At 43.8% G+C, this 72089-nt stretch overlaps 2 protein-coding genes across 2 annotated transcripts; one reads left to right on the plus strand and one right to left on the minus strand.

Annotated features, from left to right (window-relative positions):
• Positions 1-25250: 25250 nt before the first annotated feature.
• LOC141028762 (protein FAR1-RELATED SEQUENCE 5-like) lies at positions 25251-26545 on the minus strand. The gene is made up of 2 exons (XM_073506114.1): positions 26276-26545; positions 25251-26075 (listed from the first exon to the last, which is right to left on the minus strand). The coding sequence occupies exons 1-2, from the start codon at positions 26543-26545 to the stop codon at positions 25251-25253; spliced, it is 1095 nt and encodes a 364-aa protein (XP_073362215.1).
• Positions 26546-37231: 10686 nt separating this feature from the next.
• LOC109761928 (F-box protein PP2-A13) lies at positions 37232-39817 on the plus strand. Its single transcript, XM_020320737.4, has 3 exons — positions 37232-37907; positions 38374-38492; positions 39096-39817. Exons 1-3 carry the CDS (start codon positions 37572-37574, stop codon positions 39541-39543), a joined length of 903 nt encoding a protein of 300 aa, XP_020176326.1. The 5' UTR covers positions 37232-37571; the 3' UTR covers positions 39544-39817.
• The last annotated feature ends 32272 nt before the right edge of the window (positions 39818-72089 follow it).

Genomic DNA, 72089 nt, shown 5'->3' on the forward strand with positions numbered 1-72089 from the left:
TTTGTTCCATGTTTTTTCGCCACATATCTTTGGAAGGAAAAACAAAAGAATGTGTTTTTCCCATAAAAAACCGTGATGGCGAGATGGTTGCAACCAACCAAGATAGATAGTGCGTGGAAGTTGTCCCCCGTGGGGAGATCGGATCGACCACTCCTAGATTATAGGGCGAGGCCACCGTGAAGGTGATCGTGAGAGGGTGAAGAAGGATTCGTTTTTTCGAGGGAAAGGAAGTAATTTTGTGGGTTTACAAAAAGGAATGCACCCCTTTTTTAGGGACAAAAAATGCACGTTACAATGTGTAATTAATGAAATTATAATTTAACAGAAACCTTACTATTTTCAAGCAATTTAAAAACAACTTACTTGTTTTGGCAAAAAAAAATGTTGATAATGCGATAGTCCATTTTTTGGACACTTACGTGTAGTGGTGCATGTTGTGGAAATCGGGGTGGAAGTCTTGCGCTAAGCTATTTTGCAGGGTGCGGCATATGAGTCTACACGGGGAATGGTTGGCTTGGGGGCCGGTGTAAGTGATGTGGGTCTAGTGTCTAAGTGGTGCACCACGTGGGTCTAGATGGCGGGGGTGCATGGTTTGGATCTAGCTACCTTGAGGTAACGTGTCCGGTTTGCGCAATGAATGCGGGCCTGTTCCTCCATTTTTGTTGATGCTCTCTCTCGGGTCAACGGAGAACAATCCAAAAGCGCATGCAAGGTCCCGGCCTTTCTCGGAGCCCGCGCTTGCCATATTCGGGACATTTGCCGCATTTCTAGGGCAGTATCCTCGGAAATTCAGGATCTATACCGCGGCCACATGAAATCACAGCAGGGATTGGGGGTGATAGTTCCATGCTAAGCTCTGGTCCATATATGTGCCATGTGTGACCAATGGGCACGGCCGCCTCAGAGCCATTGTTAAGGGCAAAAAATGCCGGGTCTCGTCTGCCGCCGCTATAATCCGTGCAAATTCATGAGGGATCCAAATTTCTTGGGACCTTTCGCGGTGTGGGTGTGGTCGAACATCGAGACCGGCACGTATAAGCCTTCACATAGGTTGTGTGTAAACGAGACCAAAACGCATCCCGGAGCTTGCCATCGAGAGGGAACAAGTCCTGCTTGTGGACGAAGACCGGGGCCCGCCCCTTCATCTGCTTGAGAACTCTGTGCCGCAAGTTGTGGGCCCTACCCACCAAGGCACATCCAGTGTGCCGAACGCAAACTGGACCCACACCATGCATGCACGCATGGCCACGTAGACAACCACCATTCAACCTTGACAATGTACAGATGACGCATGCGCACTCATTAGCCATCTAGCCCCCCAGCCATGCAAACCTAGCCACCTAAACTCAAACCATGCACCGTTAGCCAGGTTGACCCACACCATACATCCAGCATTGACCCCACCGCGGTTCGTTGAACCTTCGACGAGTCCCTTCGGTATGCCAGGCATGCCAAAGAGACACGCGGCTACACATATTGCACACCGAGATCCGACGTCATTCACTAGTGCTAGCAAACCTGTCCACATGAGCATCTCTGCGCATGGTGGACACTAGCTCGTTGTTTGGATCGAGAAGGCTAGCGGCGCATGTTTTGGCCCGGTTGGCTCGGGGTGCATGATATGGGTCCAGACGAAACACATGGCATCGCGTGGATCAACATTCCCCTCCTCGGTACCAGACATCGGATATATGGCAGACGAATCCGCGTGGTTGGTGACGAAGTTTTGTCACATCCATTTGCCATTCCATTGTTTGTAAAGTTTTACTACATATTTTAGGACAAATATAAAACATGACACGTGCAGGATAAACAAGCCTACAAATTCAGTTGTCCCACTGTATGACTTTGTTCTGTGTAATGAGGGAACAGTTGCATTACACAATTTTTTGAAGGGAAGTTGCATTACTCCTAAATCATGGATGTGCACGATCGGGCTATTCATTTTAGTGAGAAGTGAGAAGTTACGTTTTGAAGTGGCAAGACGTGGTGGTGTGAACAACGCACGGGGAGGTGTGAACGTGGCAACAACTCCTTTTGACTGCCCAGGACTAAATCGGCGGCTCCGCTTCCCCATTAGCATTTATCTCATCGCCGCCCCCCTCTTCCCATCCTCTTCCCCATCCACAAATACGAGGGTTTTCTCCTCCCACGCCTCACCACTCGCCTGCCCACCCCGCCGCTGCTCCCTTCCCGCCGCTGCACCTCCGCCGTCGAGATGCCCAAGCGCACCATGGGAGGGAGGGCCGACGCCGGGGCCGATGCCATGGCGCACGAAGCTGCACATGGAGAAACCCCTCCCCGCCGGCGAGGGGTCCAGCCGGCAGCAGGGCGGCCGTGACGTCGTCGACCACGTCCAGGCTCCGGTGCAGGTGTCACCTACGCCGGAGCAGGTGGCTCCTCCGCCGGAGCAGGTGACTCCTCTGCCACGCCATCTGCCTCCTCTGCCGCAGCCCGTGGTCAACGTCGACGGCGACGACGATGACGAAGAGATCAGTCCTATTTTAGGAAATATCCTAGGTTTCCTTGTTCAGTCCCTTATCTATTTTTGGGCATGGCTAGGGTTTCTGCTTTTCTTCCATCTATGAAATCCGTACCTAGATTCGTTAGATCCGGTAGGTTTCAAGGGCGGATCCACATGGGTGCATGGGTGTGGGGGTCGGCTCCTCATTGTATAGGTTATCTTGTTTTTAAGATCTACCAACCACTCCGATCCATGGCTCTCGTGCATCCAAAATGTGTTGATGCCAAATTTTAAGATAGATCTACCAACCACCCGAAATATTTTGCCCGAAATTTCTTATATGTGGTTCTTTTATTGCTAAATGGACTAAAAGTGGTGTAGTTTATGCACTAAACTTCATGTCAACTTGTATAAAACTAGCCTCTCACGCTTAATCCAGCAGACACATTTTTTGTCGTTCAATTTGCTCAACACCAATTGCTTGATTCCTGGAGTCCAATTACCATAGGCTGTAATATTATTGACTTGTTATTATCCCTACTTGAAATATATTATTCGGTTGCTTATTTTCAGCATAATATTTTCTGCAAGTAAAGGATAACAACACCATGCCTTGTTTACAAAAATGTCATACTAAATAATCTTCATTTTCTGTCATTCATGTCTGTACTGTCAGCATGATGGAAAAATAATATTTTCACATGAACATTTTAGCTATTACTCCTAACTCTTTAATTTCTTGAGTAACAGAAGCAGAGGCAGAAGAATGCCTTCTGGACTCAAAAGCCAACTTGATCTCGGCCGTTTGAAAAATATTGTTGTGGTTTTGGTTTGCAATATTAATTTTTGAACACCCAACTTTGAAATCCTGGATCCGAAGCTGTGTTGCTAGGTTGCATTAGTTTAGGCATGTATATGACATTTTTTGATCTATATAAAATATTCTGCTATTTATGTGGGACCAGGTAGCTGCTATGCCTCCTCAGACGGAGCAGGTGACGCCTCCTGTGCCCGAGCCTGTGGTCGTCGGCGATGTCAACAAAGAAGACGTTAGTCATCTATCTCCTTTAATTTTTTGTAAAATCCTAGGTGTGCTCTAGTCAATCCTAGGTGTCAACCTAGATTCGTTAGATCCGTTAGGTTTCAGGGCGGATCCACATGGGTGCATGGGTGTGGGGGTCGGCTCCTCATTGTATAGGTTATCTTTATTTAAGATCTACCAACCACTCGGATCTCATGGTTCTCGTGCATCCAAAATGTGTTGATGACAAATTTTGATAGCAGCAGCACCGGTACAGACGTACAGTACTGCACCCGAATTTTGTTTGGCCAAAATTTCTTATATATGGTACTTGACCGGCATGAAACTATCCTTGCGCAGCCATTTATGTGGGCCCCGGTAGCTGCTCTGGCTCCTCAGACGGAGCAGGTGTCTCCTCTGCCGCGGGTGACGCCTCCGGTGCCCGAGCCTGTGGTCACCGGCGACGTCAACAAAGACGATGTTAGTCATCTATCTCCTTTAGTTTTTTGTAAAATCCTAGGTGTGCTATGGCCAGTCCTTTTCTCTATTTTTGGGGAAGGCCAGGGTTTCTTTTTATCTTTGATCGATGGACTCCATATCAATATTCTGTAGATGTGTTAGGTAACTAGCTAGGTTACATGTGTTGAGCCCTGTATAGGCAATATTTTGATCTAGATAAATTATTCTGCTAATAAATCCACCTAGGTTTGGTGACTGTGCTAATACAAATACGTAGCTTGAACTTGGAATTGAATTGCCTACGTAGGTGATTGTGAAAATATTTTCTGCAACTTAAGGATAACAACACCATGCCTTGTTTATGAAAATGTCATATTGTATGGTCATGAAGTAAATAATCTTCATTTTATGTCATTCATGTCAGTACTGTCATTACGATGGACTAAGAATCTTTTCACATGAAAATTTTAGATATTACTCCCTCCATTTGAAAAATATTGTTGTGGTTTTAGTTTGCAATATAAATTTTTGAACACCCAAGTATGAAATCCTAGATCCGCAGTTGTGTAGCTAGATTACATTTATTGAGGCATGTATATCTCAGTTTTTGACCTATATAAATTATTCTGCTAATAATCCGGAACAGGTAGCTCCTCTGGCTTCTCTGCCGGAGCAGGTGGTGGCTCCTCAGCCTCAGCCGGGTGTTCGTCTGCCGCGGTTGTTGCCTCCCCTGCCCCCCCCACCTGTGGTCGTCGCCGACGAGAACGAAGAAGAGTTTAGTCATCTATCCCCTTTATTTATTTATTTATTTTTGTAATATCCTAGGTTTTCTCTGGTCAGTACAAGGCAAATAAGGTATTAAAATGTTGAGTACATGTTTGGTTGCACTTGATCGATCTTTGGTTTAAATGTTCCATAAGTGGCTGTGGCAATGATTTTAAACATTGATTATCTCTAAGCAATGGCTATTTTAGAAAGAAATTGGATATCATCAATGTTTTACTTGAGTTGGTTTAATTAGTTCTTTTGTAGGGTTTTTATCATTTATGCCACCAGTTGTATCCCACTACTCAGTTTTTCCCTTAGAAGTTACAGCCGCTCAAAAATGCCATCGATTCGTGAGATGCTTACTCAAAAATGCCATTAGATGTATCAAAAATGCCATCGTTCCGTTAGATGTTTGCTCAATAATGCCATTAGACATTGTTATTTTCATGTAAAACTTGTTGACCATCCAATATGACAAAAAAAGCCCAGGCCCACATTTCAGTTCTCTCTATCTCACAATGATAAGTGTGGCCCCACTTGTGAGGAGTAAGTAAGCGAATAATTTTACAGGAAAATAAGAACGTTGTTGGGGTCAAGTGGGCCCACACTTTATTATAGTGAGATAGAGGGAGAGCTGGCATGTTGGTCCATAGGTATTGATGCCATTATAGCATGTCAAGATAGATTTGATATCACAATAATGATGTGCAGTGGCATTTTTGAGCATGTGTCTAACGAAGCGATGGCTTTTTGTAGCAGTAGAAATTCTTAGTGGTGATACTTAGTTGTGGGACACAACTGGTGGCATAAATGATAAAAACCCTTTTTTGTAAGTACAATATTTGGGATCACTTATTGTTAGAATTCATAATAATTAACTACTTTACCTAGAACGTTGAATGGTTCAGGAACATTGATGGGTGGGGTTCGATCAACAGGGGAAACTTCCACGACGATAACATGTGGACTTTCAATATCCATCATCATAAGCACGCAAAATTCTAACCCTAAATAGATACAGCTCACGAGCTATTTTATCTAGTCATGCATGTAAGTTATAAGTCTTTTTTTGCATTAGTACATATGTATGCTGCTCTGCCATGGTACATCATCAGTTCATGCATTTTTACGTAACAAGTGAATTTTGTTGCACTAAAGGGTTGTTTGGTTTGTGACTAACTTTGCCAAAGATTGCCATACCTTAGGTTAGGCAAGTTTGACCAACTTAAGTGAATGTTTGGTTCCAGCCACACCTTAGGCAAGCCACACTTGGGTCCCACATGGCATACACACAAAAAGTGTGGCAAGGTTCCCTTAGGCTTGCCAACTTGTGGCTCTCATTTTGATGAACTAACCTTAGGCAAACTTGGGAAAAATGTGTGGCAAAATGTGGCAATGCTAGTGCTCTCTTCGACATGTATGGTTGATCCTTCATTTTTTTACTATATATGGTACTATCCCATTTAGTTGCTTATGTAGCAACTAATAAGTTATGCATTTATTTTTTCAACGTCATTTGAAGATATTTTACGCTGTCATCAATTACATTATGTTTCATAGACTATGTGCCTGCTGAATTATCATATTAAATATACTTACGCAACATTTTGTACTACATGTAGGTCCTAAGTGACGATATCGACAGCGACCCAGAAACCCAGGGGATCTACAGGAGGCAGAAGGTGAGGGAGCTGGACAGTGGTGTGCTCGAGAAACGTGTCAGGCCAAGAATCGGAAGGGGGGCTACGGATGCCCTTACTACAACAAGCTGATGAAAGGCGACCTGTCGAGTACCATCAACCATGCAGTCGGAACATCCCAAAGCAGCATCAAGAATGGATACGCTTTCAGGGTGAAGCACGCCGCGTATGCCGACTACTTGATGAGGCTTCTTTGAGGCTTTAGGGAAGTGCGCACCCTCGCAGCTAGAACTGATGCTCTTTTGGTTTTAACTATGCTAAGTACTACCCTATGCTATACTTTGTTGGTGAACGTTTATGGTCGAACTATGTGCACCAGTACTACTAAGTGGTGCTTGCTTTCGTATATATGGAAGCGTTGAACTAAGGTAGAACTATGTTAATTGGTGTGTGGTTTGGCATCTCTGCTTGTTAAACTCGTGCTCATTAATCATCGGCTCATTTAGATTAAGTAGCATACAACCCTGATTGGCTAGGTTCGTTTGAAGCTAGTTAAGCTTGTGAGCGCTCGTTAACAGATTCTGATGTGTTATGGTATACATGATGAGTGTGTACATGTGGTTTTCAAGAAGGAAGATGGTGACTCAAAAAGGAAATGCACTAGTTTGTTGCCTAAGGTGTTGATCCAAGTAATACTAGAACCATCGTGTTTGTGGCGTGGCTACATGATGATCACAAAGTCTCGATCCAAGTAATACTAGATCACTTGATGACAATTTGATCTGATGTTTTCACAAGTCTTGAGCATTAGGGTTTATGTACACAATTTTCAACCCCCAACCCATCCACCCCGTACACGATCTTTGGATTGCATCATGTAGATGCACAAAATCCAGTTCCTAGCTCCTGCCCCAAGCGCCTACGCTTGTGATTTTTTTCCAGGATCCTAATTAAGCGCCTAAATAAGCGTTGCTGCATTGAAGGTGCCCAACGCCGACCAATCAATTTTTCTCATAAGTATTTCCACTATAGGAGGTAACTACCAATTACTCCCCGCATCTCTCCCCCTAGGGTACGCTCTAAAACCATCGCCGCCGCTCGCACGCCCGCCTCCCTGCCGCCGGATATGAAATCCACTCGTGGAGGTCGATTGGCCGTCGTGACAGATCGTGGCCATGGACGTGAGGGGCCTGTCATGGACGCCGTCGTGACAGATCGTGGACTTGCGGGGCTAACCACCGACGTCGTCGTCCATCGCATGGATCAGGATCCCCACGAGAAAGCTTTGGACTACTCGGTGTCCGACCCAGAGAAGCATCGTTTCAACGAGGTGCAGTACTCCGTCGTCGATCACAAGCAGCAGGACATGCACGGCATGGACTGGAATTCCGTTACGGTAATTTTAATTTTTTAACCCTAGATCTGTCTTCAAGTTTAAGGTTAGAGGTTAATCATTAAACCATCAATACATTGTTGAATTCGCATAATGGAATCTAGCTCTAAATATAGTGTTGATCATCAGTACATAATGATCATTATTTATTCAATCAATCTTTGAGAAATTAATGGTCCATCCACTCCACAATTTAGTGCGTTTTGGTTTTATGCTAAAAGTCAGACATCATAAAGGTTGTGCATGTTTATTGACAATTTTTTTAGAAGTACATCATATGATTTATGCTTTCATATGGATTTGATATGGCTTTTTTCTCCTTAAATTTTCAAAGTTAATAAATATTTACTTTAAAAATAATTTATAGGCACTACAGTATGAAACTTAGGGAATATTAGGTACTGTAAACAATGGTGCAGCTTATATCATACATAATTTAAACTTGCAGCCTTATTCTCATGATTATGCGGACATTTCTGAAGGAGAGATGGATGCACACACTTAGAAAACCCTTGAAGAATTGCAGAATGGACAGTGCAACGTGCTTAAGCGTATGGCATATCGTTGCGCGCTCTATGGCAAATATCTGGACCCAGCTTTCGTTAGTATTCTTGAGCACGCCGAAGGAGTTGCCAAAGGATACCAAATGAAGCATGGCGTGAGGGCGAAACACAAGGCGCTAGCCCAATATCTCAGGAATTTGTTGGACAAAGAGAAGGTCCGAAGAAGGCGTTATGAGAACCAGCATGCCAAAGAATAGATGAATAAACGAAACCCTGAAGAAGTTCTGGTTGGCACAAAAAGTCATTTGCGGTTGTTTTTTTAAATACCAATGAATATTTTAATTATCATAGTTTTTGCAAAAATGTAACATTTATTAAATTTAATCATAAAAATGCATACAATTCAATTATTGAGTTTTTCAAATTTTTGTAACCTTGCATCTAATAGTTTACCATTTTATTGGTTAACCATTATTTTCATATATATATACTGTGGAGTGCTTAAAATTATTCAAGATCAATTGGTGTACTGAAAGACTCATCCACATGCAATATGAACAACAGTGTATTTTTAGGGTTTCTTCAAAAGAACACCTGTGGTCATGCTGATCTTTTCTGTTTGGCCAGAATTGGTAAAGCTGCCAAATCTGCATCTGATCCGGCCCAACACTTTGTTCCTTTTGTGGGCCTGCACAAGTGGGAGGCAGAGAGAAAAGCGAGCGATGGCCCCAACCCCAACCCCACCCCCATTCCCAATCCCACCACACTTCGTTCTTTGCAGAGACAGAGAGGCGACGCGGAGGGCGACGGCTAGGGTTTGCCAAGCCGTCACCTTGGCCGCCCCCCGTCGTCGTCAAATCGGCCGGTTCCGCGAGGCCACCCACTCCCCCTGCTCCTGCCATGATTCTCCACTGCTTCGTCGACAGCAAGGTCCGACAACGGCACCTCTTCTCCCCAATCCTGGTCGCGCCGCCCGAAGCTCCGGTGGTGCCAGCTTCGAACAAGTCTACTCCAGCCCCATCTGGTACCACTTCGCAGGTAAGATTGATCTTCCCTGCCCTTCGAATGTCGATCTTACATTAATTTTGTGATCTAGCAGCACCGCCCAAGTTAAAATCTGACACTTGCTTGTGTGCATGTTTCGGGTATTCGCAGATTTACTGTCAACTAGTAGGTCATATTGCAACAAGTAATTTTACAGCAAGATGATCTGACAATGTACTGCGTAATCATGGTTTTACTTGTTTGTATGGGTAGTAATGGGTAAACACTTTCGTGCAAGTAAGAGAAAAAGGTGGGTGTTGGCCAGCATACCTTGGTCGTCGACATAGCCTTCACTATGCTATCATCTTGCTTGACAGATGCTATCAAGTACTTTTCCCCCCTGGAAAATGGCCCCCCACTGCTAGATATAGAAAAAGTATATTCATAGGAGCATACACATGTTTTGGTTTGTTGGGATAGTTTGAAGACTGTGTATATGTATTTGCTGATGCTTAGTTATTAAAAACTAAAAAGGCGAGCACATAAGCAGTCCATGAGGAAATTTGTAATGATGGAATGAGGATCAGTTATAGTTTCATGTATTACTCGATGGTAGTATGATGATTAGTGCATATTTTGAAGGATTTGTCAAGTATAGACTGCTCTTGATTGGTGCATGTTTTTGATGATATGTGCACACATGTAATATTTTTGGTTGGTGCATATTTTTGCTGATTGTTGTTACTGCTTACTTGAATTATGTCAGCCTATCTCCAAGATATGGTATGGGCTTGTTGGGGTCAATGAAAATTTCCTGTGAGCTAGTAGTACACATTGCAACAAATTCCTCACTGTTGGATTTTCTGCCATTATACTTCATAATCATGATTTTACTTGTTGGTATGGGTAGTAATGAGTAAATAAATAGCAAGTATACAAAAGGGTGACTATTGGTCAGCATACCTTGCTCGTTCTCATAGCCTTCACTATGCTGTCATCTTGCTTGAGAGATTCTATCATGTCCTTATTCTCACTGGAAATTAGAAAATTAACCTCCACAGCTACCTCTAAAGATGTTATGTATAGCAGAAAATGCATTATTTGTTTTGTTGGGACAATTTAAAGACTTTATATTTATTACCTGATGGTACCACACAACAGCCCATCAGGAAATTTGCAGTGATCAAAGGCAGATCAGTTATAGTTTCACGTATTGCTCGATGAGAGCAGTCAATCATGGTTCATTTTTACATGGCTACTAATTGGTTGCTTACCAAGTTTTCTTGTCCAGCTCACAAAATTGTAACCTTGAAATATCCTAATTGGTTATGTCTGCCCAATGATTATGAGTCTAACCACTAGTCTTGACTAGTCGTGCGAATAGTTGTCGACTAGCTTTTTCGTGTAGATGTTTATACATGAACTACGTACTTAGCAAGAAGTATGCGAAAAGATTATTCACATTGTATATGGTGCTAACAAGTCCTAATGGAAGACCGATTTCATATATCAATAACTAACATTTGTTCATTGCAATGCATGCAACAGGTTTGAATGGCAAGGGAAACCATCCTCATCAGCAGTGAAGAGAGTGATCACCGGACCACCTCAGATGATGCTTCAGATGGCACTTCACGTGGGAGTGACGGCTATAGCGGTGATGACAACACCTCTAGCGACTATGACACTGATGATAGTTCTGATGGAGATGGAGATGTGGACCATGATCCTATCTTGGCACTACAGGGTAAAGTTCTATTTGGCTGGTCAGATATTAAATGAACCGTGAAATATCGAAAGTTGATGTTTGAGTGACACTTGATTACCACACATTACTCTGTTTGGGTTCTAGATGACCTTTCAAATCAACATTGACTGAACTAGAGGTTACATAGAGCAGTGTTTAGTTGTTAGTTTAAATAAATCAAATATTCAATTTTCCCATGTTTCTATGAGATATTGCTGGGTGGATGTGATTGGGTTATCTATGTCCTTCATTTCTTGATCATTGGAGTAGGCATTGATCATTAACCCAGTGCTGATGTTCTAGATCTTACGTAAGAAATTATTTACTACTCTGTCATCTTAATTTTTTTATACAGGTCCGGAATACCTTGTGAGAAAAGGAACTTTCGAGGATCGCATCTTCTACGGCAACCATGTATCGCTAAACGAGGATCGGTGGGACTGTCTCAAATCCATAGTAAAGCAGTGCCAACCTCCCATACCATACTATGTCAGCACCGTCACTCGCTCGACAGTCATCAAGGGAAGAGCAAGATGGTAAACAGTTGGACTTTTCTTTTTGAAAATCATACTTCACTAGTGAAAATGCCATCATGTAGAGACAGAGAGGAGGACGGGCGTGGTTGTGCAAATCATACTTACTTTTTTTATGCAAATCATACTTCATTTTTTATGTAACATTATTTATTTCCCTATGCAATCAGTGCTTCTCAAAGGATTACAGTCAGGCCTACCTCAAAGATTATCTGCGAAAGCCCATGGTTGTGCGTGTCACCAACGAACATTTTGAAGGTAATAAAAAGGTCTTGTTCAAGATGGGCAAGAAGGACGGGCGTGCAATCATGACGAAGAACTGGAGAGAAGTCGTTGAGGGTGCCAGAATGAAAGAAGATCAAATGGCTATCTTCAGGTTCATGGAAAGGAGTGGAGGTGGGCTTTGGGTGAACATGGTTAGTGGCATGAGGATTCGTTGACCCATGGCAGTAGTTTGACGCTAGTTTTATAATCTTTATGTACTAGCCAGTAACTGCAAGTTGGTAGTATCAGCTTTTGGGTCCAGTAAGTGCAACTTAGTAGTAATTGGTACTTGGTAGTAACTGGTACTTTGGTGGTATAACTTTTGGGTCCGACTGGATATGAAGATCGTCCAGTAAGTGGAACTTGGCAGTAACTTGGTGGTAGTATGAACCCTATGTGGCATAATGTACTTGCTATGCAAGTCTATATATATAACGCACCCTGGTACCCTCCTTGATATAATTACCTTTATGGACTGCAATTATATTTCCTTTTTTTTGCCACAGTGATGCTAGTTTTTAGAAACAAATCTAACCGGGTTTCAAATGGATTAGACACTACTTTCATTTTTGAACGAGGTTTTTGTGTTGGCTAGTACGAGTTATTTTGAAAATGCGGTTTGTATGTGTGTCGCACAAAAAAATGCAATGCAAAACAAAAACTTGCGGGTCGAAATGCAATACAAAAAATGACGTTTCTGTTACTTTCGAGATGGCATGCTATTTTCAAAATGATGTTTTTTTATTTGAAAAACAGTATATACTAAAAAAACACGCTATCTTTTAAAAAGCGTAATTAAAAAAATGTTGTTTTCAAAATCAGCATGCTGCTTTCAAAACAGCATATTTAAAAAAGCATGTAATTTTTGAAATCAGTATAAAAACAGCGTTATATTTTGAAAAACAACGTTATATTTTTAAAAACAGCGTTATATTTTTGGAATGAGGCTGTTATTTTGAAAGCAGCATGCTATTTTTTAAAACAACATATTCAAGAGAACATGATTTTTTTTAAATCAGCATGCTATTTTAAAAGTAGCATATTGAAAAGAGCATTATATTTTTAAAATAAGCATGCTATTTTTAAAACTAGCATGATATTTTTGAAAACAGCATGCTATTTTAAAAGTAGCATATTGAAAAGAGCATTATATTTTTAAAAGTAACATGCTATTTTTAAAATTAGCATGATATTTTTGAAATCAGCATGTTATTTTAAAAGTAGCATATTGAAAAGAGCATTATAATTTTAAAAGTAGCATGCTATTTTTAAAATCAGCATGCTATTTTTAAATCAACATATTCATTCTATTTTATTTTCAATTGAACATGCTTTTTTCAAATGAGCATGCTATTTTTAAAATATCAGTATGCTTATTTTCTATTTGAAAATAAACGATTTTCAATGTTATTTGAAAACGAGGCTTCTATTAACGTTCTATTTTCTTATATATATAAATTTTCGGTTTCTATTTTATATTTCAAGTATGAAATTTGACTACACTTTGAACAAATTTCAGCAATATATTATGTAAAAAAAAGAAAAAATACAGAAAACCAACTTCACTAAAAATGCATTGTTTCATCGATGTTGATAAATCATAACTAGCCTACCATGTCGACCCGTCCATAATAAAATGAGGATGTACCAATCAAACGAGGAATTCAAAAAAATAGTGGCAGTCCATCAAATAGGTCTAATACATGAGAAACAAGGTGGATCACGGCATGGAAAACTGTCTACTTTAGTTTGTTCCCAATTTTTCGACCCCAAAAATCCTTTTGTTTTCTCTGCTTGACCCTGTGCATCTAAACATCCTGTCTCGACTTCACTTTAGCTTTCCTACATGAAACAACGTTTGTTAATAGGATAGCAAAGAAGATTTGAGCATGTACAGTACACTATAACAGAAAAAACACTAACTTCACTGATTTTCTCTTCATAGCTACAGAAGCTAACTTGACAGCTCTTATTCGCTCAGCCCGTGATACATTCTTAGCAGGCCTTTTTGTCTTAATCACCCCTTTGGCCTGTTCTTTACCACCCTTACTAGAGCCTTTCCTGGAAAAGTTAAGAAATGTCAACACAGTGCTAGCAAATACCCGACTTCTAGAGCGGACATGTAAGTACAGACACTAACTTCACTGGTTTTCCTCACGCACCCTTGTCATCGTTCTTTTTCGTCCTCCCAGCATTGACATTTGGAGCGCCCTTGCGTTTCCTGCAAAAAATGAAATAGATGAATCTGCAGCCAGCATTCGAAAACATGTTTAAGTACGCACAATTGTGCTAATGCCCACTTGTTTGGTTTTGCGTAATCCTCTTCTGCAACCTCCAATGGTCTCTTTCTAGCCCTCCTCAGCCCACCATCTTCTGCATCTGATTCCTCCTCTTCTTCCTCATCTGAATCTCCCTCTTCTTCTGCATTTGAATCTCCCTCTTCTTCTGCATCTGAATCTTCCACTTCTTCTGTACCTGAATCTTCCTCTTCTTCTCTATCTGCCTCTGTCTCTTCTTCCGTATCTGCCTCTGTCTCTTCTTCTGTATCTGCCTCTGTCTCTTCTTCTGTATCTGACTCTGTCTCTTCTTTTTGCTTCTTCCTCCTTGTGCTATTTGATTTCCCCGATTTTTTCCTGCGTAAATTGAAGAAAAACATGTGAACACTCTCCGGGAGAACATATTAACACTGTAAGCATGTATCGAAATGAACAATGAGATTGACATGTGCACTAACTTCGTTGCTTTTTTCAATCTTCCTCTTCTTCTATATCTGAATCTGTGTCTTCTTCTGTCTCTGAGTCTTTCTCTTTTCGCTTCTTCCTCCTTGTGACCTTTGATTTCCCCGATTTGTTCCTGAGTAAATTGAAGAAAAAGAGAGAACATATTAACATTGTAAGCATATATGGAAATGAACAATGAGATAAACATGTGCACTAACTTCGTTGCTTTTTTTCCCTCTCATCCGCTCGCGCCTGGATTTAATCCTCTTGTTCGATTCTTCGGTAGTTGGTCTCCCTTTTGGAACTATTTTGATTGGATTTTCCACGTCATCAGTGCAGCATTCGCAAGCAGTAGAGAAGTATGCCGACAAAGGAACAAACGATTTATGGCCTTCATCCAAATCAGTTTTTTCTCCATCAACCAATATACTCCAGAGGAGCTCCATCACCTATTCTGACTGTGAATTGCTCGCTGCGGCTGTGAATAAAGCGTCACTAGCCATGTTGCGTAGTTTATGATACTTATTCATGTGATCAGACCATACATGAGTATTCGCAGTCCTCGAAGAAGGGAACGCAGGCTTGGCATGCATTGTCCATCTTTTCTTGACATTTTTTTTGGAAATGTGCGTACACCAAGATGATCCAGAACGCAGAATATATGTGCGCATGGGTAATCCTGACTTTCCAACTTTTTACATTTACATGCTGCATCATCCAGTCTTGCTCCTGTAAACAGACAAGTCATGTGATATATAAAATCCACAGGCTTAGCATCCACGCCTTGTGCATCCAACTTTTTTGCATCCAACTCCTCACTGTCCTTACCTTCCAAGTGATTGGGATCCTTAGCATCCAGGTTTTTGGCATGCAAGTCCACACCATCCTTGCCTTCCAAGTCATTGGGATCCTCAGCATCCAAGTTTTTTGCATGCAAGTCCTCAGCATCCTTACCTTCCAAGTCATTGGGATCCTCAGCATCCAAGTTTTTTGCATGCAAGTCCTCAGCATCCTTACCTTCCAAGTCATTGGGATCCTCAGCATCCAATTTTTTTGCATGCAAGTCCTCAGCATACTTACCTTCCTTACCTTGGAATTCTCTAGCATCCCTGCCATATGGGACTTTATCATATGGGGCTTTGCGCAAAACTCCAAACACGACCAAACCATCACACGCTACCCGGTCTGTGACATGCCAATTTGTTCCTTCGACAATCTGACGCTTTACCCGTGGAAACATTACAGTTGTATAAATATAAGAGGCAGCAATCTCCAGAGGGTGTGCATTCAGCTTAGTGAAGGGTATCGTATGTGTCGCTACTGCGTCTAATGCTGCTTCATTATTACGCATTATGGATACACAGTGCTCAACATGCTGCAACAAATCAACAAGCTGCATCTTCCTGTTCAGGTGCACATGAAGCCTTGAGTTGAGAGACTCACTCCTCTGATTACTCATCATGCCTAGGAAATACCTACCCTTTGTGTACGCAGCAGCCCATTTGTGTCGCAGCTCATACATCCTGTTAACCCATGACGACCTCTTGCCTGTTGGTTTTATTTTGAACCGAACCTTATAAGCCTCCCATCTTGTGACGCCCCCGTTTCAATCATACACTAATCATGCACACAAACGTGTACGATCAAGATCAGGGACTCACGGGAAGATATCACAACACAACTCCAAAACATAAATAAGTCATACAAGCATCATAATACAAGCCAGGGGCCTCGAGGGCTCGAACACAAGTGCTCGATCATAGACGAGTCAGCGGAAGCAACAATATCTGAGTACAGACATAAGTTAAACAAGTTTGCCTTAAGAAGGCTAGCACAAACTGGGATACAGATCGAAAGAGGCGCAGGCCTCCTACCTGGGATCCTCCTAAACTACTCCTGGTCGTCATCAGCGGGCTGCACGTAGTAGTAGGCACCTCCGGTGTAGTAGGAGTCGTCGTCGACGGTGGCGTCTAGCTCCTGGGCTCCGGCATCTGGTTGCGACAACCAGGTAGAAAGGAAAAGGGGAAAAGAGGGAGAAAAGCAACCGTGAGTACTCATCCAAAGTACTCGCAAGCAAGGAGCTACACTACATATGCATGGGTATATGTGTAAAGGGCCATATCGGTGGACTGAACTGCAGAATGCCAGAATAAGAGGGGGGTAGCTAATCCTGTCGAAGACTACGCTTCAGGCCACCTCCATCTTGCAGCATGTAGAAGAGAATAGATGGTAAGTTCACCAAGTAGCATCGCATAGCATAATCCTACCCGGCGATCCCCTCCTCGTCGCCCTGTTAGAGAGCGATCACCGGGTTATATCTGGCACTTGGAAGGGTGTGTTTTATTAAGTATCCGGTTCTAGTTGTCATAAGGTCAAGGTACAACTCTGGGTCGTCCTTTTACCAAGGGACACGGCTATTCGAATAGATAAACTTCCCTACAGGGGTGCACCACATAACCCAACACGCTCGATCCCATTTGGCCGGACACACCGGGGTCATGCCCGGCCTCGGAAGATCAACACGTCGCAGCCCTACCTAGGCACAACAGAGAGGTCAGCACGCCGGTCTAAATCCTATGGCGCAGGGGTCTGGGCCCATCGCCCATTACACACCTGCACGTTGTGAGGGCGGCCGGAAGCAGACCTAGCCTAGCAGGCGTTCCAGTCCAATCTGGCGCGCGCCGCTCAGTCGCTGACGTCACGAAGGCTTCGGCTGATACCACGACGTCGAGTGACCATAACTGTTCCCGCGTAGTTGGTTAGTGCGTATAGACCAAATGGCCAGACTCAGATCAAATACCAAGATCTCGTTAAGCGTGTTAAGTATCCGCGAACGCCGACTAGGGCCAGGCCCACCTCTCTCCTAGGTGGTCTCAAACTGCCCCGTCGCTCCGCCACAAAGTAACAGTCGGGGGCCGTCAGGAACCCAGGCCCACCTCTACCGGGTGGAGCCACCTGTCCTTTCAGCCCCCTCATAAGAATCACTTGCGGGTACTCAACGAGCTGACCCGACTTTAGTCACCACATGTGTCATGTATATAAAGTATATAGTATATACCCGTGATCACCTCCCGAAGTGATCACGGCCCAGTAGTATAGCATGGCAGACGGACAAGAGTGTAGGGCCATTGATGGAACACTAGCATCCTATACTAAGCAGTAGGATAGCAGGTAAGGGTAACAGCTGTAGCAACAATGACAGGCTATGCAGAAAATAGGATTAACCGAAAGCAGTAACATGCTACACTACTCTAATGCAAGCAGTATAGAGAAGAATAGGTGATATCTGGTGATCAGGGGGGCTTGCCTGGTTGCTCTGGCAAGAAAAGGGTTCGTCGTCGATGTAGTCGATCACAAGGGTACCAGCAGCGGTCTCGGAGTCTACCGGAAAGAAGTAACGGAGGAGGAACACAATAAATAACAGAGCAATCAAAGCATCACAAAGCATAACATGGCAATACGCGGTGCTAGGGGTTACCTAACGCGGTACTAGGCGATATTGGCGAAGAGGGGAAACATCCGGGAAAGTATCCCCGGTGTTTCGCGTTTTCAGACAAACGGTCCGGAGGGGGAAAGTTGCAGGTTCGCTATGCTAGGGACGCGTGGCGGACGAACGGTCTGCGTATTCGGATTCGTCTTGTCGTTCTGAGCAATATTCATGTACAAAGTATTTTCATCCGAGTTACAGATTATTTTATATTAATTTATAAAGATTTAATCATTTTCTAGATTTCCTGGATTTAATTTAATTCGAAATTCATTTAAATAATAAATGCTATGGGTACACAGAAGTGTACCCAAAGAGGTGCTAGTTAGGCTGACAGGTGGGGCTAGTTGACTGAGTCAACTGCCCAGTCAGCAGAGGCTGATAGTGGGGTCCAGGGGCTGAGTCAGCAGTCCAGTTAGCGGTCAACATATTGACTGTTGACTGGTCAAACTAGCTGGTGGGACCCAGCTGTCATAGAGACAGTGTAAATTAATTGTTTAATTAATTTTAACAGATTAGGTGGGGGGCCACATGTCATTGACTTAGATAATTTTAAACAGGCTTTTAAAAGAAAAGGGTCCACATGTCATTTCCAGTTATTCAACTAACAGTTTTATTAGGTTCTATCTAATTACGTGGTTAGGGGATTGGTTAAACAGGGCGGGCCCACTCGTCAGTGGGTCAACCCACTATTAGAACGTGCGTGTGTGCCCGTGGGTGAGTTCAGAGGACGGCGGCGCGCGCGGAGCCGGCTGCTCCGGCGACCAAAAGGGGCAGCCCGGGTGCCAATCGGATAAGCGTGAGGCGCCGCGTCGAGCTGCCTTCATCTGTAGCTAGGAGCGGCTGAAACAGCGCCGGGGGCGACGACTACGGCGGAGCTAGCGGCAAACGGCGCTGGAGGGCACGGGGAGGAGGGGAAAAGGGTCGTGGATGGCCGGAGGCTCACAGCGGAAGCAGCAGGGTGTTCGATGGAGCTGGTGGAGGTCGGGGTCGAGCGGATCGACGACGAGGTTAGCGGCGGCGGCCGACGGTGTCGGAGCAGGGGGCGCGGGTCGATGAGGGGACTTCGGCGAGGGGAGCATGGCGAGGGAGGCCGGATCCGCGACGAGGCCTCCAGGGTCCGTCCCTCTCCGGCGAGGAGGCGGCTTGGCACGGCACAGATGCGGAGGACCAGGCGGGTGCGGGCAGGAGCTTCTGCATAACGGTGGCACGAGGACGACGATAGGCGGCGGATCCCCGGGTGCGGGCGCGGGGACGGCGGCGGCGGTGGGGCTCCAGCGCGGCAGGGGATGGGGCGCAGGGGCCTAGTGCTGGAGAATGAGAGGGACTGGGGTATCGGTCGGGGCAGTTGGGGTCAACCCCGATCTAGATTGGATCGGGGGAAGAGCGTAGTGGGGGGGTGCGACGGGCTAGGGTTTCTCGTGGGGGTAGGGAGGCCAAGTAGGCTAGGAGCGTGCGGGGGTGGGCCGGCGAGCCGCTCGGCCGCTCGGCCAACTAGGCCAAGGCCCAATCGGGGGGGGGGGGTTCTTTTGGTGTGTGTGTGTGTGTGTTTTTCAATTTTGTCCTTTTTAACTTAGTTTCTATTTATTTTAGTTTTAGTAAAATACAAAAATTGTACCTAATTTAGTAGAGGTAATTATGCCACTGCCACTAACATTTTGACACATTTAATACAGTAGTTTGTATTTGTTTATCATTATTTTTAAGAGCATTTAAATAATAGTTTTGCCGCTGATTTACTTATTATAGTGCAATTGAATATTCTACAGAAGTGTGATTTCTCCACCAATAATTAGTATGGATTATTTGCCACATGCCAAACATTTTAGTTTTAATGTTTGAAAACATTTACAGTTAGACTTAATCCAAATCTGAATTTGGATCGGTTCTGAACTAACGCGAGATTAGCAACAGTAATCAAGGTGACATGGCATCATTAGCAGAGATTGCTGTAGCTTAATTATCCGGGCGTCACAATTCTCCTCCACTACAAGAAATCTCGTCCCGAGATTTAAGAGGTGGGTAAGGGGGAGGTTCTGGCTACGAAATTCTAGCGAGTGTTCCCGGTCTTGGTTGCTCTTCTCGAAGAGGTCGATCCATAGCGTTGATGTCTCCTTTCCTATGCATCAATGCATCATGATGAATTTGTCGTCCTTCCTTCGGGATCTTCACCGTACTTACGAAAGGATAAGAGGGGAAAAACTCTATAAGGACGGATCCTAACAAAATTGAGCATCGGACGGTTAACTCAGGGGAAGAAGCATAAGTATCTCTCGAATTGAAACTTAAGAAGATATCGAGAGCAAAGTAAGAAGGTACCATGAGAAGTTTCAAACGGATAGGCAATCGTTCGATGTCTGAAACAAAGTGTGATAGGGGTCCAGAGCAACGAGATTAAGTATTGCGTCTGTTACCAGAATAGATCACTAGGAAGGTGGCCCGTGAATTACATACGAGGCCAAGTGCGAGGAACAATCTTGGGAACAGGGGTTTTTATAGGAGAGTCAGGTTTTGATCTTGTGGAGTTGTGGGTTATGGGCCCACCATGTGGGTTAAAGTAGGAAGGGCGCTAACATGTTGCACGATGATGATAGCAAGGCATGTCAGAGGATAGCCTGCCAGTTATATCGGCGTCAACATCGGTACCAAGGGCGAGGGACGAAGAGAACCATTTTCCTGCTCGTTGAACGAGGCAGACCATTAGGCAAAGTTCTCGTCCATCGGTGGCTACCAGAATTTCATCAACAATAGTAACAGGGTTACACCAGACAGGAGGGTACACCGAGGTGTTTACATAAGCAGCGAATCACTACTGCTTAGATCATATAACCCACGACAATGGTTAAACAAGACAATGGAAAGGAAAATGTGCTCATCACATTAAACAGAAAAATGGAAAGGAAAATGTGTTTAAACACATATTTTAGGGGTATATCCTTCCCAAGGACAAGCAAATGATATCCATGACAGGATAGAAGGAAGAAAACCATTTAGGTAAGGGGAGAGAAATTTCCTGACATTACCCATACAACGGTGTTTGGATAATTGATAAGGAAAATTTAGCATTGTGCTTTAAATGTTTTTATTGAAAATCAAAGTACCATATACATGTTTCGAGATAGCATTGACATGGTCTTCAAGCAAAAGTTGGACTTTGGATACACAAAGGATTCATCAGGAACAACTTATAGAATAAGTCTTACCATTTCCTCATGGAAGAATAGATAACCTTGCTAAAAGGAAACTATAACAATAGGTCCTCCGGCCAGGTGTGCTAGGCACGATATCACCTTACCGGGTCATATAAAGACCAATTTTATAACTCTTGGAAATATGTTCCAACCATCATATCTGACCGAGATTCAGATCTGATTGGTGTTAGGATAACTCGGATTCAGGATGCCTGAGAAGAAAAGGTGCAACACAAATTTGACGAGATGACAATGTAAGATTCTCGAGAAATGATCTATGGAAGCAATTTCCAAAACAAGAGTTCATCATTAAACCAAGGAGAGGATGGGGAGGTGGCTGATGGACTTAGCGACAATTCATCGAGATTTCCAAAAAGATAGATCTCCACAATTATGTGAACAAGGAGATAACATTTGTCATATCAAATGATATAATGATGTATGCTAGAGAGAGAGAAAAACTTACACAATTAAACATTGGCTGAAAGGTGCACCCGAAATATGGGTTGGGTTGCACGACCAATTGTCAGAATGGTGATTCAATAATCAATAGTCTAAGAATGAACGGCCAACCATTAACTTCAAAGCAATAGGGTTGCTAGAAGGAAAGAATCCAAACAACATCGTTCACTTGTTGGAATCAACAAGGGGACCAAGAAAGAATGGTGATGGTGAGAAGTATCACTATACCAAGAATTCTTAAGAGGTGGAGTAATCCTAATGACATTCTTGACATAAAAGATGGTAATACTCCAAGGTAAAGAAGAACAAATGTTGGATAGCAAGGAACTCAAGGTATAACACAGAACACGAACAAGTTTGTGTTGGAGGGAAGGCAATAAAGTGGTCGATGACAACACAAATCATCGAGGGCAAGGATGGTATTTCTCATCATGAATTCAATTGATATCCTGGAAGAGCTCTGAATGCTGGTGATGATCACGACACATTTGTCGAGAGGTTTCATGAAGATGTAATCGATCGGTGATGACATCAAGTTAAAGGAATGATCAAGCGAAAGGTTATTCGAAACAAGGGTACGACACAAACTCGAAATTAAGCTTGCTGTTCAAGAACCAATGATATGACGAGGAAGATCGATGTAGGATTAGCTCACCGTCGAAATTTGTGCTCCGGGAAGAAGGACCCGATAGCACAGTTAAAATTGGCACGACAAGGATATAGCCAAGCAGGCTAGGAATGACGTGATTGAGTTCAAACTCGTAAGTAATGAAGGTTACCAAGAGTTGCTCAATCGCGATGCGGACTCGAGTCAGTTATCGGTGTCTTTGAGTGTTTAATAACTCAGAGCCCGTGAAAAATTGGAATCAATGAGAATGTAGCACTTGATGAAGAACTCATAAGAAGTTATGCAGTTCCGTGGTAATCTTGAGATACCAGGGGGTAATACTCGACGACAATCAAAGTAGAGGTTGGACTGGGGTATTACTCTGCAGAAGACAAGTGCTTAAACTTGCACGAGAAATGGTATTTAAAGGAGAACATGGTCGGAAACCATGATCATAAATGATCGAACCATGGATACAAGATGAACTTATAACAAGGGGGTAATTATTTTTACGAGCAACTTCCATGATAAGTTATACAACGTGTCCATGGGCATGAACACAAAGTTCAAGGTCGACTCCCACTTCTCCAATGCATAATCTTACATTCACTTCTCACTTTCGACGAGGTTCTAGTGTTGAAATTTTACCCGGCATAACACCAGTAGAGTATGACCCATAGCAGTTTTTGGGTTCACACAGATTAAGAAAGGCATAGGTTCAACCCATCGGGGCATCTTAGAAACATATTACACAAACTTCAGGAGTAAATTATACCAGCTCGACAGTAGAGCATGGTTGGCCAAGCAGAGGATACAATTTACCAAAGGCATTATGTATCAGGGGAAGAACTCACAAGGTGATTGAATATGAAGGACACTGTCGGATAAAATCCAACAATGGATCGGGCGATCCACAACGAAGCTGATGTGAGTATCGGTACTCAAACAGAGGAAGTAACAATGCAAAGGCATTGGACTATAGATACAACTGACTAACTCAGAGCTCAAATGCAAAGGAATTGTGATTTTCAAATCAAGGGATCAGAACAAACGATGTGATTAAGGATGGATAAGTTGAGTAGACTTAGGGATACAATCAGCGGTAATTTGATTGGTCGAGAACCAGCTCATGTTTAAAATGACGCCTAAGCCGGAAGGATGAATTCTAGGATCTGATTGAGGTTTGTGAGCATTCGTAATATATTGAATCAACGAACTCGAAATGATAATGACAAAGGATACTATGAATATTGCTAGACATATGGAACACATCCATAATGCAAGCAGACAAGTATTTGCCGAGCAATAACGGGCAGAGGATTTCCGAAAGATCGGATAGTATTTCAATGTATCTTTGATTCATATTAACAATGGGGGAAGAACGGATACTCGATAAGTGCGAGGAATTATCCGTAGGGGGTATTCATGGGGCAAGAAATGCAAGGCAGTAGGCAAAATGGATTTTCGGAATATAGGAAATATTCTAGGGTATCTTGTAATAACAAGAGCAACTCGGGATGAAGGTAGAGACGACAAGGATATAAGGCTATCCATAAGGATACAACGGTGGTAGGGGATTGCAAAAGCAACGGGCACAAAGTCTCGAGAGAACTTCAGAGAATATCTTCAGAATCTTCTGGTGCAGCAAGCGGTCATCTGGAGTGAGGGGCTCCCCAGGTGAATGTGATCACGAGATCCAAATGTTAGATTTTAGGAAAATCATTTAACCCGAATAGAAGAGAGATCAGAGTCCCAGAGTATAGATCGAGAAGTAAAAGATCCTAATACCACCCAAATGGAGACATGGGCCCGTAAGACACACAGCCATGTTAGTAAAAAGTTTTTGTAATGTCTAGACTCGACTTCGGCCAAGGAGTTGGGAAGGGGATTCCTACAGGCAGTCGGCTCTGATACCAACTTGTGACGGCCCCGATTCAATCGTACACTAATCATGCACGCAAACATGTACGATCAAGATTAAGGACTCACGGGAAGATATCACAACACAACTCCAAAACATAAATAAGTCATACAAGCATCATAATACAAGCCAGGGGCCTCGAGGGCTCGAATACAAGTGCTCGATCATAGACGAGTCAGCGGAAGCAACAATATCTGAGTACAGACATAAGTTAAACAAGTTTGCCTTAAGAAGGCTAGCACAAACTGGGATACAAATCGAAAGAGGCGCAGGTGACGTCGTCGGTGCGGAGGACCAGGCGGGTGCGGCCATGGCAGGAGCTTCTGCGTAACGGTGGCATGAGGACGACGATAGGCGGCGGATCCCCGGGTGCGGGCGCGGGGACGGCGGCGGCGGTGGGGCTCCGGCGCGGCAGGGGATGGGGCGCAGGCGCCTGGTGCTCAAGAACGAGAGGGACTGGGGTATCGGTCGGGGCAGTTGGGGTCAACCCCGATCTAGATCGGATCGGGGGAAGAGCGTAGTGGGGGGTGCGACGGGCTAGGGTTTTTGGTGGGGGGAGGGAGGCCAAGTAGGCTAGGAGCGTGCGGGGGTGGGTCGGCAAGCCGCTTGGCCGCTCGGCCAACTGGGCCAAGGCCCAATCGGGGGGGGGGGTTCTTTGTGTGTGTGTGTGTGTGTGTGTTTCTATTTTGTCCCTTTTAACTTAATTTCTATTTATTTTAGTTTTAGTAAAATACAAAAATTGTACCTAATTTAGTAGAGGTAATTATGCCACTGCCACAAACATTTTGACACATTTAATACAGTAGTTTGTATTTGTTTATCATTTTTTTAAGAGCATTTAAATAATAGTTTTGCCGCTGATTTACTTATTATAGTGCAATTGAATATTCTACAGAAGTGTGGTTTCTCCACCAATAATTAGTATGGATTATTTGCCACATGCCAAACATTTTAGTTTTAATGTTTGAAAACATTTACCGTTAGACTTAATCCAAATCTGAATTTGGATTGGTTCTTAACTAACGCGAGATTAGCAACAGTAATCGAGGTGACATGGCATCATTAGCAAAGATTACTGTAGCTTAGTTATCCGGGCGTCACACATCTTTTCTCAAACTTATCAACATCCCAACGACGGTAAATGAATTCCCTAAATTCCTCAAGCTTTTTCTTGCGGAGGTGCATCACCATATTCTCATCGATATGCCACGTGCACAAACGATGATCTGTTCCGGTCCAGACAGTAGCTATTGCTTTAGCCATTGCACCGTCCCCATCAGTGATTGCTGAAATTGGTGCCGTCTGGGACATTGCCTCCAAAAATACATGAAGAAGCCACTGGTATGATGCAACTGTCTCGTGTGACACTAGACCGACCCCAAACAAAACTGTGCTGCGGTGATGGTTCAGACCAACAAATGGAACAAACGGAAGCCTGTACTTGTTAGACCGATATGTACTGTCGAACACCACGACACCACCAAAGGCAACATAGTCAATGCGGGATTGTGAGTCAGCCCAGAATATGTTCCTCAAATGGCCTTCGCTGTCTTTTGTGTATTTTAAAAAGAATTCCGGGTCTGCTTTTTTCTGTGCAATCATATAGGTGAGCAAATATCTAGCGTCACTGCCTTCTATCTTGCGCTTCTTCTGGATTGAAACATGGTTGTATAGGTCTCGATCTATAAATCCAAGCTTGTCGGGACCTCCGGCATTCTTCTCCATTACATTCATAATCTGATGTGTTCGAAGTCCACCGACAGCATACTCGATGACATCGGCCTTTTGTGCATCAGTCATTCTACGATGAACCGATAAGTAGGGAGTCAGGTCAGCACGGACAAACAGATGGTTATGCTTGTCCACAAAATTCTTGACGAACCAGAGGCCACTGCTATCTTGTAGCTCAACCTGAAAAAGAGCGGGACACCCACACCGAGAAAGACCCCTCGGTGTTCTTTTCCTTTCAGCTCTGTTAAAGTGCTTAAGGGCCCGCCATCCTTGTTTGCAGCACTTGTATGTCCTTCTGTATGCATTTTGTTTCGGACCCGGACCCCTGTACTTCAGATCATCCTTTCTAACACCAAACCCTTTTTTCTCGCATAGCCTACGTAGAACATGTAGGCTTCTTCCTGAGTCCTGAAAGTCTTCTTCACAATCTCTAAGTATTCCATACACTCATTCAGGTCTGAACCAGCCATGCCTTTATTACCAATTCCTTTACCTTGCATATGTACATCATCCATGTCTATGCCATCCTTGCCTGCATCCTCATTATCCTTATCATCCATGCCTTTGCCTTCGTTGCCTCTATGACCCATGTCCTTGTCATCCGTGCCTGTATCACCCAAGTTTTTGCCATCGTTGCCTTTATCATCCATGTCGTTATGCTGCCAGCGAAAGCAGATAGTCAATGTTACGGATGGATAGCATACGTTACCGAAATTATGCACTAACTCAGTCCTTCAAAATCTGTATTTTAATTGATTGTAGTAGCTGTAACTGATGATCTCCTAACTAAATCCAAAGTCCACGAGTCCTTCAAATGCCCTGATAGATCAATTATCTCCAAACTCCATTCAAAATTATCTCCTAACTAAATCCAAATTATCTCCTAACTAAATCCAAAATAAGTCCAAACTCCAGACAAAATTAATTATCTCCTAACTAAACCCAAAATATCTCGAAACTCAATTCAAATGTATCTCCTAACTAAATCCAAAATAACTTTCTTTGAATCCAAATCTGCTGACAACTTTCTCATGCCACAAAACCCTAACTAAGTCCTTCAATATGTCCTAGCTACATCCGACTTACACTTCCTTTCAATCGTAATCTCGTCAAAACTTTCTGAAAACATAAACCCTAAACCTCACATGACATATCCTAAACCCTAACAAAATTCGGTCGAAATCTCGTCACAACTTTCTGAAACGATAAACCCTAAACCTCACATGACATATCCTAAACCCGAATCAAATCCGACCCTATTGGTACTATATGCACAAGTGACCAAAAAATATTTGAGAGGGCTAGGCACTTACAGCGAAGATCCGGCGTGAAAAAGTTGATGCACGTCGATGAGGATGATGTGGCCTCTCGGGTCGGGGAAGGTGGCGTCCGCTCGGGGAAGGAGTGGATTAGCGGCTCGTCGGAAGATCTGGCGCCGGTGACTTGCGATGGAGGGAGTGAGGGGGAGTAGGAGCAGGAGGGGTAGACACGGCGAGTGCGATCGGCGCCGATCGAGGGCGCCGGGGGCGATCGGCGGCGATCGAGGGGGCCCGAGGTTAGGGCTCGAGAGGAGGAGAGAGGACGAACCGCTCGAACCGAAATTCAAAAGAGTACGCACGATGATTGAACCTCTATAATGAAGTGCTTTATTAATGCAATTAATTTAATTGAAAATTTTAGGACGAGAATACCCCTGGACCTAATTGGGCCGATTAAAGTTTAAAAAAATTAGGTCGAAAATACCCTTGGGCTCAAAAAAGCCCAGTTATTCTCATCCGTTAGATCGCCCATATAATACATGTGCTCTGGTGTATTATAATGCACCGTAAAATTTCCCTTTTTTTACCACCAACTCTACTTTGGAGATTGGAGCTACTGCGAGTGCTTGGACGTCCTGTTTCTCCTCGTTTCATCTACATTTTCCTTGCTTTGGGTTCTACCTGGTTCTCAACTACCTGGTTCTGAACTCCGTGCTGAATCAAGGCTGTCCATAGTAGTATAGCAGTAGTGTGCTGGTACATTATTACACGTAGGCGATGATACGAGCAGGAAAGAAGTATTGTGAGCTCTAGCATTAAATTGTACCCGATCGACCAAGCCCACGATCTATCAGGTTCGGCACGAGGGCAAGCGGAATCTGGGCGCCCCCTACCTAAGCCGGATGCATCCACCGCCCCGCGCGCGCCACTGGCACCAGCAATCTTGTAGTACTGCTGCCTGTGCCTGTGATGCGAGCGAGGTTATCTGGTCGCGCTCGTATACCTGGCGTGCGTCGACAGACTATAGCTAGTTCGCTGCTGGTTGCCGATGTCATGTTGCCGTTCAGCTCCACGCGCGTTGCGTGCGGCTGTATCCGGCAAGCCGATCGGGCGGACAGAGCGTTTGGGGCGATAGCTTCAGCGTGCGTACGCTGGTGCAGTGGGAAATATCCCGGCGAGTCGACCGGAGTGTGCAGCCCTGCCGTGTCACATAGCAATAGCACTAAGCACCACTACCACGGTCGGCGAAACAAGCTGGAGACGACGACATCAACAAGTAACGAATTCTGCCACACCACGGAACGACATAACCTTAATCAGTATAAAATCAGTGATAACCCTAAACCCATGCTCTTGAACGTATTTCTGATCCCATCTTCCCTCTTAGCACATGTTAGCATCCTTATTCCGGTGTGGCTAGATTTTCTCACGAATTCACTCGACTAGCTGTCTAACTCAGGCACTTCCAAAAAAAAAAAACTGTCTAACTCATGCTAACAGTGTTCGCGGCGGCAGTCATTGCTGAGGACTGATCTCACGGTCTGCTTAAGGCTGGTCATAGTGGGAAGTAACTTAGATTAGTAACATACATACTCCCTCCGTCCTTTAAAGAGTGTACTTCCAACTTTGTTGGAAAGTCAAACTTTTTTATGTTTAATCGTATTTTTACAATAATGTATCAACATTTAGGCCATCAAATTAGTAACATTAGGTTGTAATAGAATATATTTTCATCATATACTTATTTGGTTTCACAAACATTGATATATTTTTGCACAAACTCGGTCAAATATTGGACGGGGGAGTATATTACTAGTCTATATTACTACCTTTATAGTGGGTAGTAACATGTTTGTAGTATCATGCATCACTTCATTTACTATTTTGTAGAGTCATTTTGCATTGGGAACCGCTATCTGATGGTAACATACTACTCCCTCCTTTCCGGCTCAATTTAAATCTCACCAACCAAGGTAGACGGTGAGTGGTGAAATACTTTTTCTAGTTTGCAAAAACACCCAATTAATGCTCTTGTTTTCTTCAAAAAAGTATGTTTACCAATACATTAATTGCAATGCATGCATGCATAAATTACATGCATTGGTCAATTTTCTTTTAATACTTGCATGCAATGATTTAATGCATCTTGGAATCTGAACATGCAATGGGGAACAACCAAATTGAGCCATAGAGCATCTCCAACAGCCGCGCCAAACTAGCGCCGCGCCGTAAAATTGCCCGTTTTAGCGCGCGCAACCGGTATAGTTGCTCCAGCGGGCGCGCAAAAACAGCGCGCGCGGCATATGTAGTTCAGCGCGCGGGCCGAAACTCAATCGCGCGCCGCTTATTTGCTGCGCCCGCTCCCGCGCGCTGGACTCTCGCGCGCTCGCTCGCAACTCCCACCCCCCATCCAGCCGCGCCGCCGCCCGCGCCGCCGCCCGCGCCACCCGGCGACCGTTCCGACGCTTCCCCGGCCTATCCCCGCGCCGCGGCGGCTTCTCCCCCCCTCTAGTCCCGCCGCCCCTCGCGCGCGTCCGACGAACAGCGCTCGCTGCCGCTCGGCGCCCGCAAGGTGTTCGACAAAACGCCTACAAGGTATGTATTGCTCAAACTTCATGAATTTGGTGCATGTTGATTGTAGTTTTTATAGCATAGTATTGAACATTGTAGATGAGTTCGTCGTACGATTCTTCCGAAGAAGAATTTGATATGGAAGAGGAGGAGGATCTTGCAACGATCCTAGCTATGCATATCAATAAAAAACCGAAGCACAGTGGTTCGGTTATGGGTCGGCAGAAAATTTGGAGAGATAGGATCGATGCCCATAACAGATTGATGAGACACTATTTCGTGGAGAATCCCACATACCCGGAGTCGTATTTTCGTCGCCGGTTTAGGATGAGCACCGACTTGTTCAGGCGCATTGCAGAGAAACTAGCGAGCCATGACCGGTTTTTTCAGCAAAGGAGGAATGCCGCCGGAAAGCTCGGGCATAGCACCTTTCAGAAGGTGACAGCCGCTTTGCGTATGTTGGCATACGGTATCTCGGCTGATCTAGTTGTTGATCACTTGGCTATGGGTGAGAGCCAAGCCATCATATGTGTCAAGCGCTTCGCAGTCGGAATTGTGCAAGTGTTTGGCAAGGAGTATTTGAGATCTCCCAATGCTGAAGACGCCGCAAGGCTATTGGCGATGAACAAAGCTCGCGGCTTTCCTGGCATGCTTGGCTCAGTAGATTGCATGCATTGGAGTTGGAAGAATTGTCCAAAAACATGGCGTGGGCAATTCCACGGCCAAAAAAAGGGTTCCACTATAATCCTTGAAGCGGTGGCCGATCAAGAGACTTGGATTTGGCATGCATTCTTTGGAATGCCTGGATCTTTGAATGACATCAATGTTGTCAACCGGTCACCACTGATGAATAAGATTGCAAATGATGAGTTGCCACCGGTGCAGTTTGTAGCAAATGGTCGTACATACAACTATGACTATTATCTAGCGGATGACATCTATCTAAAGTGGCAAACCTTCGTGAAGCTGTTGAAAAAGCCGGAAGGTAAGAAAAATCTTGATTTCCACAATGCTTAGGCGGCGGCTAGAAAAGATGTGGAGAGAGCTTTTGGGATTTTGCAAGCCCAATTTGCTATTTTGAGAGGACCGGCTAGATTTTGAGATCAAAAAATGCTTTGGTACATCATGCACGCTTGTGTGATCATGCACAACATGATCATCGAGAATGAGCGTGGTCAAGATTCAGACTACTCACAGTATGAGCTCTTGGGACATCCCGTGCGAGTGCGACGGAGGGCTGAAAGGGTGGCCCGTTTTGTTGCCTCCTATCATGCCATTCGGCGTCCCGCAGCGCACAATGATCTTCAGAAGGATCTCATTGAGGAGTGGTGGGCATAGCATGGACGACAAAGATCATGATTTCTGCGTTCGACATTGTATTGTTCATAAACTATTTGTTGTGTTGCACTATTTGTTGTATTGAACGATAAACTATTTGTTTGGGTTGTAATAACGAAATTGAACTATTTATTGTTGATTTATTTTGTTAGTTTGATCATTTTTGCTTCTTTTTGAAATGTATATGTTGTTTGTGCAAGTCGCGCGCGCTGCATTTTTTGCGCGCTGCTGGAGCGGCGTGCGCTGCATTTTAGCGCGACTGTTGGAGTCAGCGCTGGCGGCCGCGCAAAACCAGACGAATGGCGCGCGGCAAACTAGTTTTTAGCGCGCGGCGCGAAGCGCGGCAGTTGGAGATGCTCTTATAAAATGGAAAAACTAAAATTTTGAGATAAGACCTATAAACCGGAAATGTTATTGTATTTGCCTCTTTCCTTATTAATTACTTGCCACATCATACTTTTTTTATATGACATGCATGTTACTCCCTATGTTACTCCCAATATGACTAGCCTAATTCCGTTGGGACAATCATACGTGGCTCCCGGATTCCGCGTTGGTTTGGTCATACACAAATGCATGCAGTCACATGAGTGTGTGTACCAGCCACCTCATTGGAGCAATGCAACGCTGACCGCACATACGCGTTCTGCTAATCAGATGCACGTGGTGCACGCTACATTATTGAGTAATCATCCGCATAACTCAGCTGCATATGTACAGATCAGAGGCATCAGGGAGCTGCTGGGGCGCGTATCGGCGTATCGCCCAGATCAAGATTAAACTAGATCTCGCGTCTGAAAACGGGACTTTCATTCGCCCGAAAACACTGCAATCTAGAGGGTAGCGAACTGTGGTGTATGCCGTGCGGTGGCTGAGTCACCTCATGAGACCAAATCCGATGAGAGGCGAGGCATGGGGGCGCGCACGGTGGTTTGTTTGGGTGGTCGTCGGCGATCCGGCACCGTCAACTCCTCCGGCCGGGTCAATTTCCATCAACTCGCCTCGGTGACGGCAGGTGCTAGGCCACTTGCTTTGAACGTGCCGCAAGCCCGCAACTTGCGAAACGGCGAGTATTTTTCATGGCGTACGTATGGCATGGTAAAACGTCGTCGAGACGCGTGAGCGTGACCGGCGATTTTTCAAGCAAATCAGCAGGGGAACAAGGGTGTAAATTGTGTACTCGGTCCTCCTCCTCCGTGTTGTACGACTGTTGACAAACAACAACGGAATTTATGCCCCCGCAAAAAAAACCCGGAATTTATGAGTACTACTAGTAGTATAACTGCAGTAATTACTCTGAGCATGCATGTCTCTGTCAAAATTCGGAGTTTCTGACCGTGTGTCGGGAAAAAGGTAATCTTAGCCGAAGACATTGAGCAAGAATTACTTTAATCATCATAGCTGCTTTCAGTGGTTTCGCTTTTCGCAGCAATTATCCAAGCATGCAAAGCCAAGATTCACCAAAAATGATTTCACTTCCAAGCACCCACCAGAAAATAAAAATAGTAGTGCCACTCAGCGTCAATCAACAACACATCATATCATCCCAAAGTTTTATGCTTAAGATCGTCATCATCCTAAGATAATCTCCCCAAGACCTTTTACGCAATACAGCAGCCGGCAGCCAGCCACCACGTCCGTTGTTTCGCGTCGGCGCTGACTAGGATCCACGCCCGACTCGCTGCGCTCTCATCGGCTGCGGCGTGGCAGGGTGATATTTTAGGACGACAGAGACATTTGCATGCGGGCCCAGGCTGTGAACGTCGACCGTCGACGTCCCCCGCATCTTGTGCTGGCACAGGCAAGTTCTTTGTGTGTGCTGTCAGGCAGAGGCAGGTTAACCTCTAGCTAGCGAGCTGGAGAAGTGGAGAACTCCGGTTCTTGACGTCGGCTCGGAGTTTGCCACGTACGACGAAACGGGACGATGACATGTCATATGAATCCATATATTTTTTACGCTAATCATTCAGACGTGTGATGTTTGTGTACGCCTGCACTCCATATTTATGTATGCGCTCTTCGGATCTGACCGGACATCGACGTGGCGCCTCAGTTTTACGTCGATCTGTTCGCGCCACTGTAGTGGCAGGCAGGAATCCATTTTTGTCCTTCCGGCAAAAGCAAACTCGCAATTTGTTGCGGCTCATTTATTTTCTGGAACGGGAAGTTGGAACCATACGTTGGTCGCTCGAATCGTGGCGCGTTTGGGACCGTCCGCCGCGAGGAGCTCCCGCCACGCACCGCCTGGTCCGGCCAACACGTGTCATAGGTTTGTAACACGTCACGCCACGTACCATCCTGTTTATCCAGGTGAGGTCGAACGGAGTACAGGCATGGACGGGTCATCATGGAGTTCGGTCAGTACGTGGCTGGTTCCTCTTTTTCTTCTTTTTTCTCTCGATCGAAGGGCGTGGCGGATTCTTGCACTGACGCGGTCTATGCTGGCGGGGGCTGTAGAGGGTTAGCGGTAGATCATCTATCCAGCCAGGCAGGCTAAGCAGTACCGGTACGTTGTTAACTTATTTAGAGTGTGTGGCAACGGGAGCATTGCCAACGGAAAGGCTCTGCATACGGTAAAGCTTTAAAATTATTAATATGTTCATTTTGGAATCTTGAGCTGACGTGGAGATTACTAAACTTTGATTTAGATGAGACAAAACTTCACCGAACAAATCCTTTCAGATAAGTTAAATACCATTCTTTCTCGCCAAAAAAAAATGTTAGATACCATTCTTTTTTTTGCGAGTAAAATAATGTATTACTCAAATGAGGCAGTTCAATGTTAGATACCATTCTATCGGTTTCAAAATATAAGATGTATTAAAAATCAGTTTAATCTAAAAAAACAGTTTTTTTCAAAACCCGCAAAAAAATTCAAAAAATAAACCTGTGCATGTTTGATTTAATTTTTAGAAAAATTATCAATATCTACAATAATAAAATTGCACGTATCATTAGATCCATCATGAAATGTATTTTCGTACTTTATTTACTTTTTATCTATATGATGATATTTTATTTTACAATCTTGATCAAATGTACATGTGTTTGGCTTTCACAAAAAATGGCGTACCTTATATTTTGGAACAGAGAAAGTATTACATGTCTCCTTCTTCCAACTCTTGTGTTCGACAAGGGAGAGGGAGATTGCCGACCGTTCCTGAACAGATCACCACCAACTGTTGTTGTCGTGTTGTACTACGCCGATCAAAAGCATATATAAGTGCGAGTCTGCGCCTTTTTCACGGGGTGCAACAAGTGTAAGATTAACATTGAACGAGCCTGGAGTCATAAGATTAGGCTGGATTGCCCCAACTAGGTGGTGACGCTGGTCGCCGTCGCCGCTGAAAGCTACAATACGTCCTTGGTTGATTGGTGAGTTGTTGGGGCCGATTTTTTAGTGGTAATTTTGGTTTGATTCATGGTGGGTTAACAAGACATGTAAACGTTCACAGAAATGAAGTAATGCAATTCGTATTGATTAAGCCCGAGAGGGGTGGATTGATTTTAACCTGAAGCCTAAACTATTAAACCGTTCATATGATGCCAGTTTTGAAGGTTGGGCATTGTCTACCTTTATAAAAAGGTAAAAAGAACAATGCTATTTCAAAAAATTGGCTCTAAATATTGTTACTCCATAGCTTATCACCAGCAAACTAACAAACAATCAAAGCATGTTAATCAATGTTTGGAGCAGTACCTTTGATGTGCAGTTCAGGGCAAGCTGAACAAATGGAAGCGCTAGTTACCGATGGCCGAGTTTTGGTGTAATTCTTCCAATCATACCTCACTTGGTTGCACTCCATCGAAGGCGCTACATGGCATTGAACCCATTTGTGGCACCATGCCAATATACACAGGTGAACCCGCTTTCCTTGCCGAGTTAGCAGTCAACAATGAGAATTTATTAGCCAAGGTTAGATAACACTTGCCCCGTGATTGGGAATGTATGAAAGCTCAAGCCGGTAAGCACCAGAAGGATCGACAATTTACAGTCGGAGATGATGTTTTGCTCAAGCTTCAACTTTATGCTCAGTCATCGTTGGTCAATCGTCCTAGTGCAAAAATGTCTCTGAAGTTTTATGGGCCTTGCAAAGTTAGTGAGCATAACAACACATCTGTGTATCGTCTTGATCTTCCCCCGGTCAGTTCAATTCACCCCGTCTTTCATGCTTCTCAGTTAAAGCCCTTCACCGCTCACCACTCCTCAGTTTTTACCGAGCTATCGAAGCCGCTCGATCTGTTTCCAATTTCTACGTAGCCGGACGCCATTCCCGAGCGTTGTTTCGTCAAGAAAGGGAATGCGGCACTTCCACATGTGAAGATCAAATGGCAAGGTATCGCGGAAGATAATGCTAGCTGGGAAGGCTACAATGTGCTTTGGGGTCGATTTCCAATAGGCTCGCTCCAGGATGGAGCTTCATCTCGAGGGGGAAAAGTGTGAAGTCTCCACCTTGACTTTGTCCTTGATGTCGTCGAACATCATGGAGATGAGGTGGGACCTGTTTGGTAGATGCTTGGCTGACAGCGAGTCGACCCAGAGAAATGTGTGTGTGGGTGAAGTATAAACTCGGTCGTGTGTGCAATATACTCCCTCCGTTCGGAATTACTTGTCTCGAAAATGGATGTATCTAGACGTATTTTTGTTCTAGATATATCTATTTTCGAGACAAGTAATTCCGAACGAAGGGAGTAGTTATTATTGAAAACTGTAAGGCCTCCTTTGGTTCATAGGATAGGAATTTTATAGGAATAGGAAACCCATAGGGAGTGAGATGACATACATCTCAATTCCTATATAGAAAGAGATGCCATTTGGTGTATATGATAGGAATTTTTCCATTAAGTTAGGATGTTTTTTTTCTCGAAAATGTGAAGGATTGATTTCTATCCTACATAGGAATAGGAATCCATTCCTACAAACCAAAGGGCTTCAAAGGAAATTTTTCTTTGCAAGTCCTACCTATCAAATTTCTACAAAGTTCCCACAAACCAAAGGAGGCCTAAGTAAACGGCTAAACCTCTCCAAGCTTCTCGGTTCTCCCCTTCTACTCCCATTCTATCCAAATTGCTATTAATCGGCGGTGTAAGATCTGTCCACGGTCGTGGCCGGCCTCAACCGATCATGACGTCCCGAAAGACGAGGCGAAGCGTCGGACCCATGCTTGTCCCGGCGACCAAGGTGTTTTGGTGCTCATCGGCGCCCGTGTGGTGGTAGAAGTAGGAAATTTCGGACTAATGAGTAGTGTTTGTGTTACCATCTCCCCCACAAATCTAAAATGTTCTAATTGTTTCTGAGTCAGGTTATATTTACACAAGTTTTTGTGTTTTCTAACATTCCTTTTTTTAAACAATCACTCAGAAGGCCCGAGGGCCCCTTTTCATGCCTAAGTGGATAGCCATGCACGGCAAAGAAATTCGGGGAATGTAGGAGCCGACTAATGTACCGAACTTTCGAGAAACAATCGGGCTCTCTACTGTCAAACACCCTACAACGCGTCAACCCCGTGACCCAAGAATTTAATTTAATTTAAATCCATAATAATACTGTACGTACCAAATTTAGGAAACAGAAAAGGAAAACCGTGTGCGACATGCCGGGCATCGACACTCCCATCTAGTCCCAGTTTAGTTCTGCGCCGTGGCAACGCGGTCTCGCGATTTGCGTGCGTGCGTGCGTGCATGCATGCGGTAATTGAGCCGGATTTGGATAAGAATAGATAACCCCGCCAGCCTGTCCGTGCGAGCCATGCCGTGGAAGTCTCCAGGCGCGACGGGGCTGCTTCCTTCCCTCCAGCTGTACGCCACTCCTGCAGACCTGCACCCACCGCACGGGCCCGTCGCATGGACCGCCCGGTAGCCCACAGCCATCATCAGCCCCGTGCAGCGGACCGCGTCCACGGACGTCCCGTGTTAATGGCGGCTATTAATCCACATCATATCCAACCTGTTTAAACATCAAATTCCGAGTGGGGCGCGCTACGGTCCCGACATTTACGAACGTGCCCTCCGAGATATTATCGCCGGCGCGAAGCGTCACAAACAGGTCCACTCGGGAGGTAAAAAGCGTAATTACCGAGCACTTTCAGGGGGTAGAAACTAGAAAGGCAGCGTGAACTGCCCATGAAACCCTATCCACGGCCCATTTAACCGTCCCCCTTCCTTTCCCCCCGCTCGCCGTCTATTTATTCCCCTCCGCGAGGCTTCCTCCGTCCTTCCGGTTTATTTATTCCCCCCCCCCCCCCCTTTCTCCAACGACGCATTGCTTTTTCCTCAAGCGGGCGCGGCGCGAGGACTCGAAACAAATTCCCGGAGGATTCCATTCGTGCGCGGGGGGGCGTGATCGCGAGCTTCCATTGCGGGCGCGGAATCGGGTGCCGGTCGATCGAGGAGCTCCTTCGATTCGGGGATCGGCTTCTGCGCGGGATTCGGTTCCCATCTGCTGCTGCTACAAAGGGTGTGCGGGGCGGGCCTCTGAGGTCGTTGCGACTGGAGGAGGCGAGGAGCCATGGGGGCGGGGGTCTCGAGCTTTTTCTTCGGCGCGGCGGCGGAGGCTGCGCCGGGTGCTGCGGGCCTGGGCGACCTGCCGGAGCTCTGCGCCGCGCAGGTGCTGCTCCGCCTCGACGCGCCGGAGATCTGCCGCCTCGCGCGCCTCAACCACGCCTTCCGCGGCGCCGCGGGGGCAGACTTCGTGTGGGAGGCCAAGCTGCCGGAGAACTACCGCCACCTGATCGGGTACGTCGAGGGCGGGGGCGAGGAGGGCAGGCGCCGGCGGCGCCGGGCCGGGACCAAGGAGATCTACGCCAGGCTCTCCAGGCCCGTCTCTTTCGACGACGGCACCAAGGTCAGATATTCTTCCAGAGGAAATATAGGTCCCTTTTCGTGTGCTTGTCTATGATTTTTTTTCCAAGGCAAACAAGACCCCCTCATGAGCTTGTCTATGATTTTAACCAGTCAGTTTTGTGCTTGAATCATTGTTCTTTTCCGAGTCTGTTGTCTTAATCCACATCTGTTCATACTAGCCAAATATTGATATCTGAATCGTTCCAGAGTTAATTATTGTTAAGGGGAACAACCCATGTACTCCTATGTTTTTCTTACCGTAGCAAATGCTAGTATGTAGTACGTTTAGTTTTCTGAAAAAACGTCACAAATTGGAGCCTGAATGCCTGATTTAATTATTCTCTGAATTTAAAACAATTACAGCACCGAAAACTCTCTTGCTTCCTTTTTATCTATAATCTATATATAGAGGCTAGAACTATTTTTAGTGCTAAATGGCTTATATTTTGTGTGCTTTGTAATTGCAGGAATTTTGGCTAGAGAAGAGCAAGGGTAGGGTTTGCATGGCGCTATCCTCCAAAGCTCTGGTCATAACTGGCATCGATGACAGGAGATATTGGACACACATGCCGACCACAGAATCGAGGTAAAAATCCGATCTCGCACTTGCCACAGTATATTCTTTTCAGTTTGTGTTAGAAAGATGTGATGTTTGAGTTGCAACTTGCAATTAAATGCCGCAACAACATACTTAATGGTGAGATTGAGCTGTTCGTTGTTTGTGGCAGAAGATGGGAAATAGTACACGTCTACTTTTGCATGCTTCTTCCCCTGAGCACAAGAGGCATTTGAGAATTATGCACCTGTACATTTAATACATGAAAAATTTGTCCGCTGTTCAGAACATACACACTATATTATATAGTAGATGATCAGTTTTATGTACGCTTATTCGCTTGCTGCTCTGGCAGACACATAAATTCAACATAGATAGACGAGTGATGACTGCTTTTATCTTATCAGCGCTATCAAAAAGCTAATGTAGACGCAGTCCTTCCAAATGATGGCAGTAGATGTAGTATGTACCTACTCTGTGCCAGTGGAAGATATCAGACTGTGATACCTCGAGCAAATGTTTACATCTGAGCAGTATCTTTCAATGTAATTATATTCTAACACAAATAGGATGCATGATGTTGTGTTCCTGGAATTGTTAGCTGACCTATGCATACACAATATGCTCATGCAGGTTCCAGTCCGTGGCATACCTTCAGCAAATCTGGTGGTTTGAAGTGGTTGGGGAGCTCGATTTCTGCTTCCCTGTTGGAACCTACAGTTTATACTTTAGGGTTCATCTTGGGAAGTTCAGCAAGCGGTTTGGACGTCGTGTTTGTAGCACCGAGCACGTCCACGGCTGGAACAAGAAGCCGGTGCGCTTCCAGCTCTCCACCTCAGACGGCCAGAATGCATTATCTCAATGCTACCTGGATGAGCCTGGGAGCTGGGTTCTGTACCATGCAGGCGATTTTGTTTCCACGAATCCCCGCCAGGCGCTGAAGCTGAAGTTCTCGATGGCGCAGATCGACTGCACGCACACGAAAGGTGGCCTGTGTGTCGACTCGGTGCTTGTGTACCCCAAGGGCTTTCAGCAAGAGAAGGTGGTGACCGGCAAGATCTCAGAGATGCGATCGTCGTAGTTGTAGTGGTGGTGCTTGCACTGCTAGAGTTGTAGACAAACGCAGCTTGCAGCCCAATCCTATTATCAAGTTGGGCTCTGGTATGCAACGGATGAAACGTCTGTGTAAAGAACTGTAGTCTCAGGGTCTGTGTGGTCAGCTACGTCCGAGAGTGGTTTGTGTGTCGTCCAGTCTTCCCATGGGTAATTTTTTTTCTCTCCCTGGTGCTAAATGAGACTTTGAAGCTGCGGATGAAACGGTTGTGTTGAAACGAGATCAGAGATTTTGTTTCCAATTTCCTAGTTTGTGTTCCTTGTCAGAAACTTCTGTTTTCTTGCTGCTGTTACCCTACTCTCAATTCTGACTTGATTGTGTTGTTGGACTGGCCATGTTTCTTTGTCCAGTCAGATTTCTGAGCATAACTGCAAAATGCTACGTCTACTAATTGCATGACTGGCCAGTTCCCATTAGGACAGGCAGATTGCAAGTGTACATGATTAAGTAAGTATCGCGTGAAGGCAATAATACATGTCGCTGCCGCTCGATCCGTCTGGAAGGTTTCCCCATCCTTTTCAAGATGAATAAATAAGGTCTCGCCAAATTGGCATGCATGGCTTTGTTCCGGTGTCTACACTATATTCGGCTGTCACATGCCCCTTGCAACTTTAGAGTTGTTGATTCTCTCTTCTCTCTTTCATCGTCACCGCCACGATGTTCGTCGTTTGTTCACGCTCATCACCACGACCTTTCATTGTTTTTTTATACATGAAAAGCATCTCCTTTTCGTATTTTTTCCTGAGGAATCAACGGTGCGGGGTCGCTTTCCCGGGTTAGATACGCAGAGGCACTGGTGGAGACGCCAGTTTTCTATCTCATCTCACGGATGCGATCACACACCAATCTCGCATGGTTGACGTAGCTAATTCTTCTCTCTTCACCCGATTTCTCCATGGAAACATTTGAATATGGCTTGTGCTTTTCGTCAGACCTGTGGCCTGGGACGATGCTGCGCGCATGCGCTCGAGCGGGTGCGGGTGCCCGGGGAAACCGAAGGGATCCCATGACGCGGCTCTGGGCTGGCGCATCGGCTTTCGGCGTGCCCAAGGTTTGGTTGGATTCGCTGTGGCGCCCGCCCCATCCACTTTCTATGGCCGACCGGACCCTTTGTGCCGGCACCGGCAAACCATCATGAGCCTGGCTCTGCATTCTAGCTTTGTCGTGTCGCGCCGGCAGTGATGTCCGTTGGACCGACCAACCATCGCTCTGTTGCATGCGCTAGTGGTGCTGGTGCAGGTCAGGAGCTCTTGTGCGAGGGGGAGGCGTGCTCGCCGCCAAGAGATCATCGGTTCGTGCGGCGCCCACCGACGTAGTACGCTTTTGACTCCAAACCAACCTGCGCATGGCCATAGGTTGCCAATTTCAGGGTTTAGAATGAATGTACATATTCTACGGTCAGAAGTCCAACGCTTGACAAACCACGACGCCGCGTCAAAACTGGCAGGCGTGGTTTCTGACCGCGATATACCCCACCCATTTTCCTTGTTGCAGCAACAAGTTTGATCCTTGTTCGCGTGATGCCAATTCTTTTCACGTGTCCATGCATGCCACTTCTTTTTTTATTACTCTCTGTATTGTTATAGTTTTATTTCGAACTTGGACAAATTAGGAGCAAGCACCACTGACTCCATGCGCATGCCTTATTTGAACGTAGAAATTATCAGGGGGGGAAATATCCTATGCTACCGAAGTTTTTTTATCCATTAATTAAGAAGAAGAAACTGCATGAGACATGTGGTTAGCAAAATCAAAAACTCTATTCTTCTTCTTAATAGAGTTTACATGAGTTACAACACTCCCCAAGAATACAAAACGGATTACTCTCCCGGTATGATAGATTTCAACTTTTTGCACCCAACCGCTGTGCCATCTCCCCTTTGATGGTGCTCAAAGAACTGAGGGTGGTGCACTTTTGCTGCGAAACACACACATGTTTCTCCCAATCCAAACAACCCAACAGGTTAACATTACAAGCGAAGCCATGTCACTCCTATTGGGGATGTTGTAGTCTGCAAGAATAATCCAACAATCCTTGGTGGAGCTGAGTAGAGGCCAAGACAATGTATCGATGCAGTCCAGCTGAAACCATGCTTTGAGCATGTCCCGGAGTCTAGATGTGAACTGGCATTTGAATAGTAGATGATCGACAATTTCATTCTCACACTTGCAGAGAGGGCGAAGTCCATGGTTTGGCCAACCTCTCTTTGCCAATCTATCCACAGTCCAAATCCGGTTTTGCATGGCTAGCTACGTAAAGAATTTAACTTTTAGCGGTGACCAAGCTTTCAAATCATGTGCTCCATCAGAGAGCGAATCATGGCAAGGAATTGTGCCTTGTAGGCAGACTCCACGGAATAGAGACCATTCTCCGTGTGTTTACACACGATGCCGTGTACCATGTCCTCATGGAGTTGGAAGTCGCGGATGCTGACCCAGAGCTGGACGAATTGGTGGAAATGCGTAAGCAAGAAGGCGTCGGTTCTCTTGATTTTGGATACCCAGGCATCATCTTTTAGGGCTTCCCTTATCTTCTCATTTTTCCTCGCGGATGCCTCATAGATGAGGGGCGCGATGTCCCTGAGCTTCTGGTCATGCACCCAAGGGGCGTCCCAGAAAGACGCATGTGCACCGTCTCCCACTATGATGGTTGTGAAGGAATAGGAAAAATCATAGTCTTTCTCGTCGCAAGGGTTTCCCAACCCAACCCACATCTTTGCATGCTCCTTCCATTTAAACCAGAGCCATCTTAGTCTCACTGCCCATGCAAAGTTATCCGCGTTAAGCACATCGAGACCTCCACACACCGTTTGTCAGCACACAATGTCCCAGTTAATCTTGCACTTGGCACTGGTTGTCTTGTCCGTACCCTCCCAGATAAAAGCTCTCTGGAGCTTGTTGACATTTCACAAGGTGGAGGGTGGGACGATGAGGGGATTAATGAAGTAGACGACTTGAGAGGAGAGCACCGACTTGACCAGCGCCGCCCTCCCAATAGCAGTGATGTTCTGGGCATCCCAAGTGATCAACATGGAAGCCGCCTTGTCCTCAAGGAACTGGAAATCAAACTACTTTAGTTGCCACATGGAGAGCGGGAGACCCAAATACTTGACGGGTAAAGAGGCCCGAGAAGCCGGGAGGCTTTGCTGGACGTGCGGCAGGTTGACATTTCCACATCGGATAGGGGCAACGGAACTCTGGAGGAAGTTAGTGTGCAGGCCCGTAATGTTCCCCAAAAGACGAAGGATGCGGGAAAGATTGTCGATGTTTGCCTTGATGGGCGCCATGAAGACCATGGCATCATCCGCATATAGGGAGGTGCCTAAGGAAGCAACATGTCCATGAATCTTGTGCAATAACCTTTCTCTAGTTGCCACCTAGAGAATCTTTTGAAGCGGGTCAATTGCGATGACGAAGAGCAGGGGGACAACGGGCCCCCTGCCGAAGTCTACGACCATGCACAATAGGTTTGCCCGCAATGCCAGTCAGCATGATGCGGGAAGAGGAGGTGCAAAGCAACACAACAAACCAGTCGGTTGGGAAGCCCCTCCACTCGATAAGGTCAAGCAGGTATTCCCATCTTACCGAGTCAAAAGCCTTCCGAATGTCAAGTTTGAACATGAGCATGGGTCTCTTTGATTTATGCAACTGGCGTGCAAGATTTCTAACATACATGAAGTTGTTGTGAATGCTTCTTGTCTTAATAAATGCACTTTGGCCTGCGAAACAAGTGTGTGCATGTAGCTGGCAATTCTTGAGACGAGGACTTTCACAATAATTGTGGCCACCACATGGATAAGGCTGATGGGGCGATAGTCATCGATTTCCTCGGCCTCCTCATTCTTCGGAAGAAGAACAACATTCACAGAGTTTAGCCAGTGAAGGTGTGTAGTGCACAGGCTTCCAAAGGAGGGGATTGCCTTCATGATGTCCCAACACTTCTTGAAGAAGATGTAGGAGATATGCCCTAGAGGCAATAATAAATGTTATTGTTTATCTTCAAGTTCATGATTATGTTTACGTTCCGTGCTATAACTACTGTGGTTCCCGAGCCCGTATATCCATAAAGGCTCTGGGGAAAACCCATGTGCACGTGTGGAATAATAAACGGTAAAATGTATTCCTGGTCGTGCCTCTAAGACTAGCTCAGGTGTTGCATGATAATTATGTTTTCCCAATCATGGGCATGTCTATGCCAGCAACTTTGAGGGCGCAATGTTAGAAGAACATTTGTGTTGAATCGACCCGAATTGATGTTATGCTATGAGATACATTCGTCATAAGTTAATGGTTAATAACACAGAGATGGTTAATGTTTGCATAATTTCTTATACCATGAGAGTATGGAGTTTCTTCATACTTGCTTCATGAACTTTGGGGTTTGTTAAACGTCATTCGTAAATGGGTGGCTATTAAGGCGGCTTACGGGTTCATGGAAAAGTGTGTCAAGTAACTTGATAGCTCAAGATTAGGATTTGCTCCTCAGACGATGGAGAGATATTCTCGGTCCCTCTTGGTGTTACGGTATCCATCATCTTCTGGCCAGACACAGTGTGATTTGATCACAGGGATGTCGGAACACGGAAACGAGAAAAGAGAACAAAACCGGTAACGAGGTAACTAGCGTAGTGGACAAGTTGTTGATCCACGGGGATGCAAGTAAATCTCACCTCAGGTATTTGTAACATATCGTGAAGCAACAGGAATAGCACACGGCAACTGGAGGTTGACTCGAATATTCATTCGTGTGGGTATAGGGGTCAATATGGCTGTCCACGGCTCCGATGTTGATCATTGATCGGAAAGGTTCCGGTCATGTCTATACTTCACCAAACCTATAGGGTTACACGCTTAAGGGTCATCTATCTGCTGAATACTAGACAGGGAGTCTGAGAGAAATTCGCCAAAAAAGTTTCAGAGACAACGGAAGAGTTCCAGAGAGAGAATAGTGAAATAGTTTCGTCAAACCGAAAAGTTGTTTCGAGGTATACCATTAAGTCAAATTGGTTTCGGGACACGTCTGATAATTCTTGGAGGGTGCCAGAATTATTCTGGGAACTTCTGGAATTTTCTGGGATAAAAATCGGAAATGTTCCGAAGCTGTCGGAACCGGTTTGGTTGCTTTTCGCAGATGAAAATCACTAATCCAGAATTGTTTCGGAACGCGTTGAAAATTATTTTAGTGGGTACTGGAAATGTTCTAAGCCCATATAAATATTTTCGGTTCGAACGGACGCTAAAAAATGTCATCCTGAATAGTGAAATCAGCTTTATGGTTACTTTTTGGAAAGCCACCTTTTTGGGCTTTTGATCCAAAATATCTTGGAGATGACATGGATGGACGTGGCTGAAATTTCAGCCCCTCCACCCTCCTCCTATAAATAGAGGTGGAGGGGGCTGCCCAAACTTACTCTTTCTCACATACAAGTGCCGTGCATGATCTGGCTTTCTCTCTTCCACCCAGCGAAATAGCTTCACAGAGCCGAAAGGCTGTCTGGGTTCCGGTGGGAACTTGTTCTGGATGGCGAAGCCCTGCCGGATAGATGACACCGTATGTGTGCAACTCTATAGAGAGATTGTAGTTTCGGTCTTAATTCGAGAGTGCCTCCCGAAAGGATGTCCAAGTGACCGTCCGAGTTTCGAAGGTCCTCCCGAAGGGTTGTCCAAGTGACCGTCCGAGATTCTGAGGTCCCCCCGAAGGGTTGTCCGAGGATCCGTCTGGTGGGACGAGGGACTATCCCGAGGTCTCCTAAAGGGTTGCCCAGAGATCCGTCCGGGGAGCAAACGAGGGAGTACATCCTCGCGGTTGGGAGGTTGTAAATCCTAGCTGCGGGGATCTGTACCGCCGATCGTCATCGACTCTACTTCCGCTACGCTACGAGTCGGTAACGAAAAGATCAAACCTGGTATGCAGTCTCCATAGTGGTCCTGGGCTGGTGCGTAGGTCAGAATTTTTTTGTTTTCTGCTGCGTTACCCTACAGTGGTATGAGAGCCGCGCTATGCGTAGATGCAGGTTACGATCTAGAATACATAGAGATGTATGGGTTTTGCATAATATAATTAGGTAATAGATGAGTTCTATTACTAAAAAATATTTGTGTGGTAGCAGATGGAATCTGTTACCCGATGTTCCTGTTGCTTCCCTTGAATTTGCATAATCCTGATCTTGACGGCATGGTGGAATCTCACAAAGTTCTGGCGATCTGCGATCCTTTCATGCTGCTCCTGAGTATGCTGATTGACATATCAACGAAGTGCTAACAGTTGTTTGGGTTCCACCATAGTTAAAGAAAGATGGATGTTTCACAAACGAAAGGGCATTGCAGATATGATCTGCACAGGGGTCATGCATATGACGAAGTTCAGTATGGGGCTCGATATTTTATTATCTCGTGTTTCATACACCCCGCATTGTTAATCTAGTGACTTGGATAATCATGCTTGATGATGAACTTTGGTAGCTTCGGTTTGTTTCGAAACCTTAGAAGCCACGTAAAACAAAATTTTGCATGAACCGATTAGAGGCGTCTAACTTGGTTTTACAGGATAGTTTTCATTTGCATGTGATGTGGTATAGCAGTGCTCATATTAATCCGATTACGTATGAGATGACTATATGATATTAATAAATTAACATCACCCGCGTGTCATGATTTGGCATGATGGGTGGAGCCATATGATTGTCACTTTAATGACCTGCGTGTCAACCTTAAGTAATGCACTTATTTTATTAGCTATAGAGATAGCTATATTATTTGGTGCATCGACGACGTGGTGGCAATCTTCGCGAAGGTGAACATCGACGCGAATGCCGAAGATGAAGAAATACAAGACTTCTCCGTCAGAAAGGGCTATACCATATCATGCTATTATGAATTGCCTGAGATGTTTATCCCTTTGGTGCACCCTTCTTGATGGCGCGGTAGTCGCTTTTATTAGGGTGATCTCTCACAAAAATATCAAAGTAGTTAGTGTTCTCCCAAGTGTGCACCGTCACAGCACCTATCTTTTCGGGGTGCGCCGTGTCACACGGGTACGAACAATTAGAGAACTGCGAGGAGGGTGAGTTGAGACCTCACAGCGAGATCACTTGGTTGTCTTGACGTTCATGCATGACCGTCATGAGCTCAAAACATGCCCATCGAAAGATGAACAAGAGTCGCATATAGATGTGATTGGCAAGTTGGCCTACCGTTTGAGATTTTCATCATCAGTGGTGTTACACCAATGGCGAACAATTGATATGCGGGTCCTGTATCACTCACAATCAATTTTGAGAGATATTGATTTAAGTGGGAGCGCACTGTTGAATTAACATGTTTCAGTACAATTAATTATGAACACTATCTAAGTGTTACTTGCAAAATAGTAGTAGAATAATGGCTCGCGTTTTCACCTTTCCTGTTAAAATGGAATTAGCTGTTTTTTATCTAGTTAAACTTTACGATTGGTAACGTAATGTGAGGATTGTCCTCTGCTACTTCTTGAGCTTACGTTGGTTTCTCCCTTGAAGAGAAAAGGGTGATGAAGCAAAGTAGAGATAAGTAGTTCCCTTCGTTTGAGAACCAAGGTATCAATCCAGTAGGAGATAACGCACAAATCACCGAATACCTGCACAAAAAAACAAACAAACTTGCACCCAACGCGATAAAGGGGTTGTCAATCCCTTCAAGGTTACCTGCAAAAGTTAGATCTGATAGAGATAGATAAACGATAAAGTAAATATTTTTGGTATTTTTGGATTATAGATCGGAAAGTAAAAGATTGCAAAAAGAGTAAATCGGAAACTAATATTGTAGATCGGAAACTTATATTATGGAAAATAGACCCGGGGCCATAGGTTTCACTAGAGGCTTCTCTCAAGATAGAAAATAATATGGTGGGTAAACAAATTACTGCAGAGCAATTGATAGAAAAGCGCAAAGTTATGACTATATCTAAGGCAATGATCATGAATATAGACATCATGTCCGTGTCAAGTAGACCGAAACGATTCTGCATCTACTACTATTACTCCACACATCGACCGATATGCAGCATGCATCTAGAGTATTAAGTTCATAAAGAACGGAGTAACGCATTAAGCAAGATGACATGATGTAGAGGAATTAACTCAAGCAATATGATGAAAACCCCATATTTTTATCCTCGATGGCAACAATACAATACGTGCCTTGTTGCCCCTACTGTCATGGGAAAGGACACCGCAAGATTGAACCCAAAGCTAAGTAGTTCTCCCATTGCAAGAAAAACCAATCTAGTTGGCCAAACCAAACTGATAGTTCAAAGAGAATTACAAAGATATCAAATCATTCATAAAAGAATTCAGAGAAGATTCAATTAATATTCATAGATAAGCTGATCATAAATCCACAATTCATCGGATCTTGGCAAACACACTGCAAAAAAGTATTACATCGAATAAATCTCCAAGAACATCGAGGAGAACATGCTATTGAGAATCAAAGAGAGAGAAGAAGCCATCTAGCTACTAGCTATGGACCCGTAGGTCTGTGGTAAACTACTCACGCTTCATCGGAAGGGCAATGGAGTTGATGTAGAAGCCCTCTGTGATCGAATCCCCCTCCGGCAGGGAGTCGGAAAATCTCCCTAGATGGGATCTCACGGGTACAGAAGGTTGTGGCGGTGGAAAAGTGTTTTCGTGGATGCCTATGGTGGTTTGGGGGTATATGGGAATATATAGGCGAAAGAATTAGGTCAGGAGGTGCACGAGGGGCCCACAAGGGTGGGGGGCATGCCCTCCATCCTTGTGGCCGCCTCATGGCTCCTCCGACTTCATCTCCAAGTCTCCTGGTTGTCTTCTGTTCCAAGAAAAATCATCGCGAAGGTTTTATTCCGTTTGGACTCCGTTTGGTATTCCTTTTCTGCGAAACTCAAAACAGGGAAAAACAGGAACTGGCACTGGGCTCTAGGTTAATAGGTTAGTCCCAAAAATAATATAAAATAGCATATTAATGCATATAAAACACCCAAAACAGATAATATAATAGCATGGAACAATCAAAAATTATAGATACGTTGGAGACGTATCAAGCATCCCCAAGCTTAATTCCTGGTCGTCCTCGAGTAGGTAAATGATATAGACAGAATTTTTGATGCGGAATGCTACCTAACATATTTATCCATGTAATCTTCTTTATTATGGCATGAATGTTCAGATCCGCAAGATTCAAAACAAAAGTTTAATATTGACATAAAAATAATAATACTTCAAGCATACTAACAAGGCAATTATGTCTTCTCAAATCAACATGACCAAAGAAAGCTTATCCCTACAAAATCATATAGTCTGGATATGCTCCATCTTCATCACACAAAACATTCAAATCATGCACAACCCTGGTTTTAGCCAAGCAATTGTTTCATACTTTAGTATTCTCAAACTTTTTCAACTCACGCAATACATGAGCGTGTGCCATGGACATAGCACTATAGGTGGAATAGAATGGTGATTGTGGAGAAGACAAAAAGAGGGAGATAGTCTCACATAAACTAGGCGTACAACGTGCTATGGAGATGCCCATCAATAGATATCAATGTGAGTGAGTAGGGATTGCCATGCAACGGATGCACTAGAGCTATAAGTTTATGAAAGCTCAAAAAGATAACTAAGTGGGTGTGCATCCAACTTGCTTGCTCATGAAGACCTAGGGCAATTTGAGGAAGCCCATCATTGGAATATACAATCCAAGTTCTATAATGAAAATTTCCCACTAGTATATGAAAGTGACGACATAGGAGACTCTCTATCATGAAGATCATGGTGCTACTTTGAAGCACAAGTGTGAAAAAATGATAGTAACATTGCCCCTTCTCTCTTTTCTCTCATTTTTTTGGGCATTCTCTTTTTTTGGCCTTTCTCCTCTTCTTTTTTTTCCTCACATGGGACAATGCTCTAATAATGAAGATCATCACACTTTTATTTACTTACAACTCAAGAATTACAACTCGATACTTAGAACAAAATATGACTCTATATGAATGCTTCTGGTGGTGTACCGGGATGTGCAATAAATCAAGAGTGATATGTATGAAAAAATTATGAACGGTGGCTTTGCCACAAATACGATGTCAACTACAAGATCATGCAAAGCAATATGACAATGATGGTGTGTGTCATAGAAACGGAACGGTGGAAAGTTGCATGGCAATATATCTAGGAATGGCTATGGAAATGCCATAATACGTAGGTATGGTGGCTGTTTTGAGGAAGGTATATGGTGGGTGTATGGTATCGGCGAAAGTTGCACGGTACTAGAGAGGCTAGCAATGGTGGAAGGGTGAGAGTGCGTATAATCCATGGACTCAACATTATTCATAAAGGACTCACATACTTATTGCAAAAATCTATTAGTCCTTGAAACAAAGTACTACGCGCATGCTCCTAGGGGAAGGGTTGGTAGGAGTTAACCATCGCGCGATCCCGACCTCCACACAAAGGACGACAATAAAAAAATATCTCATGCTCCAACTTCGTTACATAACGGTTCACCATACGTGCATGCTATGGGACTCACAAACCTTAACACAAGTATTTCTCAAATTCACAATTACTCACTAGCATGACTCTAATATCACCATCTTCTTATCTCAAAACGATCATAAGGAATCAAACTTCTCATAGTATTCAATGCACTTTATATGAAAGTTTTTATTATATCCCTCTTGGATGCCTATCATATTAGGACTAAATTTATAACCAAAGCAAATTACCATGCTGTTTAAAGACTCTCAAAATAACATAAGTGAAGCAAGAGAGTTCATCAATTTCTATAAAATAAAACCACCGCGGTGCTCTAAAAAGATATAAGTGAAGCGAGCAATATTGCCTAGCTCAAAAGATATAAGTGAAGCACATAGAGTATTCGAATAAATCATGATTCATGCGTGTCCCTCTCAAAAGGTGTATACAGCAAGGATGATTGTGGATAAAAAGAAAAGACTCAAATCATACAAGACGCTCCAAGCAAAACACATATCATGTGGTGAATAAAAATATAGCCTCAAGTAAAGTTACCGATAGACGAAGACGAAAGAGGGGATGCCTTCCGGGGCATCCCCAAGCTTAGGCTCTTGGTTGTCCTTTAATATTACTTTGGGGTGCCTTGGGCATCCCCAAGCTTAGGCTCTTGCCACTCCTTATTCCATAGTCCATCAAATCCTTACCCAAAACTTGAAAACTTCACAACACAAAACTCAACAGAAAATCTCATAAGCTCCATTAGTATAAGAAAATAAATCACCACTTTTGGTACTATTGTAAACTCATTCTTTATTTATATTGGTGTAATATCTACTGTATTCCAACTTTTCCATGGTTCATACCCCCAGATACTACTCATAGATTCATCAAAATAAGCAAACAACACAAAGAAAACAGAATCTGTCAAAAACAGAACATTCTGTAGAAATCTGTAACTCTCGAATACATCTGAAACTCCAAAAATTCTAAAAAATTAGGACAACCTGGTCAATTTGTGTATCAATCCAGTGCAAAAAGAATCATATCAAAATCACACCTCTGTGAATTATGAAAATTATTTTCCTGGGCGCAAAAGTTTCTGTTTCTCAGCAAGATCAAAACAACTATCACCGTAAGCTATCCCAAAGGTTTTACCTTGCACAAACACTAATTAAAACACAAAACCACATCTAACCAGAGGCTAGATGAATTATTCAAAGCAAAACAGGAACAAAAAGCAAAGAACTAAAATAAAATTGGGTTGCCTCCCAACAAGTGCTATTGTTTAACGCCCTTAGCTAGGCATAAAACACGAATAGATCTAGGTATAATCGTAGTAATGATAAGGCAAATCTCGAAAACTCATCTCATATTCCCTTCGTTCAGCATCAAGTTTTCTTTGTGGTAAGCAAAAGTAATCAAAAGGGCTAAATTTAATGGGATAAGAATCCCCAAGATCAAGCTCGGGAGGAATTGGTTCCTCCTTTGGCCCCTCATATTGTATAACCAACTCATCATTGTAAGCGTTCTTTTGGCAAAAAGTCATGAGCATGTGTCCAAGAGAGAAACCCAATCCGTTATTTTGAATAGCAAAATTATCAAGCTCAGTAATCTTATCAACTAAAACATCGGTAGGGACCCTCTTTCTTAAATTTTCATTATAAGCAACATGATCTAGAGATCGTAAACGCATTATGTCCTCTTGGTTAAAGAGAATTCCCTCTATGGGAGGACGACCACCATCTACTTTATAATGCGTGAAAATTTCACTAGCTTCTTTCATAATAAATCTAAACTCATGTGCTAGAAATATAGTGGCGGCGCGCTTAACAGAAGAATGCTCAATATTAGAAATCTCCAGAAAAATCCTTTGTATGGATGGATGCATATGAACAAATTGTCTTTCAAGTTCAACTACGAGCAAAGATATGGCATCCACAAGACTACTAGTTTTATGGAGAATAGATCCACCTAACATGGGTAACGCACCGGCACAAGTAAAGAAATCTTGAATAACCCCTTTTCCAATAATATTGCCGCCTCCTATGTGAAGTTTTTGTTGTGTGCAAGATAGTAGATTCTTCATGAGGATTAATATTAGAAAAAGCATCAAAATTTCCCTCATTGTTGCTACTCTCTTTTTCAGTGATAACCTCCCCAATTTCAGACATGATGGCAACAAACCAATCTAGCAAACGAGCAAACCAAAAGGCAAACGAAGAAGACAAATGGAAGAGGGGCGAAGAAAAGGCAAATCTTTTCGAAAATCATTTTGGAAGTGGGGGAGAGGAAAACAAGAGGAGAATGACGAATAATGTAATGCAATAGATTAGAGTTTATGATGGGTACTTGGTATGTCTTGACTTGGCATAGATCTCCCCGGCAACGGCGACAGAAATTCTTCCTGCTACTTCTTAAGCTTGCGTTGGTTTTTCCCTTGAAGAGGAAAGGGTGATGTAGCAAAGTAGAGATAAGTATTTCCGTCAGTTTGAGAACCAAGGTATCAATCTAGTAGGGGACAACGCACAAATCACCGAATACCTGCACAAACAATCAAACAAACTTGCACCCAACGCGATAAAGGGGTAGTCAATCCCTTCACGGTTACTTGCAAAAGTGAGATCTGATAGAGATAGATAAATGATAAAGTAAATATTTTTGGTATTTTTGGATTATAGATCGAAAAGTAAAAGATTGCAAAAAGAGTAAATCAGAAACTAATATTGTAGACCGGAAACTTATATTATGGAAAATAGACCCGGGGCCATAGGTTTCACTAGAGGCTTCTGTCAAGATAGAAAATAATATGGTGGGTAAACAAATTACTGCCGAGCAATTGATAGAAAAGCGCAAAGTTATGACTATATCTAAGGCAATGATCATGAATATCGGCATCATGTCCGTGTCAAGTAGACCGAAATGATTCTGCATCTACTACTATTACTCCACACATCGACCGCTATGCAGCATGCATCTAGAGTATTAAGTTCATAAAGAACGGAGTAACGCATTAAGCAAGATGACATGATGTAGAGGAATTAACTCAAGCAATATGATGAAAACCCCATATTTTTATCCTCGATGGCAACAATACAATACGTGCCTTGCTGCCCCTACTGTCATGGGAAAGGGCACCGCAAGATTGAACCCAAAGCTAAGCACTTCTCCCTTTGCAAGAAAAAACAATATAGTTGGCCAAACCAAACTGATAGTTCGAAGAGAATTACAAAGATATCAAATCATGCATAAAAGAATTCAGAGAAGATTCAATTAATATTCATAGATAAGCTGATCATAAATCCACAATTCATCGGATCTCAGCAAACATATTGCAAAAAAGTATTACATCGAATAGATCTCCAAGAACATCGAGGAGAACATGGTATTGAGAATCAAAGAGAGAGAAGAAGCCATCTAGCTACTAGCTATGGACCCGTTGGTCTGTGGTAAACTACTCACGCTTCATTGGAAGGGCAATGGAGTTGATGTAGAAGCCCTCCGTGATCGAATCCCCCACCAGTAGGGAGTCGGAAAAGGTCCCTAGATGGTATCTCACGGGTACAGAAGGTTGTGGCGGTGGAAAAGTGTTTTCGTGGATTCCTCTGGTGGTTTGGGGATATATGGGAATATATAGGCGAAAGAATTAGGTCAGGAGGTGCACGAGGGGCCCACAAGGGTGGGGGGCGCGCCCTACCCCCTTGGGCGCACCCTCCGTCCTTGTGGCCGCCTCGTGGCTCCTCCGACCTCATCTCCAAGTCTCTTGGTTGTCTTCTAGTCCAAGAAAAATCACCGCGAAGGTTTTATTCCGTTTGGACTCTGTTTGGTATTCCTTTTCTGCGAAACTCAAAAACAGGGAAAAAACATGAACTGGCATTGGGCTCTAGGTTAATAGGTTAGTCCCAAAAATAATATAAAATAGCATATTAATGCATATAAAACATCCAGAACAGATAATATAATAGCATGGAACAATCAAAAATTATAGATACGTTGGAGACGTATCATCCTCAAAAGTGCCGAGAATGATCTTTGTCCTATCGCATGCTTTCGGTATTCTCCCGCCAATGCTATGGATCATGTGACTCTATTCCTTCGATCCAAAAGCTATAATTCCGTTTCAGTCAAGTGCAAAACGTTTGCTTCCATGAGATCCGAACTTCGAAAGTTTTGTGATAGTTATGTGATATTCATGGACCTGAAAATTAATTTTCAGATACAAACAAGGCTGAAAGATATGAAATATCCAAAGTAATGTTTGTTTGAAAACTATTAGTAAAGGTGTTTACTATGCATTAGACTGATAAGAGAGGGATCCAGAAGAACGCCTGTCATGCGATGAAAGGTGAATAAAACAACAACTTAAAGAGAAAGGAAGTGTCTGAAGGGTGTTGGTGAAACTTTCACGCCTAGGAAGTCCGGGGCTAGCGCCGCTCTTAAGTTGGGTGCTTCTTCTGAGAGTAGGAGAAATACTAAAATTTAAACTATTAGAAGTATAAAGGCAGAAAGAAAGGAGACTAGAATATCCAACTCATGTGTGAATGTCATACAAGTTTTTGATGTATAGGAGGCTGGTCAAAGATGTAGTTCTTGGGAATCATGGTTAAACATTTTAATCACTAATTCCTGGGTATTGTGAGTTAATCACAAACATACACGCTTGATTGCATTCTGTTGCAAATCAATGTAAGAACTACTATGGCCTAAACGACTAGCCAGGAATGAGGTTTTGATACATGCTGAGAACATAGTAAAAGTTACTATACCTTCCATCAGTGTATTATCTATGTATTTTATTTCATAATTCATTTTAGAGCTTTACACACTCTAGCCCTTTGCATAAGGTATCTTGCAAGAAGGTTGTTCATAAGAGAACTTTTGGTGTTCGGTCTTATGAATAAACATAAGGGCCATACTTTCATTATGAATGAGATGTGTGTTATGAATAATGATATTAATATACTACCTCTGTGTTTACTTTCATAATTCATTTTAGAGTTTCATACACTCTAGCCCGTTGCACAATGTTTGTTGCAAAAGGGTTGTTCATAAAATAACAATTGTTGTTCAGTATTATGAATAGCATGAAGGGCCATGCTTCCATCCAAGATGGGATGTATGTTATGAATATTGATGGTAAAATGATACATCCATAACACTGACGCTAAATGTCGCAAGACTAAGAGAATACCACACATGTGTGGCACTGCATTTGGTCACATTGGAGAAACCCGCATGAAAAAAAATTCCATTATGATGGATTTTGAAGTCGTTTGATTTTGAATCATCTGACACTTGAAACTTTCCTCCGAAAAGTGAAGTGACTAAAATACCGTTCATAGGCCATACAGAACGAGCAACAAACTTATTGGTAATCATACATTTTGATGTGTGTAGTTCAATAAATGTCGTTGCAAGTAGTGGATTTCTCTATCTTCAGAAATGACTCAAGTAGATATATGGATATTTACTTGATGATACATAAGTATGGATCTTTTGAAATCATTCGAAAGGTTTTCAAAATGAAGAAGAAATTATTGTAACAAGAAAATTATGTTTCTGCAATTAGATTGCGGAAAAGAATATTTGAGTTACAAGTTTAGCGAATGTCTGATGAGTTATGAAAAGAGTTCCATAACTTACACCTCCCAAAACACCACTGTGAGTGGAATTTCTATGAAGATGTAATCAAACCATTTGTGACATGGTAAGATCAGAGATGAAATAAATAAAATTGCCATTATCCCTTTTTAAAGTGATGCTTTAGAGACTGCGGCTTTTACACTGAAAAGAGCTCCATCGGGTCTGTTGAAATGACGCCATGGTATGGTACGCCCAATCATGTTATATCTTTTCTTAAACATTTGGAATATGGGGCTTGTGTAAAAGGTTACAAACCTATTCCAAATCAGACAAGTGCTACTTTGTAGGTTACCCCAAGCTACTGGGTATTCCCCCACCACTATGACGAGGCAAATGTTTTTTGCCACAAAACGGTATGCTTTTAAAGAGAATAGTTCTAGCAAGAAGGTGAGTCGGAGGACTGTGGAACTCGATGAGATAACAAGTATCTTCGTCATCGGGTCAAAGGAAAGGAACCTTGGAAGTGATTCCAGAGTTTCCTACTGCGACTGATACGGAAGCCTCTACATGAGATGTATTGACTTCGGTCGAACTTGCAGCTGAACAACGTAGGCAAAGCTCATGCAAACCTCTCAGGTGCGCAAATGAGATGTTGTTGTTAGAAAACAGTATACCTACGATACACAAGGAAGTGTTGATGGGCCCTGACTCCGGAATTGGCTAAATGCCAATATAATCCGAGATAGTTTCCATAAATGATTCAAGATTTAAATCTTGATAAACCCTTCGAAAGACTTAGAGTCTAACGGATTGTAATGGGACTATAAACTGATACGGATAAAAATGTTTTATCCATTAAGCTCGACTTGTTGCAATAACAAGTTCAAGGAGTTGACTACAATGAGATTGTCTCACCGTAGCAATGCTTAAAGTCGGTTCGGGTTAAACTAGCAATTAATACATATTTCAAACATGAGATATGAAACATGGATGACAAAAGAATTTCCATGAAATGGAAATACAACCTAGGACTTGTATGTGATACAATCCAAAGTATTTTGTCGGTCCAGAGGATGCTAGTAAGTATGCAAACTTCAGAGTTCCTAATGGACAGAAGAGAGCAAAATGGAGTTGGAATATTCGTTTTTGATGGAATGGTCAAAGGGGTTTGACTTCATCAATGGGTAACGAAGATGCTTGTGGTTTCAAGAAAGTAAGTGTGAGCATAATAATATTTCCGAAAACCTTGTGTGCTTGAAACATTGTTAACTGGAAATAAATTTCTTGACATGAATTAGTAATTCATTTGAAAATAGTTTTTCGATGAAGTGCTTGGGCTAAATAGCCTTGATATTAGGCATAATGATCTATGGATATCGATTTACCTAATGGGGCTGAGCAAAAATACATATTGACAAGATGCTAAAACTGTTTAGCACTAAGAACGACAAGGAGTGATTCTTGCCGAAGTCACATGGAAAGAGTTTTTGCAAGACTTGGTGTCCCAAAACACTAATGAGCAAAATACATGATGGAGATGCCACACACTCCTGTGTTTGGATTAATCATGTATTCCATGGTGTGTAAAACAACCAGATATGTCCAATACTCCCAAGCTGTTGCGAGTATAGATACCAAAGTCATCAAAAGTACTGATCATGGGACAACAGTGAAAAAAGGTCACTGAGTACTAAAGTAGCACCGATGACATATTTGCTCGCATGTGGAGATCATGAAGAGTTCGTTGTAAAAGGTTACATCGATATAGTCTTCATCATTTCTCCATGCGATTTTCGATTTAAATTGAGGGTTTTGTGTAACACACAATATGGAGGCACATTTAGTTGGAAATTGTTCCAAACAAGTTACTGTGGCGAATTCTATAACAGAGGCGAAGTATGTTACCACTTTCGAAGCGAGAAAGACAAAGATGTTGAATCATATAGTTCATTCATGAGCTTAGTATGGTTCCAAGAAGGCTTTGGTCAATGGGACACTATTGCAGATAGTTGCACCATAGCTCAGTCTAAGGAATCAGGTTTCAACCAATGATTCGCATATATACAAAGCCAAGTCCACACAAAATATGAATTTTGTGAAAGCATGAAAATGCGAGGACATGCAGAGATACACACGAAGCTGAAGTTGTCAGATCCGTTGGACATAAGGCTATACGACATGCGAAGCAAATTTTACGTTGGTATGCCATAGGTGTAAAGTGCATTAGCATTAACTAGATTATTGAATCTGCAAGTGGGAGTTTGTAGGAGATATGCCCTAGAGGCAATAATAAATGTTATTATTTATCTGCAACTTCATGATTATGTTTATGTTCCATGCTATAACTGTTGTGGTTCCCGAGCCCATATATCCATAAAGGCTCTGGGGAAAACCCATGTGCACGTGCGGAATAATAAACGGTAAAATGTATTCCTAGTCATCCCTCTAAGACTAGCTCAGGTGTTGCATGATGATTATGTTTTCCCAATCATGGGCATGTCTATGCCAGCAACTTTGATGGCACAATGTTAGAAGAACATTTGTGTTGAATCGACCCGAATTGATGTTATGCTATGAGATACATTTGTCACAAGTTTATTGTTAATAACACAGAGATGGTTAATGTTTGTGTAATTCCTTAGACCATGAGAGTATCAAGTTTCTTCATACTTGCTTCGTGAACTTTGGGGTTTGTTAAACGTCATCCGTAAATGGCTGGCTATTACGACGGCTTACGGGTTCATGGAAAAGTGTGTCAAGTAACTTGATAGCTCAAGATTGGGATTTGCTCCTCCGAAGATGGAGTGATATTCTCGGGCTCTCTCGGTGTTACGGTAGCCATCATTGTCTGGCCAGACACAGTGTGATTTGATCACAGGGATGCCGGAACACGGAAACAAGAAAAGAGAACAAAACCGGTAACGAGGTAACTAGCATAGTGGACAAGTTGTTGATCCACGGGGATGCAAGTAAATCTCACCTCAGGTATTTATAACATATCACGAAGCAACAAGAATAGCACACGACAACTGGAGGTTCACTCGAATATTCATTCGTGTGGATATAGGGGTCAATATGGGTGTCCACGGCTCCGATTTGATCATTGATCGGAAAGGGTTGCGATCATGTCTATACTTCACCAAACCTATAGGGTCACATGCTTAAGGGTCATCTATCTTCTGAATACTAGATAGGGAGTGAGAGAAATTCGCCGAAAAAGTTTCGGAGACAACGGAAGAGTTCCAGAGAGAGAACAGCGCAATAGCTTCGTAAAACCGAAAAGTTGTTTCGGGGTATACCATTAAGTCAAATTGGTTTCGGGACACGCCTGATAATTCTTGGAGGGTGCTAGAATTATTCTGGAAAGTTCTAGAATTTTCTGGGATAAAAACCGGAAATGTTCCGGAGCTGCCGGAATCGGTTTGGTTGCTTTTCGTAGATGAAAAATCACTAATCCGGAATTATTTTAGTGGGTACTGGAAATGTTCTAAGCCCGCATAAATATTTTCGGTTCGAATGGATGCTGAAAAATATCATAGTGAATAGTGAAATCAGCTTTATGGTTACTTTTTGGAACACCACCTTTATGGGCTTTTGCTCCAAATATCTTGGAGATGACATGGATGGATGTGGCTGAAATTTCAGCCCCTCCACCCCTCCTTCTCCTATAAATAGAGGTGGAGGGGGATGCCCAAACTTACTCTTTCTCACATACAAGTTCCATGCATGATCTAGCTTTCTCTCTCCCTCCCAACGAAATTTTCGTAGAGCCGAAAGGCTGTCTGGGTTCCCGTGGGAACTAGTTCTGGACTACGAAGCCCTGCCGGATAGATGACACCGTATGTGTGCAACTCTATTGAGAGATCGTAGTTTTGGTCTTAGTTCGAGAGTGCCTCCCGAAGGGCTGTCCGAGTGACCGTCCGAGTTTCAAAGGTCCTTCCAAAGGGCTGTCCAAGTGACCGTCCGAGATTCTGAGGTCCTCCCGAAGGGCTGTCCGAGGATCCGTCCGGTGGGACTATTCGAGGGACTATCCCGAGGTCTCCCAAAGGGCTGCCCAGAGATCCGTCCGGGGAGCAGACGAGGGAGTACATCCTCACAGTTGGGAGGTTGTAAATCCTAGCTGCGGGGATCTGCACCGCCGATCGTCATCGACTCTACTTCCGCTGCGCTACGAGTTGTTAACAAAAAGATCAAACCTTGTATACAGTCTCCATAATGGTCCTGGGCTGGTGCGTAGGTCGGAATTTTTTGTTTTCTGCCACGTTATCCTACAGAAGAGACATGTGAACCCATCCGGTCCCGACGCCTTGTCTCTTGGCATTTGGTTAATGGCCTCCCTAACCTCCTGCTCAGAGATGGGCTCCCCAAGAGAGGTCAAGTCTTGTGGCTCCATGTTGAGCTTTGCTCACTTGAAGTCATCGACCGTAGTGCCACCTTTGCCCATAATATGAGAGAAATGAGAATGGATGATGCTCTCCTTGTGGTCATGCTCAGTGAACCATCCATGGTTGTGCTTGATCCAGTAGATGTGGTTTTTCCTATGCCTTGCATTGACTCGACGATGGAAGATCTTGGTATTGTCATCACCCTCCTTGAGGTTGGCCAATCTCGCACATTGTTTCTTACGCGCGCTCGAGCACTTCTAAGCAAAAGATCCTCTTCTTTAGCGTAGAGTAGAGGTCAATTTCCGCAGGTGAAAGGCTATGATGCTCCTAAGCGATGTCCAGGTGAAGGATGGTCCATAGAGCAGCACGATGTTGGATTTTGGCGTTGGAGAATAGTCTCCGACTCCACTCGTTAATATAACTGACACAATCTTGAACTTCATTAGTGAGCTACTTGTCTGTGCTGGAAATAAACTTTATGCAAGCGTATTTAAGAATAGATTCTAGTCGATAGTAGATCGTAGTCATTACATCATGGAACACGCAACCTGTTAGAAACATTTTGCTATTTGTTTATCTTTAACTCTTATAATCAAGGGAAGTGTTGTAATTTTCGACTAGTGTGTCTAGTTAATTACCCTATTGAGCTGATCAACATGGCTGAATGGGAGGGATTTGAAAAGAAAGATGATATTAGATTGTGGACTCGTGGAACTTGTGTGTGAGGGGTGAACCTGAAGATGTCCTGACTCATAGAATCAGAGCCGCATGTACCAGAACCCTTTCAGCCCGAAAATACCAACTGAACTCATCCTCTAGAGAAACAATGTATGTGTGAAAGAAATTTTCATATAAAGATAAAATTACTTTCCATCTAACTTTATCAACTTGCCCCCGACATGATTAAATTATTCTTAAGCCTATTCAGCCGACCCTAGTATTGTGCTATTGGTACCCTAGGTGCACCAACTCCATGGGACTCAACACTTGACACGCTGGCCGTGTGATGCCATGTGCCCATGATAGTTTATTGCTAGAGTTGCCATCAAATTGCTAATCGAGTGCTCCTTTGGCTGCATAAATATTTAGTTGGGAAGTATATGAACAAGAATTTAAAATCCATATGGCGTATATAGTGTATAGAGTCATAACTTGTAGCAATTGGCCGAGATGTTCGTTCTTGAGCTGCTTTGTGTTGGAGTAGACTCTCTGTCTCTCTCTCTGGAATGGACTCCATGTATCTTTCCTCCTTGTAATACACACATTGCCTCACCGAGCCATCATAATACAATTAGTTCATTGTATAGCACTTAGTTAGACCAAGATGCACACGATAGATCATGGTGATGCACTATTGCTGCAATTGTGGAACTTTCTGTGCTCGTTCAGAAGCAATACAAAACCAAAATTTTATTTTAAATGTATAAGGAATAGTAATCTTTCATTGTTTTGTTGTTGCACTAACCTGATATTTCTTGGAAGAACCATTATCCCGATACAGATCACTTGAGTTGCCATAGCGGAAGTGCTAGTTATCGACTAGAGGGGGTGGGGGAATAGGCGATTTTTATGAAAGTCTTCAAGGCAGGCAATGTCTTCGAAGACAGACAACCAAATGCAACCTACATAGTATGCAGCAGAAGATAAACTACACTAGTCATGCCATAGTCTAAGTAATAGTACAGAGTAAACAAGAAGACAAGCAGCAGCTAGGTAGAGTGGATGAGACTAGGAAGACAGTATGAAGCCGAACATGCAAACAGAAAGAATTTCTTCACACATTGAAGTCAAACAGAGCAGGCATGCAATGACTTCACGGAGCAAAACTGTAAGTAAAGGGTAAAGTGATAGAACCAGTTGCTTGACGAAGACAAGGATTTGGTACACCAGTTCCAGTTGCCGTGACAACTGTACGTCTGTTAGGGAGGCTGAGATTGAACTCAGAAGACCGCGTCTTCACCTTATTCCCCTTGAGCTAAGAAAACTTAGTCCTTGCCCAATCACTCTGATAAGTCTTCAAGCTAGACTTCCAAACCTTCACAGACTTTGTTCACCGGCAATCCACAATGACTCTTGGATCCTCAGAACACGACGCCTAACCGACTGGAAGATACATAGTCTTCAAGTGTAATAAGTCTTCAGATCACGCAGACATAAAGACTTCAATGATGCCAAACACTCTTTGGGCTCTGGGTGTTTCGGGCTTTGTCCTCGCTAGGTTTCTCTCTCAAAGGCTTCGGAGGTGGGTTGCTCTCAAACGACAATAGCCGTGCACTAACTCCGAGCAGCCACCAATTTATGGTGTAGGGGGTGGGCTATTTATAGCCAGGACGCAACCCGACCTAATATGTCCGAAATGACCCTGAGTCACTAAGGAACCGACACATGTCCAACGGTCGAATTTCAAACACACGCGACAACTTGACTTGGGCTACACTGGTACGTGTCGGTGCTATACAAACGGTTTTTAACCCCTTTCCGTGATGGCACTTGGGACCGTCGCCAAGTGAGTGTGGGCGATAGGGTGTCCTTCCCACATGACCCAAAAACCGTCAGGGATATGGAGCAATGATCTAGAGGCCTTCCAAAATGTAATCGTGTGCGATGCAGCTCACACTAAATTCTTTCGCACGTCTGGTATCGGTGATTAACCGTTTCTAATGACGCAATGAAACCATATGGTCTGTCGTAATGAACCGTTTGGGAAACAGTATGTAAGGCACATAGGCCAACATATGAACTGTGTGCGATTTGGGCCCCATTGCACACAAGTTTTCTGCGTAACTCGTCTGCCATGCAAGATTCCATTGCACACGTTTCCCAAAAATTACCATCTGTGATAATGTTCTATCACAAACGGTTCAGGAGCCCCTTCGCACACATACAAGTGCTGCAGACCGTTTGTGAATTGTTGGGTATCACCGACAGTTGCCGCAAGAGTGACGTGTGCTTTTCGTTTGGGATCCCACACGTTTCCTGAAAAAATTACGACTGGGATTGTATTTTACATTGGGCATGGCTTATTCCGAGTTCTCGTGTGCGATAACGCGATATCACAAATGGTTCCGGAGACCCTACACACACATAGCAGCGCTGCAAATCGTTTGCGATCTGCTGTGTATCACCGACGGTTCCGCTACAATTGACGTATGCTTTTTGATGTGGATCGCACACACTCATTTAGTTGAATCGTGTGCGGAGCAATTGCCAGGTTAAAACAAAAATTTCCCATTTTGAATCGGCATGCAAAAAGCAAATTCGCCACAATATTAAATTGAACAAATAGACAAAAATATCACATTTTGAATCGGCACGCAAAAAGAAAATTCACCACAATATTCAATTGAACAAATAAACAAAAATATCCCATTTTGAATCGGCATGCAAAAAGCAAATTCGCCACAATATTCAATTGAACAAATAGTGTCCACAGGAAGAACATTCATCAGATTTCGCAACAATTGCAATTGAACATATGGTAGCTAAATTCCAATGATTTTTCCACACATATATGCATTACATAATTAATCATAGTGTACGAAGTACGAAGACCTCATTAGATGGAAAACAATGGATCCATGCGTATATGTTTAGCGGCTAACTCTTACTCAATGTTTCAAGAGAAGGCATGCTGAAATCTTCATTATCACCAATGGGATTGATGTTGTGATCCAGGAAGAAGTCGCTGATAAATCTCTGAACCATCAGCAATTCACCAGCCGGGAGCAGTTCAAGGGTCCTCGGTTTTAAGATGAGCTGCAGTAGTTTTAAGATCAGAATGTGCCATATGAGTGGAGTAGAAGATATTAATTAAGATAGACTTACTGGTACTAATTCGCGAGGATCGTCACAACTATCAGCAGATTTGCAGATGGAGATCATGTGTCTGCAAACATAGTATCCACAAAGGTTGGTCCCTGCTTCTTGTTGAGGACACTGAATTTTTTTGTACAAAATTAGTCATGTATTTGTCCTATTAGGAACAACCTAACTGGTGTAAGATGTATTATTTTTCCTTTGGACAAAATAGAAAGAGCTTTATTTAGAAGCTTGAACATTTGACTAGCGTAAGAAAAGGTATTTGCAGATTGTTGGATAAATTTTCCGAAAATAACGGATTTCGGTGTGTTATCAGAGAAACGATCTCGTGCTGCAGAGGTAGTTCCCTCTTGAACAGATTCCCTGGTTCAGTTTTCCACAATGCGAGGACACTGCAAATGATGATGAATTTTGACAACATCAATTATTGAACCAGATATGAATACAAATTAATTTCAACATCATAGAATTCAATACCTATCCATGAATTGCTGAAGATGCGTCAGATCCTGAGCGTTTGTTGACTCTCTGAGAGAATCGATGTAGTAAACTGTGTTCTTGTTTGGAACAATGAATACCAATATCCAGTGATCGCTACATATTAAGAAAGCCATGAACTTACGAATTATGTCGATATCTGAAAGACAATCAGTGTATGCGTGGTTGTTTACTTGACTTACCGTTGATGATATGGCCAGAGAAATGATTCTACATGGGACGTGTTTTCGAAGAGACGGACGACCGTGTTAACGGCCCAGTCCCGTAGGTCCTTACCATGTATTGTTGTGCCATTTGCTAATTCAGGATCTATGAAATACACACTCTCCCTTTTTATTCTCTGCGCGTTCAATCCCCTGAGAGGAATAAAATGCAGTTAGCTGTTTATCATTTACAACCTTGTATGGAGAAGTTGATCAGAGTTTGTTAAGTACTTACAAAATCGGGCATGTAACAAGAGTGGCATCGAGCTCGTTGAAGTTGAAGAAGAGATGTAAGTCCTCGAAACTCACATTGATGGAACCAGCATCGTGTCGGAAATGATCTCTGTTGTAGTGGACTAGCAAACCATGATGACCTGCTGACATTTGATCCATGCAATATTCATGTAACTCGCGGCAACTAGAGATGCACTCATCAAAGTATTCGCCAACAAGAAATGGCTAGCCATGGACGTAATTGCGTGCTTCAAGTACGTCTGCTTTACTTTTAGCAAGCAACAAATCTACTTCTTCATCATCCATGCCGTCAGAAATAATATTACTCCCCGATTTGAACAACCTACTATTAATTTGGTTCTGGGCGATGAGTGCTTTAAGTAAGAGTCAATCATTCTCTTTTCTCTTCACTTTCTCGCCGCGCTTCCTCGTGGTCATGGGTGTAGCCTTTTTGGCCACTTCCTTCTTGGTACTTGAAGCATTTCTAGCAGAACGTCTGGTTGGCTGCAAGGTAGACTGCCAAGCGAACAGTGAAGCTTCGACGGACTGCTTAGCAGATAGTTTATCTATGCCGGACCGCTGAGCTGGCGGTGCTGCTATGACAGACTGCTGGGCTGTAGGAGCAGAGGCATCGGACTGCTGACCATGCGTTGAAGCTATGTCGGGTTTCTGCGCAGGTGGTGCCAACTTGTCGGTGTGCTGAGGAGGCCGTGCCAACGCATTGGTTTGCTGAGCAGGAAGTGCTGACGCATTGGTATGCTGATCACGTGACTGCAGACTAACGGACTGATGAACAATCGGTTCTGGGCCTACAGACGGCTTAGCAGGCGGTTCCGAAGCATCATACTGCTTACCAGTCCATTCCACCAGGTTGGTCTGCTGAGCATGTGTTGCAGCTGGGTCTCCCCCCGCTGCTTCAACGGTCGGCATCTGAACCAGTGGTGCGTCTTCAGCAATTGTAGGCCTTGCCACTGGCTGCTTTGGGGCGGAGGATGACATGGCCTTTATGCCACAAAGTCGGTCCGGCTGATAACAGGTTGATGCATCAGCCCGCGAGAGCTGCTGTGGCAAGGAGAGCGTCATCGGTTGAGGGGCGACAATGGTTGCTCTTGGCGGGGCTTCAGGGATCTCATTCGATGAACTCTATTTCCTTTCGTGGCCACTGGATGTGATGTAACATTGTTTCTCCCAAGGTCCTTTGCTCATCAAAGTCTCCTAGGACATTCTTCAAGGCAAATTCATTGAATCCAGGCTTTCCTTCAGTCATGTAGCACTTCACACAGCCCGGCTTCAATGGCATATTGTCTAACAAGAGGTCAGTGTTAGAGTCTTCTGCATCATCCTTGACTCCTCAACATCCTTTTGAATAGCCGGATAAATCCCCTTCCTCAACCTTTCATACAATGCATTCTGCTTCATTTCACTCCTCGCTTTTTTCATGCCGAGACTCTCTTCTTTGCTGAGTGTGAAAGCCCTCTTGTGCGGGACATTAACACCTATACCCCTTGCACGGCCAGGGGGCTCTTTTGTTTCCAGAGCAACGGACAGAATGTCACATGGCCCTGAGTTCCTCTAGAACCTTCTAGGGATCTTGGAAGCCTCTAAAATCACTTGATACAATTCAGCGTCACGTGAGTTTTCAAATTAATAAGTTCCATCATCACGCCTCTTTGCACGTGCCCGCAAGTAGTCTCTGGCGCGTTGGCCCCTGATTTCACTAAAGGCCGGATTCCCACCCGCCGCTACTGCTTCTTTGTCCTCCTGGTCCCATATCAGTTTCATGCCGTAGTATCCTGCCACATCCATACGGTGGGGGTGTATGTTCTTCTTCTGAAGTTTCGATTGCTTGAAACTCTTCTCGGCAAACTCTTTAGTTGTCCTGACCCTTTTGAATTCTGCCCAGTCTACCTTTGTAATTTGGGGGTATGCGGGGATTGGGTCCTTGCCTTCACTCAAGTACTTCTTGTACAACACGTGCTTCCAGTTTCTCCAAGCATCCCTAGCCTTATTCAGTGCAGCGTGTTCCACTTGCACTCTCCACTGCCCTGGAACATTGAAGTGATCCATGCTCTCCCGGACTATCCTTCGCCGTGTTTCTGTGTCAGCCTTCCGAAACCCCGACAGATTAATGTTGAGCCTTGCCCTACCAACAAATCCACACACACTCCTGAACCTCGTGCGTGCTTTATCTGGTTTAGTTGGAGCCCAAGACTTTAAATCAATCTGGGTTACTTCATATACACTACTGCAGGATGCTGCGCGACACTACAATCAGAGACCCTTCGACGAAACTGTGTGCGATGCAATAATCACAAACGGTGGTGTAAAAGAACCGTCAAAAAAGGTGCAAAACATTCGCGATGGCGGAGCCATCAAACACGGTTCAGATTTTAGTTGAGTGTGCGATGCAGGGCATACGGTTCAGCTCAATGAACTGTTTACGATGAGGCAAAACAAAAGAAATGGGCAGCCAGATGAATGCGTGTGTGATATACAACATACGGTTCACTCGGATGAACTGTTTGTGATGAGGAGGAACAATAGAAACGGGCAGCTAGATAAAGGTGTGTGCGATTGAGGGCATACTCTTTTAGAAGGATTAACTGTTTGCAATTAGGCAACAGAACAGAAACGGGTCAGCTAGATCAAAGTGTCTGCGATTATTAGCAAAAAAAAGTGTCTGCGATTGATGGCATACACTTCACACGGATGAACTGTTTGCGATTAGCCACAACAAACTGAAACAGTTAGATAGATCAACGTGTGTGCGCTAGACGGGCACACACAATCTAATTAAAAGAAGCATGTGTGATGGTAATAACGAGCGCACACGGTTGTTGGAACAAGACATGTGCGGACGTTGCCTATTGCGGTGAACCCTATGGTTCAAACGCCACGTACGCGGCCGAGAAGGCATACGTGCCCATGTTACACCTTCCGGGAATAGTGCCGCACTTATAACCGTCAGTAAATTTTGAGCCTGCGTCCCGTCACATTCCAAATTGCAAACCTGTTCACACTGATTAAAACCTAAACGGTTTCCCACTTAGGAGCATATTATTACTCGGTTATAAATACTACTACTCCTAGAGGACTGCACATTCCTCCTCAACTCCTCATCCACAAGAACAAACAAGTCATTCATCATCGTTCCCTTGTGTCTGCCATGGCCAGCGTGAGTTCTGGGTCGAGAGATTTCCACCAGGGAGATGCGAGCATGGAAACGGAAGCATGAGAGATGTCCCGCCTCGCCGCGAACGCAGCCGGCATGTCCCGCCACGCGGCCGTAGCAGCACAGAGGTCCCGCCGCGCCGCCGAAGCAACACGGAGGTCCTGCCGCGCTGTCGATGTAGCAGACTGGTATGGCTGCGCCGCGGAAGAAGAAGAGATGTCCTCCCGCGCTGCGGCGGCCTGGGAAAATGTCTCACGGGCAAGCAAGGACTCTTACAGGCGCATGCATGCGATCGTCCATAGCCAGATGGATCAGATCTCCGGCTGGGCGAGGTTGCAGGACGACATGAAAGCCTCTTTTGAACAGGCTACCGCCGTCATCCAGCAACTAAATGAGAGCAATGCGAAGCTCCGGGCCGAGCACGACCTGCTGAGGGTGAAGATCGTCGGAAGTGCGGAGCAGCAGGAGGAGACCGCTGCCTTGTTGAAGAGGACCAGTGTCATCGTCGAGAAACATATGGACGAGAATGCCATGCTGCGCATCAAGTGCAGAAGGCTGGTGGAGGAATCCATGGATGCTCACAAGCAGTATCTTGAGGACAAGAAAGAGCTCATCGTCGCTCGCCGCGGAGACTAGTTCCCGCGGCCTGCAGCAACGCATCAAGAAAGTAGAGATCAGCGAGCCAGATCATTGTCTTCCTTCTTCTTCTGCCCTTGTGTTTTTCGGGCGTTGCCGCATGTGGCTTTTTTTTAATTATGTTCCTAAATATGCAAGACAATTATTATCCACTGTCATCGTCCTTATATTCATCATGCTTGCTATAAGTCACAGTCGATGCTATATAGGTCCGTCGGATCTTACATCAAGATCTTTCTTTGCAGATTTTCATTTTTCTCTCTTAAATCTCAGTCCAGTGAGACATATAGCCACGCCGTAGAATAGGGGCTCGGGCGCCATTAATGGAGACATTGGGAGGGAGGTGCGCGGCGGGTAGCGGTCAAATGGCTCTCCTCCCGATGAGCACGCGCAGGGGTCTGATCGCACGCCTCCCATACTCAAATAGCTACCCCGCACGACACCTCCTAGCAAATAAAAAAAGGGGACGCGTAGCGCCACGTAATTGGTAAGTAGAACGCCCACGGTTTCAATAATACTTGTGTTTCTGATTTGTAATGTGACATGACTTGTTCCAAAATGACTTTGTTGATTGTTAATGTGTGCGCCTTCGCAAATCGGACAGAAAAATTACTACAACATGTTGGTGCCATGTCATGACACCATGCCAAGTTTCATGATTTTCAGGCGTGTTTTGGATTTATAGGAATTAAAAAACCAAGTTTCTCAATCTTTCCGGCCTAGCCACAATGCCCAGATGTTCGAATTTCATTCCCATTTCTTGCATGGGACCTAGAAATTCACCCAAGGACACACATGTGATTTTTCAACCAACTTTGGTGCACTGGAGCATGTGCTTGTAGTTTAAATTTGAATTATGCACATTAAATGCCTAGAAATTCAATTAATGTATAAAAAAGGCCAAACGAACCCCAAAAATTCCAAAATTAAACGCAGCACTCCTGTTGTTCGATGTTGACACTAGAATTTTTTTGAAAGCAATAAGAGGCAACAGATATCGTTTCGTCCCCAAAGGTGGCACGTTCCCTACCGAAACCATCACGCTTGTTGTGAGAAGCTCTGGTTTGTGAGAAACTTAGACCCAAACCTGCCCCAAATGGGACAAAAATTTTACCACGGCATGTTGATGCCGCTCCATGATAGCATGCCAAGTTTCATGAATTTCAGATGAGTTTGGATTTACGAGAATTTAAAACCAGGTATCTCAACATTTTGCCGGCAATCAACACTGCCCTGGTGTTTGAATTTCATTCCCATTTCTTGCATGGGACCTAGAAATTCACCCAAGGACACACATGTGATTTTTCAACCAACTTTGGTGCACTGGAGCATGTGCTTGTAGTTCAAATTTGAATTATGCACATTAAATGCCCAGAAACTCAATTAATGTACAAAAAAGGCCAAACGAACCCCAAAAATTCCAAAATTAAACACAACACTCCTGTTGTTCTATGTTGTCACTAGCAAATTTTTGAAAGCAATAAGAGGCAACGGATATCGTTCTGTCCCCAAAGGTGGCACGTTCCCTATCGAAACCATCACGCTTGTTGTGAGAAGCTCTGGTTTGTGAGAAGCTTATACCCAAACCAGCCCCAAATGGGACAATTTTTTTACCACGGCATGTTTAAGCCGCTTCATGATAGCATGCCAAGTTTCATGAATTTCAGACGAGTTTTGGATTTACTAGAATTTAAAAACCAGGCATCTCAATGTTTTGCCAGCAATCAACAGTGCCCTGGTGTTTGAATTTCATTCCCATTTCTTGCATGAGACCTAGAAATTCACCCAAGGACACACATGTGATTTTTCAACCAACTTTGGTGCACTGGAGCATGTGCTTGTAGTTCAAATTTGAATTATGCACATTAAATGCCCAGAAACCCAATTAATGTATAAAAAAGGCCAAACGAACCTCGAAAAATTCCAAAATTAAACACAACACTCCTGTTGTTCTATGTTGACACTAGAATTTTTTTGAAAGCAATAAGAGGCAACGGATATCGTTTCGTCCCCAAAGGTGGCACATTCCATACCGTAACCATCACGCTTGTTGTGAGAAGTATTGGTTTGTGAGAAGCTTATACCCAAACCTGCCCCAAATGGGACAAAATTTTTACCACGGCATGTTGATGCCGCTCCATGATAGCATTCCAAGTTTCATGAATTTCAGACGAGTTTTGGATTTACCAGAATTCAAAATCCAGGTATCTCAACATTTTGCCGACAATCAACAGTGCCCTGGTGTTTGAATTTCATTCCCATTTCTTGCATGGGACCTAGAAATTCACCCAAGGACACACATGTGATTTTTCAACCAACTTTGGTGCACTGGAGCATGTGCTTGTAGTTCAAATTTGAATTATGCACATTAAATGCCCAGAAACCCAATTAATGTATAAAAAAGGCCAAACGAACCCCGAAAAATTCCAAAATTAAACATAGCACTCCTGTTGTTCTATGTTGACACTAGAATTTTTTTGAAAGCAATAAGAGGCAACGGATATCGTTTCTTCCCCAAAGGTGGCATGTTCCCTACAGAAACAACCATGCTTGTTGTGAGAAGCTCTGGTTTGTGAGAAGCATATACCCAAACCCGCCCCAAATGGGACAAAAATTTTACCACGACATGTTGATGCTGCTCCATGATAGCATGCCAAGTTTCATGAATTTCAGATGAGTTTTGGATTTACTAGAATTTAAAAACCAGGTATCTCAACATTTTGCCAGCAATCAACAGTGCCCTGGTGTTTGAAATTCATTCCCTTTTCTTGCATGGGACCTAAGCATGGACCCAAGGACACAGATTTGATTTTTCAACCAATTTATATGCACTGGAGCATGTGCATGTATTTCAAATTTGAATTCTGCACATAAAATGCCTAGAAAACCCAGTTAATTTAAAAAAAAGTCCAAACGAACCCCGAAAAATTCGAAAACTTAACACAACACTCCTGTTGTTCTATGTTGGCACTAGAATTTTTTTGAAAGCAATAAGAGGCAACGGATATTGTTTCGTCCCCAAAGGTGGCATGTTCCGTACCGAAACCATCACGCTTGATGTGAGAAGCTCTGGTTTGTGAGAAGCTTATATCCAAACCTGCCCCAAATGGGACAAATTTTTCACCACGACATGTAGATGCCGCTCCATGATACCATGCGAAGTTTCAGGAATTTTAGATGAGTTTTGGATTTACTAGAATTTAAAAACCAGATATCTCAATGTTTTGCCAGCAATCAACACTGCCCTGGTGTTTGAAATTCATTCCCATTTCTTGCATGGGACCTAAGCGTGAACCCAAGGACACAGATTTGATTTTTCAACCAATTTATATGCACTGAAGAATGTGCATGTAGTTTAATTTTGAAATGTGCACCTGAAATGGCTAGAAAACCAGTTTAATGTATAAAATGTCAAAACGAACCCTGAAAAATTCCAATTCTTTTACGACGCACATATAGTTGCATGTTCACTGCAGATAAAAGGTCTAGCAATTCAAACACC

Source organism: Aegilops tauschii, chromosome 1 (assembly GCF_002575655.3).
Source record: "Aegilops tauschii subsp. strangulata cultivar AL8/78 chromosome 1, Aet v6.0, whole genome shotgun sequence".
In the NCBI taxonomy this organism is placed as follows: domain Eukaryota; kingdom Viridiplantae; phylum Streptophyta; class Magnoliopsida; order Poales; family Poaceae; genus Aegilops; species Aegilops tauschii.

What these genes read in the sequence shown, in the direction of transcription:
- LOC141028762 (XM_073506114.1), bottom strand. Translation starts at nt 26,545, where the DNA reads ATGGATGATAAAGGCAACGATGGCAAAAACTTGGGTGATACAGGCACG. An exon ending in AAGAAGCCTACATGTTCTAC is followed by an intron (nt 26,076 to 26,275) that starts GTAGGCTATGCG and finishes GCTCTTTTTCAG; the next exon opens with GTTGAGCTACAAGATAGCAG.
- LOC109761928 (XM_020320737.4), top strand. Translation starts at nt 37,572, where the DNA reads ATGGGGGCGGGGGTCTCGAGCTTTTTCTTCGGCGCGGCGGCGGAGGCT. An exon ending in CTTTCGACGACGGCACCAAG is followed by an intron (nt 37,908 to 38,373) that starts GTCAGATATTCT and finishes TTGTAATTGCAG; the next exon opens with GAATTTTGGCTAGAGAAGAG. An exon ending in ATGCCGACCACAGAATCGAG is followed by an intron (nt 38,493 to 39,095) that starts GTAAAAATCCGA and finishes ATGCTCATGCAG; the next exon opens with GTTCCAGTCCGTGGCATACC.